This window comes from Balaenoptera musculus, chromosome 7 (genome assembly GCF_009873245.2).
Source record: "Balaenoptera musculus isolate JJ_BM4_2016_0621 chromosome 7, mBalMus1.pri.v3, whole genome shotgun sequence".
NCBI classification, from domain to species: Eukaryota; Metazoa; Chordata; class Mammalia; order Artiodactyla; family Balaenopteridae; genus Balaenoptera; species Balaenoptera musculus.
The window spans coordinates 23375279-23447367 of NC_045791.1; the positions used below are offsets into that span (position 1 = coordinate 23375279).

Below are 72089 nucleotides of genomic sequence, written 5' to 3' on the forward strand. Positions count from 1 at the left end.
AACAGTGATACTTAGTAAAAATTGTTGAGTTGCTAGAGGGTGATTGTAGCAGTTGCTTGTGTTTAAAATAACGTTGTGCAGTGGATGGATGAGCAGCGGAATTAATACCGACCTGTTTCCTTCTAACACCTTGCTCTTTCATTAACAGGCTGTGCGTCAATGAAAAAAAAAATCACTTCTTCTTTGGATCTCAGTTTACATTTTTATAAAAGCAATAAAGGCCTTGGTTTATACCATCAAGTGTCAGTGCTTTTAAGTACTTGCTGTGAGCTGGGCACTATACTGGGTGCGAAGATTAAAATGAGAAACAAGGCACGAAGCCCCCTAAGTGGTTAAAATCTTATGGGAGAAATTAGATTAGGCAAACTTTTAAGTCCCTTCAAGCTTTACATGTCTAGACTCTAACAGTGTCCCAGATAACACAGTGCATGCTGTTCATCATTGGTGATCCAGACAGAAGTTGGACCAGAGGCATTGCCGCTGTTGCCGTACACACAAATATCCACCTTGCATTGGGATCCTTTCTCATGGGCAAATCAAAGCTACTTTCGCAAAGCAGTTGTTATGAGAGAGCAAGCTCTAAAAGTGTTGAAAATGAGCTGTGGGAAGGAATTGTAGTCAATGGAGAGAAAGGGACATTGGCAGAAACAGCAAGATGACTCAGACCAATATCCCTTTGTTTGTTTCACTACGAATTGCTCTGCCACTGTTCTTCTCTTTCAGTGTAAGAGTGTTTAGAGTTGGGAATGAGACTTTCCCCCAGATCTCAAAACTGGGCACCTAGTAGTTATTTTATGCCCCTCCAACCAATTTCTACCGGAAGGTTTCACAGCGCTCCCATGGGGACTGCACAGAATGAGACACCTCCACTGTCAGGAAGACAAAGCACGATCTCAAGTCTGGGGAAGCTTTTTTTTCCCCAAAAAAGTTAAGAGACAAAAAGCTATATTTATATATCTACTTACAATATGTGTGTGTTTTGGGGTTGCTACAATTTAAAAAAGAAAACTTTTTTGAGACGGAGTGGTCCAGAAACAAGAACTGTGAGAATGTGTAGCTGTTCTCTGCCAAGGGCAGCCCTCCTTTGCCGGATACGAGCTCGCTAACTCTTTCCCAGGTACAAAGTGGACTTCATGGATCACGGAACGTCAAACATTGAAACGCACGCTTACGCTTTGGCAATGCCAAGATCACAAAACTTCAAATGCAGACGGTGATTCCAAAAGGCAAGAGGCGTAGGCAGTGAAAGCTTAGGCATTTTTTTTTTTTAAGTAAAAACTGCTGACTTTAATGTATTTAGTATTGGGAACATCCTCTAGGACATATATTTAATTCTATTTTCCCACAATGAATTTATAAGGGTGTAATTAACAGTAATTTCTAAACTATGGGCACAGACACAATAGTCAACCTAAATACAGTTAAGCACATAGGCCTAACTTGTCATTTACCCTGAACGTACTCCTAGCAGAAGAGTGTTTGCACTAACCTACTGGTGGAGAGGGTAAGCACAGCTTCCAACATGGGAGGCTTTGTGTTTTGAGTAAGGGTGGTTGACTTATGTGCCACGGTATGGAAGCAGAATATTAGAGCTTAAATCAATCTAAATATTCTATTTAATATGTGTGTTAGAGAAATAAAACTAATGTCTGGTTAAATATTATATGTATATGAGTAAATGTATATACGTATATGAATATGAAATGAAGCCACACTGCATGATAATTCCCAAGGGATGATAGGACATTTTATTTTTACATTTCCTGTCTCAATCTTTAGTTTTCCACTGTCAACATCAATGCAACAAGATTTTAAACCACAGTAACAAAAAAGAAAAGACCAGGAAAAAAAAAAGGGGATTTGGAAACTTACAATTCTTTCATTAGAGAGTAGAATCAGTTAATTTAATTTCTAAATGTCCATAGTCTTCTTTTGATGGAATTAGAAGGCTGCTATGTATGGTGATTGACCTTGGAGAAGATTATTGAATATGCTAATGACTAGCATGGCTAAGCATTTACTTAGCCTGAGGATTACTCCTGAAATAAAACAAGTATGATGACGAGGTCTTGGAAAACTTTGGCAAATACTTTATATAAACAAGGCCTATGTGGGAAAAGTAGCATTGAGTTAAGACTTTCAAAAGATGTCTTTCTTTTGCTCAATAGGGAGTTTATAGAGTCTATTGTGTAAAAATAAGAGCTAGAATAGTAAAAATTATGTTTCAAGATTAATTTTGATAGTTTTGCCGTGATTATGTAAGATAATGTCACAAACTGAAGTATTTAGTATTGAAGAGGTATGATTTATGCAACTTACGTTCAAAAGGAAAAATATATGGAGGAGGAATGGAGGGAAGGGGGAGAGAGAGAGAGTGAGAAAGAGAGAGAAAGGGGGGAGGAGAGAGAGAGAGAGGTGTAGAGGGAGAAAGAAAAAGGAAGAAAAAAGCTGATATGGGTGAAAGGTATGAAGAGTTCTTTGTACTTCTCCTGCAACCTTTCTGTATGTTTGAAATTAATTCAAAACTTAAAGAGTCTTTACAGAATATATTAAGTAGTGCAGGGTCTTTGTATGTGAGTTTATAACAAAACAATTTTCTGGGAAAAAAGAGTACCGAAAACTGACCCTTATTAACAATATCAATCATGCACATTCTATGTTTTCTTCTGCTATTTAAGGCTAATGCTGATCAACAGTGCCCCATCCCACCAGAGTGTTCTCGAAAAAATGTTGCCCTTTCACTGCAACAGTTGGTATTCCTGATTGACTAACATGAACACAGTCTAACATTCCTCTCGAATCTACCATCTGTAGTTTGCATATTGGATGTGAACTTCACACTGCACAACAGAAAAGGAAGACCTAATGCTTTTAGGGATGTGTGTGTGTATGTGTGTGTGTGTGTGGAGAGAGAGAGAGAGAGAGAATGTGTGTGCATGAGCTGCTTTTGAAAATGGTTTGGATCCGTGTACAAGAGAAATAACTTTGATTCAGGCTTCAAAGACGTGGAATTTACGCCTGGTTCTCAGTCAGTCTAACTGAATTACTTGGGCAAATCATTTAAGGTGTCTTGGTTTCCCTAATTGTAAAATGGTTGTGCTTGTCTAAGTCAGAACTGAGCAAGAGAAGTTTCTGTGATGAAGCAAATATTTTATAATATGCCCTGTTCAAAATTACAGCAACTAGGCATGTAGTTATTGAATATTTGAAGAGTGATTAATGTAACTAAGGAAAATAATTTTTAACTTAATTTAATTTTTAGTCAATTTAGTCACACAAAGCTAGTGGCTAACATACTGGTAAGCACAGGACGATATCATTTTTACAATTATGTGATGCTGTTTTTTAACATGGTATTAGAAATTATATGAAGGGCTTGAATTTATTTCCAAGTTTTGTTAAAATCTTTTGGATGCCAAGATCACTCAAGTAAGTAGGGTGAGGGATATGTACAGAGAGCGAGATCGTAAAAGAATCTCATGGAATTCAAATCTTCCGGAAATCCAAAATGACAAAAAAGAGAAAACAACTTCTGGCCACCTGTGCATATGTGATCTTAGCCAAACAGAAAGGAAAGCTGTTCATTTATTGTCATCTAAGTTATGTTAGTTGCTTTGATAAAGACAGTGTTTATATATTTAAACTAGAATTTGAATCCCTAATTGTTTCTTAAGATGCCTTGAAAAGCATTATTCCTTAATATAATACTAAAAGTCAAAGGGTTAGTGTGCTTGAAGAAGGTATACAATTTAAGCCAAACAGTAACAACGTGGAGAGAGATTTCAAGTCTCAAGAATAAACCAAGATAAAACAACCAATCTGTGTGTCATGAAGTCCTGACATTTGGCCACTGGATATATATCTATTGGATGTTCTAAATGGTTCTTAAGAGAAGCTTTTTAAGTTTTAGGGGGAAAAAAATGAAACTATATTTAATGAAACAGTAAAATTCTTAAATCTGTACTGTCATCTTAAGAATGGTAAAGAGATAAAAACCATAAGCTTGCACTGTAACAGTCAGTGTCACCATGTCACTATCTATGGATGCCTGTGACCAAGAGTGACTCAGAAGAAATTGTGAGCTCAGACAGTGAGTGCATAGACTTTGACCACAATATTCAAAAATGGAAGTTATGTGTAATTCTGAACCAAAATAATATGCTCTTCTCTGCATTTAATGTTCATATATAATTTGGGTTAAAATTCAGTATCTGCTGCTTACTGACTTTTCTCCACATTTTCCTGTTCAAATGCCCAAGAAAAAGATGTGTTAGCTCATGCTGTATTTGGTACTGGGTCACCTAGTTCCTCACTGAAGGTCCAAGGCTGAAACTTGTCTAGTCCTCAAATGTCACAGAATCTTTTTGAATGAATAAATTGATATTATAGATAGGCCCTGACTTGCCTAATTCAGTTTGTTAATAGAAGAAAATGGATATCTTGTATCGCTATATGACGATTTTTAAAATATGCTAGCATGTGAATTCAACTTTAGAAGAAAGTTGGAGACAATGTTGAGTAATTTGCTAAACTATTTCTGATAAATCTAGATGGCTAGGATTAATTTTGGAACAGCTAAAGAGAAGGAGACTAGAAGAAATATTATAATGTGCTATTTTATCTTTTAGGGAAAGAGTTGTCCAAGTGGAGACTAGCGTATATTACTTGTGCCTCAGTGCCTCATATAATTCTTTGTACAATCATCTGATCCATCGACATTTATTTGTTGTCTCCTGAATCCACCTTTGCATATATTCTCACAGCCTCTCTCTCCTCTACCACCATTCCTTCAAAGACCATGAGAGTTTCAGATGATTGCTTTAGAAAATACACCCATATTTTCATAACTCATCCTTGACAACAGCCATTTATTTCTTTTTCTTTTTTTTTTTTTTTCCTGGCCGTGCTGCATTAATTCCCTGACCAGGGATCGAACCTACACCCCCTGCAGTGGAAGCGCGGAGTCTTAACCACTAAACCGTGGTTAAGACTCTGCGCTCAGCCATTTGAGTCATAATTATTGTAATCAATTTCATCTTGACGATAACATTGGCCTCCTCAGGTGTGACATGCTCCCTTGACTCAACCTGCGATAAGCCTGTCAGGGACACTGATTCCACCCCATATGTGGCAGTTTACGAAGTGGGAAAAACTTGAAAACTAAAGAGGGGGTATCTATGAACATATGTACACACACGTACACACCTTGTAAATAACTGTATTCTGTGAAACAACTATCTGATAAGAAAGCAGTTAATAACCAGTTGTAACCAAAGTTGGGTCTCCACTAAGAGTTCAGTGTTATCTTTACTGGAGGAAGCTGCAGCTAGTGAGAAATGTGTTGTTAACATACTAGTACCTTGATGACTGTTATAATAAATGGCTAAGGCATATAAGTGGGCGATATGTGTCCTTGTAAAAGTTAGAGATTGGGAAAATATTTGGAAAATGGAATAATTTATCTAGGAAAAAAATATAGATTTTTGAACCTAGGAAGACAACTGGGATTTTGGATGCAAAAAAACAGTATCATTGAGAAAGTCAGCCAATTAAATTCATACGTTTTTAAAGCTCACTTGGAAAATGCATTTTTAGCCTTAAAGTTAAACATTGATTGATTATTGTGAATAATTGGGTAACAGTAGCTTAAAATAAATCTCCATTAGGCTACGAATGTCTTGAAAATAGACAATGCATATTTTAACAACATTATTTCTACAGAAACATTATCTTTGAGGCAGGAAACCAGTGTTCAGAAGAATTTACCTTATGAATAATCATCAGTTGAAAATCTTCTTCTAGAAATTTCTTATTTCAAAGGAATACTGTGAAGCTAACTGTAAAAATATATTTTGTATTCTTAAGGAGAGGAAAAAACAATTTTAGTATAGTGCTTCATATATAGTAATTATGCTGTTAATTCAGTAAATAAATGAATACATTATTCAGATTTTCAACAAATCAGTTAAACAAATACTTATTAAACTCCTAGTGTTTGACCAGAGATGTGTTAGATTCTGCAGGGGGAATATAATTGAATTACGTGAAACTCTCTGCCCTTAGGAAATTTTAAATACTTGGTGGAGCCATCATGCACAGAGAAAAGCAAGTTTACAAAAAAAATATTTATCATAGGAGTAAACACTAAAGCACTAAATTGAATATTATTGACATCAAAATATAGAGTATATGACATGATGACTGTAAGTCATCACAAATGGAGAGATCAACACTGAACCTAAATATCTATTTGTTTCTTAAAAAGGGTCGCATTCTATTTTAACATTTTCCTCTGTTTCTAATGTTGTGATTGTCATACTTCTGACAAATTCTAAATGACAAAAGTATAGAAATGTAATACCTTGGGATTCCTAACCGGACTATGAAAATGTTACGAAATATTTTTAAAAGTTCCCAGTCTATCAAGTTTTGATAGCATTCTCTAAGAAAAATAAAAACTTTAAAATATTCAAATTGTTTACTTGCAGAGCTGAGTTGATATTTTTCTCCTGTCATGAACAGCCAGATGTTTAAAGTAGAAGAAAGCATTGCAGTAATAAAACTGCAATGTATGTTTTGGAAATCAACTAATATAAAGATGATGAAGGTTATATTTTTCTGCTGCTACATGTATTGACACCACTTTACTTTGTACTCCAACATGAATCTTAATGGTCTGGCAGTGGGTTATGTTTGCATTCTCCAAATTAACATCACCCAATTCACCCACACGCCTTTGAATCTCACTAACATTATTGCAAATAACATCTTTCTACCATGGGTGCTTTTATGCTACAAATGTTGATTTAATATGTGTATATTTTTGCATAATACACATATGCTGTAGAAAGAAAAGTACCTTGAAAAATAGATTAGCCAGTTTATAATCTAAAATATGTTATGCTTTGGTTTCCCCATTCTCTTTAATCACAATATTTGGTGCATCATGAAGTAAAGAAGAAAACATGAATTTGATTTTGGTTTCACTATTACTATTTAGCGCAAGTGAAAATGTTCATTGACAGGAAATGAATAAACATTAGTATTTATTTATTTATTCAAGAAACATTTACTGAGCCCCTTTACAACGCACATCTTTGATTCCTTGGATGAGTATTCTTAGACAGATGGCTTTGGCTACCACAGGTGGGTTGGTTTAGAGAAGTTTAGAAAAATTGTTTAGAAAAATTGGCACTGCAGTGTGAAGGTTATCATTCCAGTGTCTTTATGGATCAGCTAACATTGGTCCCTCCAGCTCTTTAACCTTAGCTATCATCCTCACGAACAGACTTTAGGTGAAAAGAAATCATGGAAACACATTATGAATGCCTCAAAAAAATCCTATGATCTCTCCAGAAAGCTATGTCAGAGTGCAGATCATTCTGAGATTTACAATTATTACAAATACTTTTGAAAGGTTAAAGCTGGTAATTGAGGAGAAAGATGAGGAGATGGAGAAGATGTTGTAGCTGGAGTAGCAATTTTTGCAATACAGCCTTGGGGAAGAGAACTGAAGTGAAGCCTAACACCGAGCCTTAAAAAAAATAAATCTGTACTGTGAAGGGTGGTTGGCAGGGTGGGGTGGAGGTGGGTGCAGAGAGTGAATGGAACTGAGATTGTGCTAGAAGAAATGCTTTAGCAGTCAGAACATTTTTATTTCAGGTCATGGTCTGCAGTCATCTTAGGTGCAACTCAGATATCTGACCCCATATGAGGAAAAGGATGGCATTGCTGAAAAGTTGAAATCAAGGGTGATCAAGGCAGGATGGAAAGATAAAGATGCCTCCTGTTTCTACCCTGACTGTCTAAATTACTTTGTGTTTTACAGTTAAACATCAAAACTATCTTATATAAACTCCATTCTTTCTTTCTCTTTCACAGTTAGAACCCATATGGTCATGAGCAAAAAATCACTGATAAGATTAGCTCTCTCATGTTCAGGAGGGTAAGCACATGATGTAGAAAATACAGCTCAAGAGGAAAGTGAGAGTTTTTCTGCCTTGTAGTGTGAAACAATCAAAAGTTTCTAAACAATAAGAGTAGGCCAAAACATAAAATTGCTCAGAGGAAGGATGCTTATGGCAGTGAAATTAACAAAATTGTTCATTTGTGGTACAGCGATTAGATTATTTAATAAATTAGAGTTGTTCTCCGCTAAAGAACTGAATAAATTGGCCAGTGAGTTCAGTCAGATAACTTATCTGATTCATCTTTCACTTAGAAACACCTACCATAATGAAGTATGTAAAGTATGAAATAATTGTATGCTTGTTGAAGAAGAATCAATTCTTTGAATAAATCCACTAACTGGTGGCTTTGAGCTTGTGAAAATAGAGCCCAAATATAAGGATTTAAAAAAAAATTATTTGGTTTCCTCTTTTGTAAATGTAAGTAATTTTTCATTTCTTAATTGAATGACTATCTCTCAATAGCTTACACCCTTATAGGGAATTCCAAATGCAGATTGCTTCAGGGGATCACAATGTCAGATGCCATCTGTATGCAATTTTCATGACTATTTTCATTGACTGTCTTGCCTGTTGGCAGCATGTGTATGTGTGTGTGCAGGGGAGGGGGGCACACGAGGGGTGGTTGTGAAGAGGCTTTTTGGTGACAACAGACTCTTGGTATAAGCCATGTGTCAGAGAATGTGGCTAATCAAAGTAACTAGGCTTTCCCAATGTCTAAAACATAACAAAAACAGTGAACAATCAAAAGTATTGCTGACATCTGAAATCAAATTTCATCTCCACCGTTGGCCAGAGCTTAGTCGCTTCTGTTACCTTTAAAAAGACATGCAATCCCCTGCCCTTTTGTTTCTGTCATCCTCTTGGTCTCTAGACATTTGAGTTTGCAATGCTTGATATTAGTTTTGGAAAAGATCTTAACAAATATTATTAAAGGGATGATTTATGTGCACTTAGAAATGAAATCAGTGATCACTTTTAAGTGTAAGTCATGCCGGACTAAACTGATTTCATCTTATGATGGAGAAGTTAGTCTGAGGGATGAGAAATAATCATTCAGCAGACAGCATTTACTTATTTTATTCTATTTTCCATCAATATGTTTTGGTGGCATGCATAGATAATCACATTTTTAATAAGAAAAATTTCCCTTACCTTTAGTTTGAGAAATTGATTTGTTGTATTATATTTTTATTATACTTATTATTTTTCTTTGCCAGTCACATAAAAGTGGTTGTATTGCTCAGTTGTGAATGATACTCATTGTGACAAAGCTTACTGAATGGCTTTTCTCCATTTTATAAATTTACAGAGATACAGAGATTGAATTTTAACAGTTCCTCATCCTTTCCCATGTTATTTTGTGAAAGAAAGTGGACTTATGCAGCCCATATTTATTTTTATATTCAGAGATATTGCATATTGTCTTAATAGCGGCATTTTCCTACCACTGATTTGCTATTAATGATATATTACCAAAGATATTAAACTAAGATCAGAACATTAGGCATTTTTTGCTTCATTAATGAAACTAGTAAGGATAATGTAGATGTATCCATGCTTAGTCTAATTAAATTTATTATACATTTGTTTATAAGTGAAGCTTATAACAATCCACAGGCTTAGCTGTTATGGGCAATTTCTATATTAGCTTTTACTACAAATATAATTTATTCACTTTTTTAAACGTCATACTTCAAGTGACATCAGTAAAATAATTATTAAATGGTGATATTCTTGAGATTATACTAGTAGTTATGAAAGCGGGTTATCTTTTTATTATAATTTAATGTCATAATTTTGGTGGTTTATCAGAGACACAAATTACCAGTAATTCATGTTTAGAATTTTAGCAGCTTTTCCTGGAAAATTGAATTTCAAGGAAATACAGAGATATTTTGCTGCTCTGCCTTTACGTTTCAATTGTCATATTACAATACACATGCATGGTTTTGTAATTTATATTAAAATATATTTCCATATCCTGGGGGAAAAAGTGAAGGCAGAAATATTATCTAATGGTATTTAGGAGAGAGAAAGAAAACCATGGATAAAAGTACTTTAATGAATAGAAGTAAACAGACCGGAGTGAGTTTTTAAATTTGAAATTATAAAATATAAAACCTTTATGAATGTGGAGAGAAAATGAGAAAGGGATTAAACATGAATCCAAGAATTTGAACTTGGACAATCAGCAAAGGGTCTATACTATTGACATGATTGGATATACATGATCAATAGCAAATGTAGGAGGTAAATGTAGGATCTTTATGTCCAGGTTCCCAGTTAGTGAAATATGGAAGGTGAATTCACATGCAGTCAGGGACACTCAGAGAGCCACAGATAGGCTGTAAGGTCCTGGAGGGCAGTGTCCGTGCACGTTTTATTTACCATTTATTTAATGTGAGCCCAATATATGCAGCCTCAGTAAATATTTGTTTGATGAATGAAGGTCACGTGCACACACGCACACACGCACACATCATACTATAGGCAGAAGTAGGTTGGTATCCTGACTAACAATTTAGGTAATTCAGGTTATTATTCAGGAGATGACTGGAGAAAACTGTTGCAGGGACTGGTTTGGTCTACGATTGACAATATCCAGTACAGTCATCATTGTCCACATGTGACTATTGACCATGTGAACTCAAGCTAGTCAGAATTGAAATGTGCTATTAGTAACTGTGAAATACACCTGAAAATCTGAAAAATGTACAATTTCTCATTTGTGATGTTTATATTGTTTATAGTGTCCTAAATAAAACACATTTTAAAATTAGTTTCACCTATTTTTACTTTTTTAATGTGCCTACTAGAAAATTTCAAATTTCAAACGTAGCTTGCATCTGTGGCTGGCATATTTCTAGTGGAAAGCAGAGGCTAAGAAAAGAAGTATCTGAAGCTTCCCTTCTGATATCAAAAACTTCCGTAAATATGAGAGTAGTTAGAACAATTTTTGTATTAATAGATTTATAATCCCTACTGAGTATATTTTTTCTATAAAAATGTGTTTTATTTCTCATTTACAGATATAAAATTAAAGTTCTTAGTACTTGATTTTTTTTCTGTTAGGAATATATTTCTGTTATGCCATGAAAATCTAAAGTACAGTACAATAAAATATTTAAGATAGTTTTTCATTAAAATGATTTAACTTAAGAAAAGAGGAAAGTAATCTTATATTAATAATAATTTGAGGTTGTCCGGTAAAGGAAAAATATTTTTAAGGGAAGCAACTCATTGCTAATTAAAATCAATTGAATATTGAAAACACTTAAGATTTTTGACAGCTATCACCTTGAAGGTTTTAATGAATGGATTTGATTTAAATTAATTTGCCCAGAAGAACATCTGAGAACTTTCAAGTGATAAAATAATAAATATAAAATATTGTTTTATCATAGTGAGCATCAACACTAAACGGGGGGGGGGGGGGTTATGTAATCTAATCACTATTCATAGCTTAATTTGCTATGACTCACAATTTCCTCCTATCACATTTACTTTTCTATACCCAAGTAACCAGCCCTGATTCTTAAATTGTATCTACTGCATCATCCAGGAGTCTAATTGGATACATTGAAATAATATACTTTGTATCCTTTTTAGTAGTCATTCCACTGACCCTTTGTATATTCTCTGCATAGACTGATCTTCCTTCCCCTTGTCTTCCAGTTAACTGCAATGAATGCTTCAGAACTCAACAGAAGTATCCCTCATTCTACTCTCTTGTCAGATCCCCCCATTCAGAATTTCATTTGTGGGACTTACTGCAATTGCAATATTTCCTGTTTCTGTGTGGTCTTTTATTAATGTTTGTCTTTTCCACTAGAACGGTCCCAAGTTCAGGGAGGAGGTCTTCATGGTGCTCAGTGTTGTATCTACGGCATCCTGTATGGTGCCTGGCACAGAGACTCAATAAATATTGGTGAATGAGGAGATCATCTATAGTCATAAGCTCTAAAATAAAGTATCTGAATATCTTTTTAGGTTTCTTGCCTAATGGCCACTGTTTAGTAATACATTTTGTTTAGGCAATTAAGAATTTAATTGATACAAATTGTCTGGCCAGTGTTATATTTCATTTTTTCCCAAATACCATTTTATGTCTGCAAGCAGGCATGTTTATATTGAAGGGTAATGAAAGTAATTTCTCCTTTCCTGATGGCTAAATGAATCAATTATCAAAAAACATTACAGCCATGCTAGATGCTATGAAGGCTACAAAGGTAATCTAGATAGACGTCTTTCTCTAAAGGAGCATATAGAAATAGGGAAATGAAGACATGATATAAATGCTGTGTAGACAGTGATATTGGCATAAAAGAGGTACAGAATTTTTCAAGTCCAGACCATGGAGAAACTAACTCCAACTAAGATAACAATCAAGAAATGCTTCATGAAGGAGGAGGCTTTGAAAATAAGCTTTGCAAGTTTGGGGCCTGCAGAACCGTGTAACAAGGAAATGAATTTTCTTTGAAAAACAATTTAAGCAATAGCATGGAAACTATGTACTGAGGAACGTATATGAATGATGACTAGCTCACCATTTCTCTAAAGTAAAGGGTGAATGAATGCAATATGGTAAAGTTGCCCAAAAAGAGACTCAGAAGGCAGGTAGTCATGATTTCAATTCCTAGCTTTGTGATCTACTGGCCACGGGACTCTGTACAAGCAATACCCCCTCTCTAAGCCTTAGCTTCTGCAACTGAGAAAAATGAGGGCAATAATATAAGAACTTTGGGGGGTCATTGGGTAGAGTAAATAAAATAATGTTTATTAAAAATTTAAGACAGTAAATGCTAAAAAAATTATTTTAAATGGTGTTGGTTCTGAAAAGTATTTTGGGACTAAGTTATATAGGATCTCAAATGTTTGTAGTTTCATTCTGTAGTTTTTGGGTCTATGTTGCCTCCATGAGTGATTTTAGTTTAGTGGTTAAGGGCACAGACTTTTAAACTATCCTATGTGTTTGAACCCTGATTTGTTTGCTCCTAGGTAAGTAATTTTAGGCAATTTACTTATACTTTGTGTGCTTCATTTCCTCATCTATAAAATGGGAATAATAACTATGATGAAGATCAAATAAGTTAATAAGTGCAAAGACTATAGAAAAGTACCTGGAAGTATTACATAAGTATATCAGAAGTGTTCTATAAATGTTGGTGGTTACTATTGGTTAGTCATCAAAAGCATTTTAGAAGAATGTACCTGAATCAGAGATGTACTTGTGGAGAAAATAATGTGCTAGCCTTAAGATAAATTAGAAAGAGAGACACATTAGGAAGCTTTTGCAATTCTCCTAATTGGAGGAAGTGAGGGTACAAACAAGATTAGAAATAGTGAGAAATGAGGTTTGAGGAAGATTTTAAAAAATAAATCTTAGAATAGAGAAAAATTGGAAACTTATTGGGATGGGAAACGGGGTTAGTGAATTGTAGATGTCAATATTGAGATTTTCGTCTGAAGGTTGAGAGATGATGCCTCAGACAGAAATAAGAAATTGGGAAAATAAGCAGATCTGAGATGGACATGTTTTGGACGTGTTGTGCTTGTGTTGCTTTGGGCACTTCTCACTGGTGATTATAGAGGTGAAAATGAAGGCCTGGAGGCTAGAGGTTGAAATATAGATTAATAGGTGATAGTTGAAGTTTGAGAATAACAAGGAAGAGAGGTTAGAGACATAACATAGTAAGGTTGAGAGAAGTTATACATGAAAAATATATCTAGCAGGATGGAGGGAAAAGTAAGGTATAGGAGAGAGAGAGATAAGAAGGAACCTAAAGCCACTGTTTTAAAGTTGTTTTCCAGCTGTATTGAGATATAATTCACAAATAAAAATTGTATATATTTAAGGTGTTCCATATGATAATTTGATACATGTATACATTATGAAATGATTACCACATCAAGTGAATTAACACATCACCTCATATAGTTACCATTTTGCATGTGTGTGTAGTGAGAACACTTATGATTTTCTCTCAGCAAATTTCAAGTGTATAATACAGTATTATTAACTGTAGTTACAATACTGTACATTAGATCCCCAAAACGTATTCATCTTATAACTGAAAGTTTGTACCCTTTGATCAACATCTCCCCATTTTCCCCACCCCAAGCCCCTGGCAAACATAGTTCTACTTTCTGGTTCTATGAATTCGACGCTTTTAGATTTCATATGTAAGTGAGATCATACAATATCTGTCTTTCTGTGTCTGGCTTATTTCACTTCGCAAAATCTCCTCCAGTTTCATTCATGTTGTCACAGATGGCAAGATTTCCTTCTTTTTTATGACTGAATGATATTCTATTGTGTGTGCGCATGTGTGTATAACATCTTTATTCATTCATCTGAAGGAGAAGAATTGGCTTAGGCCAAGTCTTTGGCCTTTGACATCTATGGGTACTAAGATAATTATAAGAATTGTGTTATTGCCTAGCTTTTGTTAATTGGCCTAGTGTCTTGAAGAAAAACAATGACAAATTTAGTTCAGGCAAATATTTATTGAGGGCATGCCCTGAAAGTCTCACGGCAGTATTTATAACTGTCCATATCCTCTATAGGTAGATTGCAGACTCTGCTAAAAGTAAAGCCTGGGATTTCATCATAAGGATGACAGAACCTGCAAAGGAGACTGAACTCCTACCCTTGACAGGTCCCCTGTGCTAAAGTCAGGGGCCCTAGTAAGGAAGAAGTAGGCGTCTATGACCTAGGATTGGGGTATATGAATTACTGCCCCTGAGAGCTTTGAACTTTTAGATACTGATGAACTTTCCAAGCTTGAAGATCTCAATCTCCCCTCCCCACTCACTAGATGAGATCAGCCTTCCTTGGCCTGGAGATAAGAAAACACCTCATCTGAGATGGATGCTTCTCAGGATAGTGCTTGTCCTTATCAAGATCACTCCCACCTACCTTAATTGCTTCAGTTCTCAATGTAACCTAAGTGGGAAAATGCTCTCTCTCATATGGAAGAAAATACCATACTCCAGAAAGAAGGTGCACTTTCTGGCTAAAACATACCTGCCAAAATCATGGGACCACTTGTATAAGTGGTGCTATATCAAGGTCAGTGAAACCTAAGGCTGAAACCTAAGGCTGGAGAGGACATATTTTATTAATGGTGTTCTCCCATAAAGCAGGATTTAACATCCTGATAAGTATACCTGAAAATAGTCCTAACGTAGGGCTAGGATAGATTTTTTTTTTTTTTTTTTTTAGTGTTCACTAATTCAGTCTTTTTTTTAAAAAATTATTTTATATTGGAGTATAGTTGATTTAAAATGTTGTGTTAGTTTCAGGTGTACAGCAAAGTGATTTAGTTATACAGATACATATATCTATTCTTTTTCAGATTCTTTTCCCATATAGGTTATTACAGAGTATTGAGTAGAGTTCCCTGTGCTGTATAGTAGGTCCTCATTGATTATCTCTTTTATATATAGTACTGTGTATATGTTAATCCCAAACTCCTAATTTATCCCTCTCCCCCACCACCTTTCCCCTTTGGTAACTATAAGTTTGTTTTATAAGTCTGTAAGTCTGTTTCTGTTTTGTAAATAAGTTCATTTGTATCATTTTTTAGGTTCCGCATATAAGTGAAATCATATGATATTTGTCTTTCTCTGTCTGACTTATTCACTTAGTATGATAATCTCTAGGTCCAGATGGATTCTTGAAGCTTGTGTTGGAGATACCAGAACTACCTTGGCCAGGTATTGAGGAAGGTGTCAGAAGACTAACAGGTGGTCAGGTTAAAATGAATTTATTATGTGAGATCAAAGAACCTGTCATTGACTCTTTTCCCAGGAGGGCCTAAATTTCCTTCATTGAGTTAATACAGAATGAACTAGTTAAGGGGTACCAAAATTATTGAAAATAATGGTAGTGGTTGTTCTGTAATGGCCAGAGTTAACTTTGGAGATGCTGCTATAGACCTGTACTCCCTAGTGTCAGAGAGGCTTTTATGATTCCAAAATAACAGAACAGGTGGTAGTTCCCAACAATAAGAGGCAAGGTGGATGTGGTTGCCATAATGAGCCCTAGGCTTGAGTGACAAACAGGCTACCTTAATTTATAGATATCTATACAAAGACCAATAGACAATGGTGTTCCTAGGTGTGGGTTAGATGGACAGTCAATTGGGATACTGCTTGCTTTGTATAACCAGAAAAAAACATCTAGGTCTATTGTGTTGGAAGCTTATGTCAATCAGTGAATACAAAATCATGGTCCTTTGCCTAATTTCTTGTTCTATGCCAGTTCTCAGACTTAGACCTCATCAATCGAAGGGGAGACTAGGTCCCCTGGAGGAGGGACCCTGTTCTACATTAGTGTATACAAAAATATATACTTAATCTTTTCTCAAACAGACCTGTAGCCATTTACCAGAGCCACTGTACACTGAAGAAGGGGGGATATCTAGATTTTTCAAGTATTCCTGAATACAGGGTCTCAGCTGACACTGAAACCAGATGATTCAAAATTCCATCATAACCCATAGGTCTTAAGAGATGTAGAAAATATGCAGTGTTTAGGATTAATACATTTCATAGTCATTTCAAGGCTCACACAGCCTCACTCCATGGTAATTTCCCCCAGAATTTCAAATGCATTATGGAGATGGATATATTTAGCAGTAGGCTAAACACTCACATTGATTTCTTGATCTGTGGAGTAAGAGCTGTTATGTTAGGAAGAGCAAAGTGGAAAATTCTGAAACCATTCACACTTCTAGTCAAGAGAGTAAATCAGAATCAACACCACAGTTCTGGGTAGAAAAGTAGAGATCAGTGCTATCTTCAAATACTAAAGGATGGTGATGATTCCCATCATGTCCCCATTTAATACATCTGTATATTCTTGGCAAAGGCAGATAGATCATGGTAAGTATCAATTGACTACCAGAAACTTAATCAGATATTGTGTTCACTACCTGCTATGGTCTCTTTATCATGGGAATGGGAATTATTCCTTCACCATTTTTCAATGCAAAGTCAACAAAAGCGATGAGTTGTCAGATAAGATGACTCCTTCAGGAAAGAGTTCGTAGTCAAAGAGAAAGGCTATATCAGATAAGAGCAAATGATTATAAAATAGTGAGAAGGTATAATTAATGTCATGATATTCTAAAATTAGAATTGGGGTAGCAAAGAGAGTGATAGAATTGGAGAGTAGTAGGAGTGTTCTTTCTCACACTCCTAGGACAAAGGATGATATACAGGCCTTTTGAGGTAGAAAAGGTAGAAATGAAGGAAGTAAATAATCTTCACCCTTACAGTAAAGTACAAGTCCTCTCACACTTAGGCAGATAGCCGATTATTATTTATCATCAGGCTTACACTTTTGTTTTCATAATGTTTTGTTAAGTAAAGACACTTTATTATTTGTGTTATCTTCTCAGCCATGTAGGACATTGAATCTACAACCCCTGTTCTATATCATGATTTTTAAGATAAAAAGCTTCACTAATTTTGTCACTTTCTCCTGGTGTACTTGTCTGACCAAGTGCAGAAATAAACGAAGAAAATAGTGAGGCCTCACAGTTTTAGATTGGCAAAATAATCATAAAGAAGAGCCATATAGTGAGGGAATAAATTCAGTGAAGTATCAGAACATAAATGAAATTGTTAAACATGGAAAAATGTCAGAGTAGAGATGCAGATAAGGTAAGAATAGGAATATAATGATCCAAGGGCATTAGAGTACTGAGATAGTAAAGGATGTATTGAAATTCAAAGAGAGGGTTCAGTATAAAAAAACAGAAGTATGGTCAATGATTATCACTTCAAAATTTAAGATTTTGGCAGTGGATCATTGCTAAGAGATGGAAAGATTCAAAGTAAAAATCCAGGATTGCGGGCAGCTGACCTGAAGGAAAAACAAAGGATGAAGAGTTGAGAAAATAAAGAAGCTGCAACAGTGGAGTGTTAGAAAATCTTCTGATGAAGATATATAACTGCAACCAGAGAGTGAAATGTATTATTCCAAAATGAATGGGAGAAGGAGCTCTTGGGAATACATAGCAGATTATTCATAAAAAGATGGTTGATTCATTGTGAAATGATAGAAGAGAAAAAAGAGAGGACTCTAAGAGATTTTGTTTCCTCCTCCCCCCACACCAAACCCAACCCTGTTTTATGAGGATAGTAAGAAATAAAACAATATGTTACTTTGACACCATCTCTATTTTGTAGTTCCGCTCAGTTTATGTAGTTTTTTTGTTGTGTTATTTGAGAAAGTAGTATCTCATGATTCATATGGTTTAGGTTCTGATGTCAGCATTTTACATGTGTTGTATATAATTACCATCATCATTATTATTGTTATTATTATTATTCTAGTATAAAACATATTATAAAACAAAAAATGTGAATCTAATTTTGGCAGGATCCCTAATGCATTTCTGTTGGACCCAAGAGTTCAGCAGAACCTAGTTTGAAAACCAATGTCACTTTCTTAAACCAGCCTAAACAAATTTTATAAACAAGATATACTCTTTTATAAAAGAGAGAATTAAATCGCAGTGAGTTAAGCAACTTGCTGAAAACAAGCAGCCTAAGGGTAGAAAAATTGGGACTTAAATGTAAGACTATGAAATAAAACCTTTTCAGTAGAGTTTACTTCAGGCTACTGTTTGAGTAGTACTTATTTAAGCTATAATTTGAGTCCCCTGGATAGCCCCCAAATCATTGATTTAGCCTCTCCCGTCTCTCCCATCTTTTTTTTCCCCTTAATTAAAGAAGACACTGCCTGTTTTGTTCTTTGATCATTTATATATTCTGTGCCCAGCCCATACTTGTTGTGTTGACATGAAGTTGTGTTGAGTGTTTAGTAATCGGACTTGTCGGGCATGCCACAACTACAAATTCTCTTCTACAAGAAAGATCTTCCTCACAGGACTGCCGTGCTTATTATTCTCCCTCTAGGGACACCCGCGCGTGTCTTTCAAGAGAGAATCTCTGTAAAGGGTTGCTCAGTTGAATTGAGGTGAAGGATGACATGAGATGCTCTTAAGAAACAGGTCTACATATGATGCCTCATTGTGAGTCCTAGGAGTGAGCAGTGGCTCTAAATTCTAACCAGGATCCCCTGGTATAAAGAGACGTAGGAAATGAGAGATGCAAGGAAAACAATCTTTGCCTATTTTACATTTTTTGTGTCAATCTGCTAATGAATTAAATTCCGGTGTTAAAACAAAATGTGTTGCCTACTACTGTATATTTATATGTATTTTGTATGTGCTTTATCTGTCTGCATTTGTCTCTCCAGACACACACACATATGTAACGAGAGAGAGAGAGAGAGAGAGGGAATCGAGGCTGGAGAACTGAGTGAACAAGTCTCTGCAAGTAAAAAAGTAAGCAGTGGGGGATGGAAACCCCTCCTTGAAAAACGTAAGATCATAACTGGAAAAGTAGAGACATGTGGTAACCTCCAGGAAAATGTCTACCCTAGAATCCTTGTAGAATTGACATGTGCACAGGCTTAACAGTGAAGGGCAGAAAATAAATGACTGAGAGTCTGCGTGGTGGCCTGACCCAAAGGTACTTGGAGATAGCAGCCACTGTAACTGATTACGACTGCATCCTTAGGACAGGTGATGGGAGGTGGGCCGGGTTTTCTGCATCCCTCCAGAGCTCTGTGACCTTGGTGTGTGAAGTAAAAGACACCTTTTTCTAATGAGGATGCATCAAGCTGGGCCTTGGAGAGAAATGAAGTTGGCTACTTCAGTGGAATTCTACCATTGGAGGGCAAATTAAAAAAAAAAAAAAAAAAAAGACAAAAAATGAAAATCAAACAGCAAATAGTAGAAGAAAAACCTCCAGGTGGTGAGAATAATGGGTTTTGTGAAGTAAAATTTTCACAGGCTTTCTCAACATCTAAACAGTTCATTAGAATTTTATTTAATCCCCTCAACAATGGGGAGGCATTGAAGGGGCTGTGCTTTAAAAAGATGAGTGTAATTGCTGTGGCAGAGCGTGGAGACCAGAGTCACCAGAGGTGGGGGGAACATTAGGAGGATTTTATAGTCTTTCAGAAGAGAGGTAATAAGGACCTGGACACTTAATACTGGATATATATGTTATGTAGTATTTTCTGTTAATTAAAATTCTTAATGGTGGAGGAAGAGAACTTGTTCTATATTTTATGGCTTTCCAGGAGTGCTAGGAAAAGTGGAGACTACTTCACCCAGCAATAATCCATTAAAAATTAATTTCTGCAGAAATTCATAAACACTTGAAGGGATGAAATGGTTATGTTTATACATCACATAACCACTCCCTGATAAATCCCTTTGGTTATATGCCTATAGGAGCCATACGGTAAAATGGGGTAAAATATAGGTAATATTTACATGATAGTGAGTATGGTCAGATGGTAAAATAAAGGCATTTATTGGTTAGAAAATTAGAACAGCTCTCCTCTGTAAATAAGCTGTGCTATAAAGTACACATACATATTCTCCTAATGCAGTTGAGTATTAACTTCCATGCATGAGTGGACAGATAATTAAACAATTAAGTGTAATTCAGAGACTAGGAATGTGGGAACATCTGAAATTAATTTTTTAATTATTAGCTGCATCAGAAGAGCCTTTAGAACAAAATACAGTGGTGAATTAAATTCCACCCTGTTGGGAGGTTGAATTTGGCTGACTTAATCTGTAAGTAAAAATGTGCAAGATGTAACTGAATAGTAAAGTCACACATTTTTCTTTAGCTTTTTCTGTATACCTTGTCAGAGAAAGGAAAAGGCATTCAGGAGAGGACTGTAAAATAATCATTCAGGTGTTCCTGTGAAAGTTTAAGCATGATGGCAGCAAAACCCAATACGTAACAGTGACTAAACATAAAGAAATGAAATGACTAGATGAAATAACCATTCCACTTTTTTACTTGAAAACTAGTAGGGTTTATATTTCAAACTTATGTTTGGAAAGGTGAATAAAATATTTCAACAAGATGTTCCTTTATTGCTTCCATTTTAAATAGAATTTATTTATAAGAGCATGAAAGGAAGTTTTTATGTAAAAACAATGTCAGGACATTACAGGTCATGTACAAAATGGACCAGCCGAACTTGTGGCCCATACGTTAAAGGACATGCATTTTTGCTTCTGTGGGGTCCTGTTTCATAAGGAAATGAAGAATCAAGTGACTTCTCTGTTTATAGGCTTCTATAGGTTAGCTTTGGCTCTAGAGATTGGTAGAGGTGTTTCTGTCCCACAAACCAGATCTCAAAAGATTGATGCTGGAGTGGACACTGCTAGTAGTGTTCAATTATTCCTTTAACAGTTAAAGAACAGTTTCTTTTAAAGATATTTCCTGGACCCTTACTTCCTTTTGTAAAATGAGCAATTTCCATAAATGCCTGACATAATGGAGGCATTTAGTTCAACAAGCATTTTTAAAACTTTGTCTTCTTATGTTGAGGGTAGTTTTTGTTCCAAATTTTGCCTTTTTCAAAATGAGATAAAAATATGATGAAAGTTCCTTAAATTAAGCAGCTCATAGCTCGATTTATAACTAAATTTAAACAGACATGAGTAAATTAAACTAGTACTATTTTCCCAAATGTACCATGTGTCTGTACTCAATAAACCAAGCATGACAGTTTTATAAGCAAAAATATTTATGTATTATGTATAATATTTATTGAGTATAATATATTTTAAATTAATTTAAAAATTAATTTTGGCATATTAAAGGGCAATAAAATGCATATATTTGAAACTGCTCAGAAAATTGAAACAATTATGATAAATCACATTCTTCAGAAACAAGTAAATAAAAGGAAGTGTGCAAATTTAAGAATAGTGGATCTCACCTGTGCAAATTCAGATACACAACCTGGAGGGAAATAGGGCAACTGAGAGAGAGAGAGCACATTTTGAATAGTGTTTTATCTTGTCCTTTTTCTAGTCACCAGGAACTAGCATGAGAAGAGACCTGAATCACTGTCCTTCCCAGTCTGGTCTAGGTTCCCTGATTCCTCTCAGAAGGCGTTAAGTCTCACTGTACTAGGAGTGATTTTAGTGCTTCAAAATATCTACCTATTTTTCATCCACCTTGGCTCCTAAACACAAGCTGACTCCCAGATCCAATGCTTAATGAAGAAACAGTGATCTACCCCAGATCTGGAAGAAAAACAAATGGCTGTGTTAGAGACGTGTAATTGGGGGTTGCACTTAATCCTCTAATGTAGTGCTTCTGGAAGGGGTCTGCATTAGTTTGCTTGGGCTGTTGTTAACAAAGTATCTAAACTGGGTGGCTTTAAACAATAGAAATTTATTTTCTCACAGGCAGAGGCTGCAAGTCTGAAATCAAGGTATCGGCAGGGCCGTGCTCTCTCTGATGGCTCTAGGGGGGCAATTAGTTCCATGCCTTTCTCTTAGCTTCTGGTGTTGCTGGCAGTCTTTGACAGTCTTTGCCTTGTAGATGCATCACTCCAGTCTCCAATCTCTGCTTCCATTGTCACATGGTGTTCTCTCTGTGTCTGTGTGTCTATCTGTGTCTCTTCTCTACTTATAAAGACACAAATCATGTTGGACTACAGCCCACTCTAATGATCTCATCTTAATTACATCTGCAAAGACCCTAGTTCCAAATAACATCACATTCACAGGTACCAGGGATTAGGGTTTAAACATTTTTTGGAGGGGGGGTTGGAGGGTTACAATTCAACACACAACAGGGTGTTACAGTTAATTTTTCAGTTTTTTTTCCCTTCTGTACTGACTTTAGTCCTGAATTCCCATTTAGGATGTGACTCTATGGAACATAAATGTAAAGATATCAGAAATATTTCACAAAAAAGTGTTTTGTTTTATGTTAAGTTTCTTTTCCAGTAAGAAACATTGATTCTTGTGATCTGAGATTTCTAGATTACACATTTTTCTAAATATTCAGCTGTAACCAGAGAGTCCCAAAGAAGATACTAGAATAATAGCCACTTTACTCTTGACATGTCCTTAGGTTTTACCTCTTCTGTTAACATTTGCTCTCCCTACCTCCAAGCTGACAGTAGAAGGAGCAAAGATTTAAGAATCTCTCAACCACAATTATGTTTAATCTGAATACATAATCATACAGAAGAGAAAATTAAGCCAAATTAATGTCAAGTATCTTTGAAAGAAATAGTTTTCCTGAATTTAACCGGTTTCCCTCCTTTGCTTTGAGGCAGCTTTAAATTCAGTAAATCTTGAAAAGATAGGGCAAAATCTCACTAATTTATATGAAAAATAAGCTATAAGCAGATCTACTTTTATTATTTTGAAGAACTGAAAGAACTCTAAGGCTCTCTATAAAGTAAATATTGGTTAAGAACTGACTCTGGAGTCGAACAGGCTAGGTATATATAAATTTTAGTTCTACTACTTACTTAGACTTCCCATCTGTAAAATGGGCATAATAATGATATAAAAGGTATTAAATAAAATAATTCAAGAAGAAAATTTAGTCCAGTTCCTGGCAAAAAAAAAAAAGTTCAAAATATTAGCAAAATATTCATATGAAAATAACTATTCTTTCAATGAATTTTTTTTTTTCATGTTTCTCACTGCCTCTTTGATCAGGTCTTTATTCAAAATTAGCTGTCCAAAATGATTTGACCTTTACCAAATAAACAAATTTAAGTTTATGAAGCAGCCTTCTTTTCCTCTGTGGTGGGTTTCTTTTCGGTGGGTTTCTTTTCTGTGGGCTTCTTTTTAGCAGGCTTCTTTTCGGCTGCTGGTTTCTTGGTCACTGCAGCCTTTTTTCCCACCAAAGCCTTCTTTGGCTTCTTTGGCTTCTTCAGCTTCTTAACACGAACAGCCTCTTTTCCCTTCTTTCCCACCACAGGCTTCTTGCCTGGAATCCCCTTCTCATCTGATTTGGCTTCTAGTGCTGCTGCTGCCCTATCCATCCGGATTTTGTGGTTCTTGGCCTGGCGAAGAATGGTGTTCCGGAGCATGGTCTTTGCATATGGGTTTAGCTTCAACATGATTCTCAGGTTTTTCAGTGGATTCTTCTTCAGGACTCTGCGATGAATCTTCTTGCGTGGTGCTCGGAGGGCTCTTTGGATCTCTGGGCTTTTCAAGATTCTGCTAAGGTCTGTATTGAGCATCTTGTGTATGGGGAGGTTGTAGTTACTCTTGAGGGAGGCAGCTTTACGCCAGGTGCCATACAGCTCATCTAACTTGCGGAAAGCACTTTCAGTCCAAATGCAGAAACATCCCACATGCCCACCAGGGGCAAGTTTCAAAATGTTCAGTTTGCTTACATTAAGCAGAGTAATTCCAGGGATGTTTCTGAAGGCCTTGATGATACCATTGTCCTCATTATAAATGATGCAGGGTCCCCTGCACTGGATACGGCGACGGTTTCTCATTTTGCCTTTGCCAGCTCTCATTCGCTGCGAGGCGTAGACCTTTTTGATATCATTCCAAGCCTTAAGTTTCTTCAGGAGCAAAACAGCCTCCTTGGTCTTCTTGTAGCCTTCAACTTTATCTTCAACCACTAAAGGAAGTTCAGGAACTTCCTCTATACGATGACCTTTAGACATGACCAGCGCTGGTAAAGCCGAGGCAGCCAACGCAAAGCAGATGGCATATCGTTTCTGCGTTGTATTCACTCTGCGGTGCCAACGTCGCCAGGTCTTGGTTGATGCAAACATGCGGCCCCCACGACACATATTTCCAAAAGCACCCTGGCCAGAACGGTGAGTGCCGCCACCTCGAACCCTGGGAATTCGAGCCACAGCTCTGCCAGTACCCCAAGACTCAGCACTGGTTTGATGACCTGCTAATTCACTGACAGCATAGGGCTGTCTGTTGTTTTTGCGCAAGTTGGTGTGAACAAAGTTCACAATATCTGGTCGAATGGGAGCCTTGAACACAGCAGGCAAAGTGACATTTTTGCCAGATGACTCCCCCTTTTCAGAGTACACTGATATCAGTGGACGAGCACATGCCATGGCGGGGAGAGGAGAACGCCACACTCCTCTCAACCCGGCGGCTCCCACAGGAAAAAAGCCAATGAATTTTTTTTAATACGTAATTTTTTCCAAATTGCTTCAGGCTAGATCCTGAGGTAATTAAGAAAATTCATCAGACATTTTTCCTGACTTCAGAGATCTCCTAATTCAAGTGGGAAAGCTCACAACTAATTTTAAAAATCATCAGAGTAGAAATGGGGGCAAATATGGTTAAAAAATAAAGTATGTGGGCAGGGTCTAGAAATATCTTATTTCCTAAGAGTTTGAAACCAAGCAGGACCCTGCAGGATCTTCCTGGGGACAGACGCCTATGTCCCCCACCTGCCTCTTATTTGTAGAAAAGCTTTAGCCTCCTAGGCCTTCCCTGAGTTCCAAAGAGCAAATTTAATAAGAGAAGTGAGAAAATGTAGAAACAAAGAAAAACAGTCAAGCAAGACAAAATAATAATAGTTTAGCTATAAAACAAAGTCAAGGACTTTTAGTTCCTCCTCAAGGGCTATAGATAATATCCTGAGTCACATCCTTGAGTTGTTTTGCAGATACTAAAACCCCCATGAAGTGGAAGAAGTTAACTGCATGCTGACTACCAGCACGTAGACCTCAGACCAGTTGGAAACAGAAGGCTGAAAATTGAGATTCCCGAAACATCACCCTGTTATTCACCATCAACCAATCAGAGAATTGTGTACGGGATAATCAGGCACCCTGAAACCCACACCCCTAATATTGCCTTTAAAAACAATTTTCTAAAAGCCATTGGGGAATTCGGGTCTTTTGAGCATGAGCTACCTATTCTTCTTGCTTGATGCCCAGCAATATATGCTGTACTTTGCTTCACCACCACCCGGTGTCAGTAGATTGGCTTTGCTGAGTTGAGTAGACCCAAGTTCGATTCGGTAGCAAGTTGGAAAGAACAAGAGATGGGAGATCAGAATGTGAATGTTATTCTTAATTGCCTCTGAATCTACCATGAAGAGAACATCTTGGGTGTTCTCCAGTAAAACTACACCGGTTTATGTGCTATTTCTGATTTATTTACAGAAAACCATGCATACTATATTTTATGAGATATTCAAGTTCCCATAGTGATTTGACAGTACATGATTTTTGCCTAATGCTCTGATATTAAAAAGCAACCTTACTGCATTATGTAAAGCTCCTGTAAGATAGCACAATCTTACTGAAGGATAATTTTACAATTTATACAAAAACAATTCTTGACATGTAATTCCACTTCTATGAATTTATCCTCAGAAAATAATCAATATGCACAAGTATTTAGCTATTAGCATGTTTATTCCAGGCTATATATGCTAAAAATTGGCAAAAACTGTACAAATATTTAATTATAGGAGATTTGTTGAATGTTTTTTATTTAAAAAATCAATAGACACATAGTCATTTAATACTATTATAAATTATATGTAATAAAATTGAAATATATCTATGATTTTTAAGTAATAAGAACAAATTATAAAATAGCACATACTCTTTAACCCCACTTATTAAAAAATTGATATAAATCATATACACATAGGAAAAAGTCTGTCAGAAGATATGCTGAGTGTTTGTAATTTTCTTTATTTTGCCTATAAGTGTTTCCTATTTTTTCTATGCATGTTTAACGAGCATAATTTAAAAATCTTATTACAAGAGAATTGAGTAAGATGGTTTATAGCCACAATCTGAAACTTAGGATTTATTCAGCAGAACAATTAGGTTTTGTTGATTTTTTAAAACCTTTTTATGGAAAATAAAGCACAGATTTTATTGTAAAAATTTAATCCTTTTGTGTTAAAATAAAACAGGGATATAGAAAATCACACAAGAAATATATATCTTAATAAATTATTATAAGGCAAGCAACTTTGCACCCACTACCCAGGTCAAAAATAAAACGTTGTCAGTGGCTCCAGAAGCCCTTCCACGTGCCTGCCCTCATCTCATTCCCTGTCCTCTCACCATGAAGTAACCATTATTCTGACTTAAGCAATTATTTCTTTGTACTTATCATCCAAATATGCATTTCTAGACACAATTGTTTAGTCTTGCACTCACGTTTGATACCACTGGCAAGATTATAGGTGGTGGTATGTTTTTTCATCAGGGTTTTCCCTCTTTTTGTATAGTTAGAAGCAGCTTATGGTCAATGATCTGTTTATTCATTGGAAGTGGCAAAATGGTGATATTTCAGTTCTGTTCTTTCTTTTTTATGTATTAGTTGGACTAGTTTTATAAAGAGCCGCTTACCCTCATCTATAATTTAGTAACCCAGTGGTAAAGTTCATATAGGGAAGGTCAGATAAATGCTTGATTCATTAACTTCATTTACTAATTTGTTATCATGTCTCAAGGGTACCAAGTAGTTATCTGCTTTTTAAATCATTATTATTCTATTGATTTAAACATATTTGATGAGTTTCAATGAATTGTACGTATCTAGTTTGAAGCTTAATAAGAGCCTCTTCAACTTTGTTCTTGAGTGCTTTTGACTTGACTCTAGTAGTCTTGGACAGTTTCTTCTTTAGCAGTTATGAGAAGTTTCAAGCTCATCTTGTACTTCCTTGCTTTGGATATGGAATTAGCCATTTCCTAAAGAAGAAAATAGTATTGTGAAAAACCTTGGAAAAATAGTATTTTAAGACTACAGGATATCTGGACAATAGGGATCTTTATTGATATTGTGCACAGTCATTGTTTGTATGCCTTTTCAATGGCTAGAGCTAGAACGTATACCAATCCATTCATATCTATATACATGCATATGTACGTTTATACATATATATGTGTATATTATAAACTCTCTCATTAGTTCATACTACTTCCTTTTAAGTCAAATTTAGAACTATACATTGTGTTAATGAATCTCTTCTCTTTTTTAATTAATTAATTAATTTATTTATTTATTTATTTTGGCTGTGTTTGGTCCTCGTTGCTGCGCGCGGGCTTTTCTCTAATTGTGGGGAGCAGGGGCTACTCTTCAGTGTTGCGCACGGGCTTCTCATTGTGGCGGCTTCTCTTGTTGCGGAGCACGGGCTCTAGGCCCATGGGCTTCAGTAGTTGTGGTGTGCAGGCTCAGTAGTTGTGGCTCACGGGCTCTAGAGCACAGGCTCAGTAGTTGTGGCGCACAGGCTTAGTTGCTCCGCGGCATGTGGGATCTTCCTGAACCAGGGCTCGAACCTGTGTCCCTTGCATTGGCAGGCAGATTCTTAACCACTGCGCCGCCAGGGAAGTCCTTGAGTCTCTTCTGTATTACTTCTATATCTCCTTTCTACCATGCTAAGAAAACTGCTTTTCAAGGACACAGGGAAGGGTAGAATTAGACTATCCCATAATTTTTCTTTTACTTTTTTCCACATTATACACACATTAGACTCAGAATAACTTTACTCATATCACTGCCATCAATATTGCATTCTTACATATACATTCTCCACTCTTTCCTCATTTTTATAGTTTTGCCATAGCTACTCTGTCTGAGCATATAGCCATTTCATATTATACTCTCTTCCTTTTAAACCTCGTCTAGTCTTACATTTACAAGAGCTGCATCACCATCTATTCTCTTGTCATTTGGGTTGTATGGAATTTGATCTCTAAGAATTCTCAAGAAAGACTCATGGAAACAATATTCTGTGAGTCCTTGCCGTTAATATAAGTTTGTGTCCATTATTTGAAAGTCACTTTTGCTGGCTATAAAATCACTGGCTCATATTTTCTTTTTCTGAGTATTTTAGTATTGTAACTCTTTTATTTTAACAAAGTATTGCTGTTGAAAAGTCTAATGATAATCTAATTTTTTCCATTATAAGTAACTCACTGTTTTGCCAGAGAAAAGGATTCTCCTTTTAAAAACATTTAGAAAATTTAATAGACTATGTCTGTATATTTGTCTCAGATATGTGATGTGCTTTTTGTAAAATATGGAGTTTCAGTTTTTAAAAAAATTTCAGGAATGCTTTCATGATTTTAGTTTTTGTTCTGTTCCTTTGCTTCAGTTTTCTTTAGGGACTCCTATTTCCATATGTTAGATCTGGCATATTGTTAACATTCATCACTTTCTTTCAGATCTCTTGTATCTTTTTTCAATTCTTTTTTATTAAAAATCTTTTCATCTTGTATTTCTCTTAAGGCATCATTTTCTGTGTTTATTTCTCTTGTGTTCCTCTAATTTAGTATTCATTTTAAAAATTATGTTTTCTTTTAGTTCAATTTCTCACCTTTAATTCTATTAAATTGTTTCTGAATTTTTCTAATTTTGATTTATATTTTCTTTAATATGTTGTATCATTTATTACTATCTTTAGCTCATTTAAAAATAGAAGGTTATAAAGGTTTAGCTTTGTTCTGTCCCTTGGGCATGTCTTTCTGGCCTGCAGTTAATGGTCTGTAAGGATTTTATTCTGCCCCTTATTCTTTCTCTCTTTTCTACAGCAACGCTGCTCATATTGATTTCAATACTTTTCTGTTGCTCATTTTTATATGAGATCAATCTTCCCAAAATTTTAGAGGAAAACATGGTTCAGGGTAGATTTGATCACTTCACAGAGCTCTTCTGTTGTTTTTGCGTAGTGTTCAAAATGATGATGGCTTGCTTTCTCAGATTTTTGGTTCTCTCCCCCCTCCACACCCACACTTTTAGCTGCACATTCTTTCCGTCTTCTCTGATTGTCACTTTCCTGCTACATTTTAATGTCACACCACCAGTTTCTTCTCAGTGTAGAGCCTTATTCTGGAAGAAAGCCTTGGCTAGTCAGTTTCAATGAGTCATAGAATGTAGACTTCTCTCTCTCTTTTTAAGGTTTTATTTTGGGACCTTTGTACCCACTGGAGACAGAATTGGGCAAAATCTTTTCTAATTTCAGCTGTTGTTTTCAAATTGACCCAACATGATTCCCAACAGCTACCTGTTAGCTAGTTTAAGGTTCTTCTGCCCTTGGGTGCATCACCGACCCTATTTTTTCTCTCTGCTCTCATCCTCACAAGATGCTGATACCATGCAGGTCTTGTGCTGTTGGTGGAGTCATCTCACCTGCATAAATATTGTGGTTTGTGGGAATACCTTTTGTGGTACTTACTGTCCATAGATTTTATGTATGTATGTATGTATGTATTTGCTCTCTAGTTGCTCTGTCTGTCTTTATCTGGAGATTGGTAGAGATTCACAAATGTGCCACTGCTGCTGCCACTTCCCTCAATTTTTTTAAACTCCAAAGAGGTCAGGTAGATATAGCCTCAAATAATTGGTTCATTTGATTCATTATTATCTGGTTAGTCCTATATATTTCCTGTACTCTGGCAATGAAAATAAAGTAAGGATTTGTCTCTCCTTTTGGATTATAATGGAAATATGAAATCACAGCTTGGAAGACAAAAGAAAGGAAAATCTCTGATTTGCAATGTATAAGAAAATGTCAGGAGCAATTTAGACCATAGCCTAGGGGCTTTCAGTGTACTCACATTAATGCCGTGGTCTGCTGCACTTTGGTTTATTCTGCACATAAACTCCATCTAAAACTTGCATTGGGGTTGACTGCAATCATTTACGCCACAAAATACGGTGATTTAATCACTCTACAAACTGATTAATAATTAACCAAGCAGGTAGATTTAGTTTTTTTTTTTTTTAATTAATTTATTTATTTATTTATTTTTGGCTGTGTTGGGTCTTCGTTTCTGTGCGAGGGCTTTCTCTAGTTGCGGCAAGCGGGGGCCACTCTTCATCACGGTGCGCGGGCCTCTCACTGTTGCGGCCTCTCTTGTTGCGGGGCACAGGCTCCAGACGCGCAGGCTCAGTAGTTGTGGCTCACGGGCCTAGTTGCTCCGCGGCATGTGGGATCTTCCCAGACCAGGGCTCGAACCCGTGTCCCCTGCATTGGCAGGCAGATTCTCAACCACTGCGCCACCAGGGAAGCCCCAGGTTTAGTTTTAATAAGTTTTATGCACTGTAAAATATATCCGGTCTGGGACTGCTCACCAATGTACTCACCAGCCTTATCTTCAGAGTCTGGTGGAGCTGACCAGGCCAGTCCTCATAATGCCACAAACCGAAGTTTTTAGTCATACCAGGCCACTTAGTTTTTTTTTTCCTAAAGCAACTGAGAGTGTTCTCAGAGTTTTAGAATCCATTTGCTCTCCTTACCGTCACAGGATCCCTTGTCTGGGAGATAACTTATTAGGCCCCTGTTGTACGTAGTTTACCGTATCGTCCTAGAAATAGGCAATAGTCAAGGGTACTACTATTTTTCCTACATTTTATTGCTTCACTTAACCTTCTTTTGGGTTTTAGGTTTTTGATCTGCATATCTTAATTAAACAAATGATGATGCTTAATTTTATGTGTCAACTGGGCTAGGCCATGGTATATTTTGGGTATTTTAACAAACATTATTCTAGGTGTTTCTCTGAAGTAGTGTTATTTTGTTTTGTTTTGTTTTTGTTTTTGGATGGGATTAGCATTGATTTAAATGCTAAATTTTTAGTAAATTTTGAGTAAAGTAGATTGTTCTCCATATTATGGGTGGGCCTCATCCAATCAGTTAAAGGCATTAAGAAAAAGGCTGTCCCCTAAAGAAGAGGAGATTCTGCCAGTAGACTGCCTTTGGACTTGAGCTGCAACTCTTCCCTGTGTTTCTTGCCTGTGGCTTACCTGCAGATTTTGGACTTGCCAGTCTCTACAATCATGCGAGCCAATTCCTTAAAATAAATTCTCTCTCCATAGACACATACATACACACACACATCCTATTGGTTCTGTTTCTCTGGAGAACCCTAATACACAAATTATCTATACATGGTCAGAAATATTACAGAATTCTTGCACTGATGTGCACATATTCTTTTTCTATTAGTCTTTCCTCTGTGATGTTTTGTTCACTCTTATGACAGTTTGTTCTTGTAGATGATTATTCAGATCAGACCTAAAGTTATTCCTTGGTAGGAATCTGTACCGAGGTAAGAAGGCCAAATTAGTATAGTTCTGCTCTAGGCCTTGAGAAAGGAATTGTACTTTTCTTTCCCTTGCAAATGGACTGTAAGATGTGAGAGACCTACAACAAGGTTGAAGTGTAAGGGAAAAGTGGGACTGCTTCCAGCCTAACCTGTAAACAAACAGCAAAAAGAGTCATCGTAAGTCCCTTATCGCCTGGTTATGCTTTTCAGGGTAGGATATCAGAAAAAGATTTGGGGCCAAGACCTTTTAGAGAAAAGTGGAGGATGTATTTATTAATCAATATAAATTTATCAATATATTTATGTCCACTGATAAATGAATATATATATACACACGTATACATATGCATATTTATATCAGTAACCAAACATAAGGAGGTAATTAGTCAAGAATAGTTCAGAAGTTTGGTTATTTTCTCCTAGAAGACAAAGTGGCAGTAATAAGTACTCGCAAAATTGTTTGTTGAGTTACAACCATATGGTTCTTAATTGTTATTAATGATAAAAATGAAAATAGCTGTCCAGAGGCAGTCCCTGTGCTGTAATAGCTACATGAATTAATTCATTTAATCATTACAGGAATTGTTGTGAAGGAAGCATTATTGCCAACATTTTATAAATGAAACAACTGAGTTTCAGAGAAGTTAATAACCTGCCCAAGGTTATGTGTGATTACATGTGAAGAATCATCCTGACGTTTCTCAAAAATCCATCATTAGTTTCAACTTCCTTCTATTTTTATTTCTATTTAAGGACAAGGGCAAGTAAGTTCCAGGACAGATTTTTTAAAAAGCTCAAGTTTCTAATCATTCTTCCCTGATTCCCCTTGGTCTGTTTAGCTTGATCTCTGGTACATATTTCTCCAATACACTTCTTATGTGCAGTATAATGTTTCCTGACACTCGGACTCATGGAGCAACTTGCCCAAGATTGCACAGGGATTAATGGTAGAACCATAAATTAACATCTTCCGTTTCTCTATTCCCTAACTTTATTGAGCTATGTTGCCTTCCCAGAGATATATTATGGATAACAACATATCCTTTTAAGTAAGGGAAACTCACATAAATTTCTCGTCTTGAAAATTTAAATAAGAAATGAATAGGTATCATACACCTAACAAAGTTGTTACATCAATATTTTCATGAATACCGTTCTCTAAAGAAATTATGTCCATTCTCCCATGCTAATTCTCCAAGTAATCAGAAGGACAATAATGTTAAAGGGTGAAGTATATTATCATATACTAGTTCTATATTGCCTAGGGACTGTCACTCATTACTTTAAAAGTTCATTTGAATTTTTGTTGAATAGAAATTGTAGCTAAAAGAAAAACCCCTCAGGCAAAATTAAGCAGGAGATATTTTACATACACAGAAAGAAAAGGGTTAATTAAACCATCACATTTAGAAACACTTTTCTAAAACTTTCCTTTTACAGGAGCTTTTTGGGCAAATGTATGCAAATTGTACACGGATTTGGTGGACAGTAAAAGGATATTGTAAAACTTCATTGATTATAAATTCTAGAGAAAAGATAAAATGGACTTTGAATGAACTGAGTCCATTTGTTCCATTATGTATATTTATCTGCATGCATGTGAAATTTGCAGAATTGAAACTCCACTTATTGGACACCTGCTATATGTCACACAGGGCTAAGTGACTTACATTTGCTATCTTATTCAACATTATATTTAATCTATGAAATAGTTACTGACATCCCCCATTTTACGTGTTAGAAAAGGAAGGCTCAGAGTATCTTGCATGAAGAAGTAGCAAATCAGGCATCCTAACCAGTCCTGACTTAATCTCCAGGCTTTTTAAGTGCCCTGTACACATTCCTTCCATATACCCATATTCATTCCATATGAGTACAGAACTATACTCACATATCTGAGGTATTTGTATTTCTCTGTTTAACGTTAACAGAAATACCTATTTGTTTTATTTTGAATAAACTATTATTGGTCCAATTAACGGAGCAAAATTAACCATTCATCTAGTCCCCATTTGCTCACTCACACAATATTTTCCCATAAGAAACATATTTAGTATATTTTATAGATCCCTTCCATTTCTAAATTATCAAGATTTTTAATGGGAATAGATGATAAATTTGATTAAATGCTATTTGGCACATTGAGATGAAGTTGTTTTCCTTCACTCTTAAACCTTTATGCAGTGAAGAAAATCAAAAGACTTCATAGTGTTGAACTATAGGTGGCTGTGGTATTATATTCTTTTAATGCATTTAATATCTATAATAGATTTAGTATGCACTTATTTTATTTATGAGATTTTACACTTGTGCTGCTGTCACAAGAATGAAAGTGATTGTCAAGACAATGCAGATGTGGCTAAAAGCTGTGAGACAGATGAGCATGTGAAGATGGCTCCTGAGATTATGGGACTCAGTTGCCCTTGCTCTTTGGATGGACCAACTTCGGTGGTCTTCAAATCCCCTGAAAATGAACTACTGCCTCACTAGAGTGATGATGCCCCGAAACCCTCTGGGAGGATTGTGTGTGTGTGTGTGTGTGTGGGAGGGGCATGGAGGAGTAGTTAACTGTATCCCTCTGGCCCATTCCCAAATGAAACCATTCTGGCTATGAGCTTTCCTGCTAATCTGGGAAGTCAAATATAAAAATATTTCAACTGAATCAGGGAATACTCATTCCTCTTAGCACCTTTGAATCTATGATTAGGCAACGCTGATATATCAGTTTATGCATACTGGATGGGTTCAATCAGGAGGCAGTACCACAGGTCCCCCTGGTCAGACAGAATATTCTTGAAGCCTACCGATCTTGCAGCATTTGTGTTCAATAGTTCATTGCTGTTGTGTGGATTGGTAAACTTTTTTTTTCCCCAATATGTTTTCTTTTTAATATACCCTCCGCCAGAATACATTTCTTCTTAGAGAATTGGTGATATTTTAAGACTATGTTAAGAAATCTGAAATTCCTAATTGGGGTTACTGGGAATATGTAAATCACCAGAAAATAAGCTATCCTGCCAGCCCCACAATCCCCAATTGGGTAATAAGTCTTTTTATTGACATATTTGTTCATCTTTTTTTTTTTAACATCTTTATTGGAGTATAATTGCTTTGCAATGGTGTGTTAGCTTCTGCTGTATAACAAAGTGAATCAGCTATACGTATACATATATCCCCACTTGTGTATATACACTACCAAATGTAAAACAGATAACTAGTGAGTTGTAAACTTTTAAAGTCAGTTTCATTGTATCTTCATGAATTGAGTTAGTACAACTGTTTTAAAGATAACAACCAGAATAGAGAATAATAAAATGAATACCTATGGTAAGAAACAAATGAGTACTGAATAATTTGAAACTTTTTGTATTCTGTTCCCTTCCTCCACCTGTAGAGGTTTAGCACCATGTTCACGGTGGTTCCTTTCCTTCCCATTTGTGTTTATATAATACAGTGTTCGTAGTTTACAATATGGGTTTACAATTCTCTGTTGATGACACATTGTTATGTGCATCTTTTTTGCAATTGATTTTCTTACTTAATATGTTGTTTTTCAAAACTTATCCCTGTTGATCAATTTTGTAGACATGGTTTATACTCTTTAACTGGTGTGTAAATTGTACAGACTTATCACACCATGTTTTATACATTTCACTACTGGTGGACATTGGTTATTTCTATTTTTATATTTTTACAGCAAATCTTGCAAAGACATATTTATATATGGCTTCCTATCTCTCATATGAAAGTTTTGCAACCCAAAATAGAACTGTTGGTGGAAGAATAAGCTCATATTCAGATTTACTATATCTTGCCAATTGTTGTCCAATAATGAAGGTGGTCCCACTTTGTGTCAGCTGGTGTTGGGAGGCCGGCTTTATACCAAGTGAAAAATAGCAGCTTGGACTTCCCTGGTGGCGCAGTGATTAAGAATTTGCCTGCCAATGCTGGGGACATGGGTTTGAGCCCTGGTATAGGAAGATCCTACATGCTGTGGAGCAACTAACTACTGAGCCTGCGCTCTGGAGCCCGCGAGCCACAACTACTGAGCCCGTGTGCAGCAACTACTGAAGCCCGCACGCCTAGAGCCTGTGTTCCACAACAAGAGAAGCCACCGCAGTGAGAGGCCCGCGCACCGCACGGAAGACTAGCCCCCACTCGCCGCAACTAGAGAAAGCCCGCGCGCAGCAACGAAGACCCAACACAGCCAAAAATAAATAAATAAATAAATAAATAAAAAGAAAAATAGCAGCTTGATCATTCAGAAGTAGCCTCAGGGGACTAGAAAAATGGTTTGAGGGTAATAAACAGGTAGGTAAATGTCACTGAAGAAAAATCTTTTTAATTCTTCTACTCTATGAAGGGTAAACACATGGTCCATGATGACCATGATAAAATGGAACAGTGCACTTTCCTTCATTTTGATGGGCATTTCTACAAGTCTCAGTCATGCAGAAGCTTCAATTCAAAATTTTACCATAATTTCAAGAACAAAAGAACAAATTGAACATGTCTCATTGGAAAGGGTTCCATGTAGTTATTGTAAATTATTTTTCTACTGGCCTCTCTCACTTCACTCAGAGCTTTGACTCCTAGAAAGATCCACCAAAGGAGAGCCAGCAGTTTCAATGGCCCAGATCAAATCTATATCCAGAGATCCTGGTAGGATGGGCAGAACATCTTTGTCTAAGGAACCTCGAAGTCAGGTAAACAATCACCCATCTGGACAGTGTGCCTTTTAGGATACAAATACAATTCTAATACATGCCAAAAAGAAAAAAAAAAAAAAAAAAAGGCGCAAAGAGAGCATTGGCAATAAGCTGACATTCAAACCTAAGCAAATTTATTTAAAAACTATTTACTGTTTATCACAGAATTTATTGGAATTTGGGGCTTTATATTTCTGTGTGTGTGTGTTTAGCTAAAAAAGCCTAGAAAGATAAAGGAGAAATACAGACATGGGCATTGTAGGGTACTGTAAAAGTTAATGTATAGTAATTTCATTAATCAATCAATAGGGTTTGAAGAGAGAAATGAAATTTAGGCAGAGATCAGAACAGATCATACATATGAAGACTGTGGGCTTATCCAGTTTCTCTTCAGCTATTTTACTTATTCTGGGCAGTTGGGAATGTGACTTTTGCTTCTGTTTTTTAAAATTTGTGTTTGATATAAACATCAAAACATTAAATAAACATTCATTGACCAATTTTTCTGGGCTATATGTTTCGCTGGGTGCTTGGGGATTTTATATCAATAGCTACAACCAACTGAGCATTTATTCTGTGTCAGGACATTTACATGCATTTTTTTCAAAAACCCTAAAATAACACTGCAGGAATCATTAATCTTTTTCAAAAATAGATGAGGAAGTTGAAAAACTTGTTCAAGTCTATACCGCAGTAAGTAGCAGATCTGATCTTCAAAATCAAGACCATTCTGATTCCAAGGTTTGTGTTTTTTACCTATAGTTTTTTCATAGATGTAAATATGCTTTCTTCACCTTTCATTCAGGAATTTCAGAGGCCAATGAGGAGAAAGACAGACCGTCACCTCATCGAATTCCTTAGCTGAATTCCTGTTTCCTCCCTTGCATCACTTCAGGTCCATTTTTCACAGAACAGGTAGGTGATACTGTTTTAAACATGAGTTAGATCATGTGACACCTCTGCCTAGACCCCTCAGTGGGAGCTCATTTCCACTCAGATAAAGCCATAGTCCTTACAATGGCCTACCTGGCCCTGCAGATCTTTTCATTTTTCTGATCTCACTTCCTACTTTCTTTCCCACTTACTGGTGCAGTCACCCTGCCCACCTTTGTGTCCCTTAAACACTCAAGACAGGCTTCTGCTTCTGGAATTGCACTGACTGATCTTTTGCTAGAAGGATCTTCTCACCTTTTTTTTCTTCTTCTCTACCCACACCCCCTCCCCACTAACGGTACCATGGTTTTTATCTGCTTCGTTCACCATTATAAGTCCAATCCTAAAGGAGTGTCTGACACATAGAAAACCTCTATTTAATATGTATTGAATGAAGATAAATGAATGATTAAATGAATAATGAATGAATGAGTAAGTGAATGAACGAACGCAAGCAGTAATATCATAAAGGCATATGCACGTAGTTAAGGGCTCTCCAAATCTGTGAAATCTACAGAAGGCTTGACAGAAAAGGCACTTCAGTGACCTAAAGGATGAGTTGTGGCTATCCTGGTGGACGAGAAGGGAAAGAGATCTCCAGGAAGAATGAAACACATAAGCAAATGAATAGAGTGGCTTAAAAAAGCATGGTTTGTTTGGGGAACTACAAGCACAGTTCCATACTAAATAGACATAGCATTTGAAAGAAACAAATTCTAGAAGGGAGCCAGATTATGATGCTATGTGTATCAACCAAGATCTTAGCAGGCAACAGATGAACACTTCACTTATAAGGTATTCTCAGGAATATATCAGTGAAGGGCTCTTTGCAGAACTGTGGGTAGGGTTAAGGGAAACCATCAAGATATTGTAAAGCATTCCACAGCTAGCAACATCAGGGAGTTGTTGTCACCCATAGATCTGAAGAGAAAGGGGAGAAAGTGATTACAATAAGACAGAGAGAGTAATTGCAGCTCTAGGAGAGGACTCCTTTTCAGTTGAGAAATACAACCAACTTGCCGCCTGGGGAAATTAATACCCTAAAGTCATTCTTCTTTCACCTCCAGTCTCTTGCCATTACCTCTCATTATTCAACCCAAACAGAAGCCAGATGGCAGGGAAGCTAATTGATGATGCTAATATAGGTCAGGCTCCCCTGGGGCACATAAGCAGGATGAAGAAGGATAAAGAGTAGATCTAGAGGGAAAGAGAGAATATCCAGTACAGAGGTAAGATGTTTTATTGATGTTGTTGGGGAACCATTCAAGAATTTCACACGGGGTAGTTAAAAGTCAGATTTGATAAGAGAGAAGATGCCTCTGGCAATAGAAAAAGAATAATTGTAGAAAATTAGTGAGATGGGAGAGAGGGAATGGCATTAAGTGGTATTGTGAGGATCCTGGTGAGAAATTATGAGGGTCTGCACAGAGCAATGACTGTGGACCGGGAGAGGAAAGACCCCAAACTAAAGACATTACAGCAATTTACATCACAGCTAAAGATCTCTCAGGAAAGACTACAGGAAGAACAATTATCGATTTCCTGAATCATATATTAGCTTATATGTCTGATATGAAGAATAACTGCTTTTTAGCTTCATTAAGACTTTGCACCTTGCATGGAGAGGATACTTGCTCTGAAATTCAAATAGTCTTCTTTACTCATGGCCAGTAATGATTTTAACCAAGATAGAAGGTACCCCCTCCAACTAAATATTTGATTTGATTATTGAACTGTAAAAAGAATCCACGTTCATTTAATTTCTAGCATTTTTCCTAAGGACAAAGAATATTAAGAATACTAACTATTATTGTACTTCTAGCTAGCTTGCTAGCTAGATATATAGATAGACAAAAGTCATGTGAACTTGGGCTGAGTAATGTTTATATACTCATGTTCCTCGTATAACTGAAAAACCCAGCAAGTCTTCCAAAAACTCATTGGTCAAAGCCGTTTAAATGTAGCAAATAATACATTAATGTAAAAGATGCAAATCATGGGTTAAAAAAAAGTTTGAGTTAGGCCAGACTGCAAAGCCTTGCCAAGGTTTGAGAATTGTTGAGAGGAATGAGTTGACCTTGGCTGAAATCACTTTCAATTCCTGTAAATTTAGGACACAAACAATGTGAAGGGCGTGCATGAAATCACAGACACATGTTGCAGAGAGGAGAAAGGGATCCCCAGTGCCTCCCTTATTCCTTACTGAAGTGTATCCCAAGGTTTAAATCCTCAGCAGCCCATTTGGATAGAGAAACCTGCCTGGTAAGCTGGGTCTAGAACTACAGGCTCACTATTCTAAATACTCCTTATACCAGGACCATCATGTGGGGAGGAACATTTCATCACTCACGAGTCTAACTTACATAAGATAAAATTCTTGCTTATTCACAGTTGCACATTTCTATAATCCTGAATCCTGATTCTGCCACTAACTAACTGTATAACCTTGGGTAAGTTATATAGACTCACTGTGCTTCATTTGCCTGATCTATAAAATGAGATAATAATATTACCTCCTTTATAGGTTTATTGGGTAGATTAAGTTCATTCATGAAAAACACTAGATGGGCACTTGGCATATAGTAAGCATTTTAAAATGTTAACTATGGTTTTCTTTCTTGTTGTACCACCAAGCCTACTCAGAATTTCAGGGGAGCAGGCTTTTTAATGAACTAGATAAAAAGAATGTTCACAGTGCCTGGAGGATATCTATATCATCTTTTTCTACCTCTCTATCTCTCTATCTCTCTCTCTATCTCTCTATCTATCAATCTATCTATCTAATCCATTCATCCATTTATCTATCATCTATCTATTCCATAAGAAATTACTGGAAATAGGAAAGAAGAGAATTGAGGACAAATAAAAATGAACAAGACAAACTCAGAAGAGCAGAGAGACAACAGATTAGACCAAAAAGAGCTGCAGAGAAGTGGTGTAAGAATAATAAGAATCAGACAGAGATAAGGCTGGTAGAAGTTAAGGCAGAGGCGTCCATGATGGAAGAGAGAAAGCATTAGTCCACATGGCACATCGATGCAGGGGGTATTGCTATATTAGAGCTTATTGAAGTTACTGTTTTCTATTTATTCTACTAAAATTTATGGAGAATCTACTATTTAAAAAGCCTGAGGATTGACAGATATAAGAGAACTTCTGTCAGCAAGAAGTCTCATCATGGAAGAAGTGTTTATATCTAGTGTGTTTTTTTTTATAAGAGCAAGAAAGTGACTATCTTACTTTATAAAATGCTTTGTTAATATTAAAAAATGATTATAAAGAGGTGGGGCCCATAAAATAGAGCCATTTGTCATATGTAGACCCAATTCTTCTTCAGGACTAAATATATTGTCTCAGATAAGTGCTATACTGCATCCAGGGATGCTCATGATAACCAACCAGTCTTCAGTGTGATGAACTTGGGGGCTAAGAGCTCCAGCCATGAGCCTGTCCTTTGTTGCAATATGGCATACAAATATCAACACATTCCATGTGCACCAAGTGTAAACTGTTGGGAAGCAAGGCTTTACTGGAGCTTTTGACGGATGTCCTCACCATTTTCCTTCACTATAGAAGCTGATAATAATCTATTAATTGATCAAAATATGAATATTGTTTACGGGATATATTCATATTTAGGTGTTTTTTCAAAAGGTTTTGCTCAAGTAGCATCATTTGTAATATGTGCCTAATAAGTTGTATGCAATACACAACTAAACAAATTCTGGGAACTAATTTTTCTTGCCATTAGAATAAGGTCATTGAGGTGTGATTACAACTGCTGAGATAGCATACAGCTTTCCCCCCATCTTGGAGGGAGAGGATCAGACAAAGTTCACTGAAGAGTCATTAATCCATCTTCTCCAGGGCTGTCAGCCCAGCAATACATTTTCATAATTGATCATTTCCAACTGGTTACTTGACAGGACCTCTATTTCCAGCATTTGTGTTAGGAAAAGTGAAGCACTTCCCACCTTCAGTTAAATGATATTTAACCCCTGGATGACTTCATGTAGTCTTTGATCATCACTGGTAAACTGTACTAGAACTTCTAATGGTTTTGTTTTGTTATTTAGAACTTCTACATTATGGATAGTTTGAGGAGAGTTGAGAGTCTGCTAATTAAATTCCTAGAAAGTTTGAATTTGCTAACGAGAGCTTAATGAGATAAACATGAGTATAAAACTAGTCAGACTCCTTTACAAATACAGAATATCCACAAAGGAATTAAAAAATGCAAGGTGGGGAAGGGCTGAGGGGAGTAATTGAAAAAAATAGTTCAGGAGTTCCTTGACGTCGCAGTTGTGAAAAGTAAAATTTTTTTAGCATGAGTGATGTTCGTTTATATTCTCAATTCTGCCAGGGAGATTGTACCTTCCTGGGGAGAAAGACCTTATTTTTCATTTTACCACCTTGATATATGTTATCTTACCTTTTGCCCACCATGTTATAGCTATTTTAATGCCTTTAAAGTTAACTGATCAGCCAACACGTATATACTTTAAGGGTTCTAACTGACCTTGATTCAATGGAACTGAGTACTGCAAGAGAGAAAACAGACTCAAAGATATCTTACAATCAGAGAGGCTTTACAACTTGTATTCCAGTTTCTAATCATTCTACAGAAGATCATCCTGTAGGAAGACTCTAGAGATGTTATTAGAATATTCAAAGAGAGTTTTCAGTGACTGTGTGCAGCGTATTTCAGGATTCCATTTTAAACTCAAAATTCTTCAAAGTAGACCGTGGATTATGTATCATTATTTGAAAATGAAGTGGTCAACTTTTTAATCTCTCACGAGGTCCTTTGAATTATCTTGTATTTCTAAGAGTCTAGAAGGCGTGTGTGCATAATGTAGAGCATCTCCCATGTAGGTGTCCCTTGCTGTGGTTTGGGTGGGAATTTTAGATAACTCCTTCACGTGAGCATCAGGTCTTCTTGAATGGTTGCTGCTTTTTTGGGTCCTTGTTGCCCGGTGGGCAGCAGGATGTCACCAGGAAGAAGGGTAGAAATGATTATTTCTGAAAAAGGGCAAGTGTTACATGGGAGAAACAACAAAACCTTATTCTACTCGCATCATTTGTAAAGTCCCATTTGACCTTAACTAAGTGGAAGGGAGCACTGGGTAAGGAAATTAGACTCAAAGATACTTTATTATCAGAGCTGTTTTTCAGGATTATTATTGCAGTTCATAGTCATTCCACAGAATGTCATCATCCCAAAATACTCTAGAGATGCTATTAAAATATTCCGGGAAAAATTTTAGTGACTGTGCACAGCATATTTCAAGATTCTCTCCACTGTGTAATGATGTAGAGGGTACCTAGTAAATGTCTCAAAATAGGCATTTTTTTCCATTGGAAAGCTAATGAATAATTTTCATTATAATTTAGAGAGAAATTAGAAAAGGGAAATAATTTAAAGCCTACTTAATTCATCCTCATTTCTGATAATAAGCCCTTCTCTACTGAGCCCTGCCTCTGCCCTTGCTTTTTAAAAGGATATTTAGCACATGCTCCTTCTTATCGGGTAACCTCGTTGGAATTGCTGGTTAAGTCACGAGAAGAAAAAGAAAAAAACATGAGGTCAAGATTCTTAACGACCATTTATTTACTGATCTAGAGTGTTAAAGAGCCACTAAGAGGCATGAGGGCATGTTAATGGTACCAAGGTAGTTTTGACCTGATATCTACTTTCTCCCTCACATTATATGAATATCTCTCAAGAGTGTGACCAAAAAAAAAAGCTCTAAAGAAAAAGGACTTTAGAAAAAGACATAGGCAAGGACCGGGTGCTCCAGGACACTCTGTCAGAACTCTGGCACATTGGCTGGTATGTTCCAAAATCCTTTGCTTCCATCTGAACACACAGATCACACAGATAACTCACCAATGCCAGAAGAACAGTGTGAAAGGTCTAGATAAGCCCTTGGAGAGGGGATGCCCTTGAAGCTCAGGTGTTATTGTCCAGTCATGGGGTTAAGGAAGTTTTCAAAAAGTCAGACCGCTCTCCTTCCTGTAATTCCACATAGTTGTAGTGAGGCCCAAGTTAGTCCGAGATAAGTTACCTCCAAAAAGCATTCAAGCAAACAAGAAGGAATTATAAATGTATGTGCACTGAATGGAGATCCTCATGTCAACCTTGCAGAATTAGTGAATCCCTGGGCTGAGGTCGGGATAGTTCGAGAAGGATTAGAAGATTTTCCATGTGCCTAGTGTGTTCCATAGTGGAGAAATGTAATAGAGATTCTACTACAACATGTTTCTTAAACATGAGTTAGGCTTGTTTAGAGTAAGCTATGCATAAGATGAAATATGTTTCCCTTGGCTATATAAAAGTTTGGAAAGACTTGGGTTTATATGTTTCTTCTAGTACTTTGTAAGTGAGAATACAGTACTTTGTAAGTGAGAACACCTAAAACATGCTAATTAACTATGCCTGCTGTGGAATTCTTTATCTGTGAAGTAAGCCTAGTTAAAATTATTTCCCTGCTTGACACCAGGATTTCTCTTAAAGAATGAATGTCTTTATTTACGAACATGTTCTAACTGGGGTAGAGATAGTGAAATTTTAAGCACATGAGTTTGTAGGAAACAAGGGAGGAAAGCGACAGTCCATCTATTCAGATAAGTTGGTAAAAATTGCCAAGGGACTTTGTGTAACATGGGAGAATAATGCTCCATTTTAAATCATCTGCTATATAGTCTTGCAATGAAGTGCTCGTCTCCAGTATCCCCTGAATCTCTTCTGTGTAAAAGTCTATAGCAAACTCTGTATCTCCTACGAATGGCAGTTTGGGTGAGGGAACATGGAATCAAGAGTTGAAAAATGGGTCCTAAGAGTAACTCAGTAAGTAAAAAGCAGTTAGATACATATAGAAAATTAAGAGGGACTTCCCTAGTGGTCCAGTGATAAAGAATCCACCTTCCAATGCAGGGGACGAGGGTTCGATCCCTGGTCGGGGAACTAAGATCCCACATGCCACGGGACAACTAAGCCTGAGCACCACAACTACTGAGCTCGCGCACCTCAACTAGAGAGCTCACGTGCCACAAACTGTAAAGCCCATGCGCTCTGGAGCCTGTGCGTCACAACTAGAGAGAGAAAACCCCCACACCACAACTAGAGAGAAGCCCGCGCGCCACAACGAAAGATCTGCTTGCCGCAACTAAGACCCGACGCAGCCAAAAGAATAAAAAATAAAGAAATATATATTTAAAAAAAAGAAAATTAAGAATCCATCAGGAGCATGCAAGCAAATTTGGAACTGCAGGGATTAGTGGAAATGTTGGAGAAGGCATTGGACTTTCCATATGAATAGGATTTTTTTTTTTAATATCTTTTTTGGAGAATAATTGCTTTACAATGTTATGTTAGTTTCTGCTGTGTAACAAAGTGAATCAGCTATACATATACATATATCACCATATCTCCTCCCTCTTGCATCTCCCTCACTCCCTCTTGCATCTCCCTCCCTCCCTCCCTATCCCACCCCCCCATCCCACCCCTCTAGGAGGTCACACAGCACCGAGCTGATCTCCTTGTGCTATGCGGCTGCTTCCCACTAGCTATCTATTTTACATTTGACTCTGCGGAGATCTCGGGACAGGATGACTCTGCTGATATCTTGATAAAGCAGCTGATACGGTTGTGAGAATATAAAATTAGATATGTAAGCACATTATTTCAACAACTCCGTCACGTCCACCTTTCTCATAAATCTGTCACTTCTCTCTCTTCACTTCTCCTGGGTTTCAATGCTCTCATGTTTAGCACAGCTACTCAAGATTTCTACTCTATAATTCTACTTGGATCTGCTCTTACTGATAATGTTCTATTTGAAACTCTCTGGGTCATTAAAATGGGGATAATAATGTCTTCCTCAAAAAGTTGTAAGTATCCACTAAAATAAAATATAGGAAAGGGGCAACTTATAGAATTCGAAGGGCTATAAAATATAGGTTTTATATTTCAACAGCAGCTCACAACGGCTCTAATAAGAGAATAAAATACAACAAATAGAGGCTCTTCTCCAAACAACTACCTTCTTTTCTGGGCAGCAGAGCTGGAAGGAAAGTTAGTGACTCTCTAGCACTTCTTTTTTTTCTTTTTTTTTTTTTTGGTGACACCATGGGGCATGTGGGATCCTAGTGCCCTGACCAGGGATCGAACCCATGCCCCCTGCATTGGGAGCACGGAGTCTTAACCACTGGACTGCCAGGGAAATCCCTCTACAGCACTTCCTGATGGAACCCTCTGTTTAACTACATATCAGAACCAAAGCTCAGTTCTCTCAATGGCCAGGCCAGGGCCCTTTGTCTTTTCCAGGGGCCTCTGTGCAAAAGGATGTGCTCTCAGTAACTGCAGACTAGTTAATATAACAGACTTGAGAAGTCCTGGCCCCTCAGGCCCTTCACATCCAGAGTATCCTTTCAACCTAACTTTCAATTTGAAGAACAAACCATACATGGAGATGGATGCCAGGCACTTAGAACAAGTTCTTGGATTGGCTATCTATTTTCATTTGGTGGTCATCACTGGACTTGAACTATTTCAGAACTTACTGAATATGAATAATGGCTTGATCCTTTTCATTTCTTTGCATGAGAATTTGGTAGCACTGATTTAGAATGGGTTGAAGGTGGGGTGGGAGTGAGGCCTGCCTTTCTCCAGAATTTTTCCTGCTGTCATTTAACTCAATTCCTCCTGGTTCTGGTCAATGGCAACAACATGTTGCCCTGCTATCCTTTTAAATACGTGTTGACAATTTTGATGTTTCACTCTGTCTTCCTATATCCTCCAAACGGAGCATGCACAGTTCTCTTAACCTTCCCACATACATCTTATTTTGTAAATTCTCTAACATCTTGTGACTTCCTTGAAAGCTTCCCATCTGTTTTTCTTTGAAGAAAGCCATATAGAAAATCAAAGGGCAACTGGAAATAAAAGTGCAAATATATCTTATTTTGCTTTTCTTCTCTGCTACATTTTTCTTGTTTGTTTCTTAGGAGGAATAATTTACAAAAGGTAATAAACCTGATACTAAATGAATAATTCCCTCTTTCTGAAAACAACACAATTTAGGTTTAGATTTGGTGCTGAATACAGTTGAAATCAATGCCTGCATACAAAAAAAGTTTAAGTCCATTGGTAAAGAGTTCATTAGATTGGATATTGTATGTAATCTTTTTTTTTTTAAATTTATTTATTTTTATATTTATTTTTGGCTGTGTTGGGTCTTCGTTTCTGTGCGAGGGCTTTCTCTAGTTGCAGCAAGCGGGCGCCACTCTTCATCGCGGTGCGCGGGCCTCTTCACTATCACGGCCTCTCTTGTTGCGGAGCACAGGCTCCAGACGTGCAGGCTCAGTAGTTGTGGCTCACGGGCCCAGTTGCTCCGCGGCATGTGGGATCTTCCCAGACCAGGGCTCGAACCCGTGTCCCCTGCATTGGCAGGCAGATTCTCAACCACTGCGCCACCAGGGAAGCCCTGTATGTAATCTTGATGATGCAGATATGAACAGGAATATGGGTGCATTCCTTTTTGTAAGCCTTTATCTCAGAAGAATTCAAGATAACCTTAAACCATCCTTTGTCAGAGTTTCTTGAGAGACAGAATACATTTTGAAGCCACTCAGTATTTACTCCATGTTGAGTCTTGCCTGTAATCTTACTTTGACATTGAACAACAAACAATGGAAAAGTTTTATTTTTAACACACACACACACACACACACACACACGTGTTCATGGTCCATTTTCATGATGTTGGTTTCTGAGGTTGTGGTGTTAGTTGTTTCTGCCATCTCTCTTCCTTTTTTTTTTTAACTAGGAATGCTAAGTGTGTCTCCTATGTCCAGATTATTATGATGGTGGGATTTGTCCAATATGGGTTTTACTAGGAAAATCAGGGCAAAACATAAAATGTTTTTGATAAAGTCAGTATTTTTTTTTAAATTATTTATTTATTTATTTATGGCTGTGTTGGGTCTTCGTTTCTGTGCGAGGGCTTTCTCTAGTTGCGGCAAGTGGGGGCCACTCTTCATTGTGGTGCGCGGGCCTCTCACTATCGCGGCCTCTCTTGTTGCGGAGCACAGGCTCCAGACGCGCAGGCTCAGTAGTTGTGGCTCACGGGCCTAGTCGCTCCGCGGCATGTGGGATCTTCCCAGACCAGGGCTCGAACCCGTGTCCCCTGCATTGGCAGGCAGATTCTCAACCACTGCGCCACCAGGGAAGCCCAAAGTCAGTATTTTTAATGTTTTATCTAAGACAACAATAGTATTCCGAAGGCTGACTTTCTCCACCAGAGATTTTAAGAGCTCTTACAATAGAATTTTTTTTATCATTTCTCTTTTTTCCAAGAGTGCATAAGAATGGCAAACAAAATCTTTAATTTTGATTATTTATTATAATTACGAGGGCACTGTCAAGAAATGAGTCCATATAAAATAATTTCTAATTTAATTTGAATCAGTAAATATATAAGCACCTTACTTATAAGATAGTAATTTATTGATTTACAGGAAAATTGAAAATCAATTTGAAATTGATTTATAGGAAAAGAAGTCCTTCCCCTGCTTCACCCCTCCCCCAAAATGCAGAGAAGTGAAAACTTACTTAATATACATGGTGTGCTATGTAACGACATAAAAATCTAAGAGTGCCCCCCACCCGCCCTCCAAATTTGGTACTAAGTTTTTAAAAGATTTTTGATAATGTGATGGTTAATTTTATGTGTGACCTCGACTGGGCAATGGGGTGCACAGATATTTGGTCAAACATTATTTCTGGTGTGTCTATCAGGGTATTTCTGGATGAGTTTAACATTCAGATTGGTGAATCAATAAAGCAGATTGCCCTCCCCAATGTGGTTGGGCCTCATATAATCCACTGACGACCTGGATAGAATACAAAGGCTGAGTAAGGAAGAATTTTTTCTCCCTGACAGTCTTTAAGCTAGGATATTGGTCTTCTCCTATCTTTAGACTTGGATTTAGACTAGAGCTTACACCATCAACTCACCTGGTTCTCAGGTCAGACTTGGTGTGGAACTATGCCATCGGCTCTCCTAGGTCTGGACTTCCCAACCTCTATGATTGCATGATCCAATTCCTAATGATAAATCTAAATTATACACACATAATATGTATAGTATATACTATTTATGTAATATAAGCCTATATTGTATTATATTATAAATAATATACATATATGAATAAGTTAAAGGTATTAGTCAGGGTTCTCTGGAGAAAGTGAGATATGTCTTGTATTGGTTCTTTTTCTCTGGAGAACCCTGACTAATACATTTAACTTATTTTAATGCTATGAAAATGCTATAAAAAAGAAAACCAAACTTGTGCTAATTTTCAGTGTAACACACCCCTTTTCTTACCTTTATATTGTATTTTAAAATTCAGAATGTATAAAATAAGTTCAGACTACATTGTAGTAGTATAGTAAGTGTGACCTTTTATATGATCCCTCCACAGCAGCTTCTGTACACCAGTACCTGAAATTCCATTAATACAATGGAATTACCTATTTCTCTATCATAGATAAGGTGTGAAAGGTAAATACTTTGGAAGAGAGAATATATGGACTTCAATTTATGTGAATGTGAAAGTGAAAGTGAATGGAGAGTATTAGATCCCTTTGAGTATTTTTTTCTGAGGAAGGGATGGATAGAGAAGAAAAATAACTGAAAAGAGAGGAGTGTCACAGAAGCAGAAAGAATCCAGAGAGGCGTGATTGAGTGCCCTACAGCTTCTTTTTGCCTATTTCACATTTATACAAAGGCCACCCCAATGAAGACCACTATCCAAAAACTGAGGGGCACATCTCCATTCTGCTTGGACCCTCAGGAGTGATTCCAGGGTATCCAGTGATTACCTTCTTTTAAGATTTAATCAATTCTCTAACTAGAACTGTGTGAAAATATAGACTACTAAACAGATAACAGTTTGCCATCTAGGGCAGCCTGACCCACTATATAAATTCTAAGGAGGCTGGAGAGAGGAAGGATTCTTTTTCTATTTGTGCTTATTGTAAGCATGGGTACTAGAATATTCTTACAATAATGAGTAGTGTCATGTCTCAAACGTTTGTTTATCAGATCAACTTGACTGCTTTCTGAAGATCACTGTGACACAGTAAATGTTAGAAAAGATAAGGCAAATTCTCAAAAAGAAATGGATTAGAGCTTGAGCTTTTGTCAGTTACTGAAAAATAAAATAAAATCCATATATGTTTTTAATATGTATAAAATGCCAAATTCAATTTTATGCCAAATTGAGTATCATTATAGGATCATATATATATATACACACACACACATATATGTGTATACACACACAACACACATATATATATATATATATATATATCTGAATTCTATTGGCTAATTTTTGCTAAAGATTTTTCTGTCTATAATCAAAAGTGATATTGGCCCCTAGTTTCCTTTTTCCTTTGTCTGGTTTTGGCATCAAAGTAATTCTAGCTTAATAAAATGATTTGGGAAGTATTCTTTCTTATTCTATTTTCTGAAAGAGATTGTGTAGAATTAATGTTAATTCTTCTTAAATATTTGAAAGAATTCTCCAGTGAAACCATCTGGGCCTGGAGAGCACTTTTTTAATAGTTTTTTAAATTATGACTTTAATTTCTTTAACTGTCATAGGGCTACTCTAATTATCAATGTCAAATTGGGCGAGTTGTGGTAGTTTGTGTTTTTTAAGAACTGGTTCATTTCATGAAAATTGTCAAATTTATGTGTACAGAGTTCACTGAATTCCCTTATGATCCTTTTGACTTCTGCAGGGTCTGTAATGATATACCTGTTTCATTTATGGTATTGGTCATGTGTGTCTCCTTTATTTTTTTCTCCACCAGTCTTGCTAGAGGCTTGTCAATTTTATCAATCTTTTCAAGAACCAGCTAGTATCATTGCTTTTCTCTATTATTTTAGTTTTGTTTTGTTTCGATTTTATTGATTTCTCCTCTTTAATATCATCATTCTTGAGACTGGCTTAAGTTCATTTTGCTCTCCTTTTTGTAGGTTCTTGAGGTAGGAACTTAGGCTGTTGATTTGAGACTTCTCCCCTTTACTAATGTTTTCATTGAGTGCTGTAAATATTTATCCCAAAACTGCTTGTATCTCTTAGATTATTATTTTTATTTTTGTTCCATTTCCAACTTTTTTTGGTAATGTATTTTTTATTATGGTAAAATTCACATAACATAAATGAACAATTTTAAACTGTATAATTAATTTGCATTTAGTACTTTCACAATGTTTTAAAACCATCACCTCTATCTAGTTCCAAAATATTTTTTTAACCAACTTTATTGAAATTTAATTGATATATAATGTTCTGAAAGTTTAAGGTATAAACGTGATTTGATACACATATATATTGTAAAATGATTACCACAATAAGTTTCATTAGCACATCTATCACTTCACACAACTATTTTTTTTGTAGTGAGAACATTGAACATCTATTCTCTTAACTTTTAAGGATATGATACATTTTTGTTAACTGTAGTCATTATTCTGTATATTAGATGCCCAGAGTTTATTTATCTTATAACTGGAAGTTTGTACCTTTTGACCAACATCTCCCCATTTTCCCCTCCCTCTCAGCCCCTGGCAACCACCTTTCTACTCTGTTTCTATAAGTTTCGATCCTTGCAGATTCCACATACGATGGGATCATTCAGTATTTGTCTTTCTCTGTCTGGCATATTTCACTTAGCATAATGCCTTCAAAAACTTGGTTGGTGACCCATAAAAAGATAGAAACGTAATTAAAATATTAGCACCGTTTTATACTTGTTAAACCGTCAGAAGATACATAAATACTATAATAAATATAACATTTTATCTTGAAAAAGAAAATTCCTCAAAGCCTAAAGAATTTGGTGCTTAATCCACCACTGGGAGGGGTTTTATTATGGTAATTCCTATGGTTCTTATATTTTTAAAAATATTACGAAGTTCTGATGAGCTTTTATGAGAAGAAAAATAAAAGCCAGGTTTTTCTTCTGAGAGTCTTACTAACTGTGATATTTTTTGATAGGTTATAGGAATAATCAACAGCATAATAGAAAACTACCCTAAGAAGAAATCTCAGAGCTTAGATAATCTTGTCATTTATTCAAGGGACTTGGTCAGTCATAATGTAAAGAAAAATAACTACTTTTTTGGTACCAGGCTGTCATGCATTAAGAATGAAAATAATTTGTGTTATGAAGCATTTTTTTCCTACAAACTAACTCTGTAGAGACTTGGGAAAAATAGGGAAATATAAGTATCTTACCTTCATTTTAAGCTGATGTTTGTAAAATGGAATTCTTCCAAAGTAAGCATTTATAGTACCATTCTGAGGGAAATGTAATATTGAAATCTGTATGAGTGTGCATTAATTTAATCCATGTGTGCCTATGTTCAGCAACCAACTAGAGAATTAATATCTATCCCTTCTATAGCGATAAAGACTCAAATTCTTCACAACATCGTAAACCCTTCTTAACTAAATTATGGTTATGATAATAAATTCACATCTTGAAGGGCTTAAACACAAGAGAATAAAGAACTTTATAATGAAAGTTAATGGATTACAATCCATTTAAACTGTATATTCAGAAAGACTGTGTTTCATTGGGGAGCTTTCGCTAGTTTAATAAATGAGAATCGTCTGTCCTGATTATAAGAAATCAGCCCGGTTAACCACACAAGCAAGGTCAGCTCACGGATCAAAACACTACTAGGGAAGACAGAAGGTATTTGAAGGGCACTTTATCTCCAGACCTGGACCATGACCTTGACACAAGGGCATTTTTCCTTTTTCAGAAAATAGCCATTTACCCTGAGTTTGTGTTTGAATTACTCATTTGAGAAAAGAAGTCACTTTTCACACTGTAAGATGCAAACTATCTATAATGGTAAAACCTCAAATTATTCTCTCATCCACTTCTTGTTTGTGGTTCTGAAAGACGGAAGCCACCTTAATGAAGGAATTAAAATGTTTCATGAAACACAGGATTTGGTGTTTTGCCATGAGAGTCGGTCAGACTGGTGTTTGTCGTGAGGCCACATAAACCCCAAGAGATCCTCTTTGTTCCATAGGCAGGTCCATTCCCTCACTGCTGTAGAATGTTCTGAGTGTTCATTAACTAAACCTGCACTAACTGAGCAGCACCCTGAGACAGGTGCCCAGCTCTGCCCCTGCTGTGTGTCCAAAGATGCACTTGGGAGAGACTTAGAAATTAACATTGTGAATCAGAAGTATATCAACTAGGCAGATGGACAAGGTTTTGCTCAAGGGGTGGAACTGGAGGGAGGGAACATGGCTCCCTGAAAGAAAATAGCCACGAGTGAAGTGGAAGTCTGGGAGACGGGGCCACATCAAGCCCCGCAGGCAGAGAGCGGTGGGTCATGGCAAGGTGTGAGACTGTGTCTAACCATCTGGCCATTCAAGGACAAATACACACGTACGCACTCACACATATCCATAATGCACAAAAACACACCCCTTTCTTTCCCAGTCCTCTTCCTGAATGTGTACACTTGGGAAAGAGGAAACTGATATACATAAAAGAACTATGACACTGTGATCTGGTTCTGCAATGGGACATCCTTTAGAACAAACTGGTTGTAACAGTGAAGGAGGAGAAAAACGAGCACAGGAAGTCTGCCGTGGCAGAGGTAGTGGTAATAGCAAAGAGGACAAGAAAGATATCTCTGATTATATGTATAGCTGGTACAAGTCACAGAATTCAGGTATATTAAGAACGATGACTTCAATTTTCTGTTCATTCTTTTTCATTCTCATTCAACTAGAATGGAAGAAACGGAAGTAGACATTTCTCAGAGATCTTTTCTCTCCATAAATCTGGGTTTGAGTTGCAGGAGACTTATGGAGGACCAAAGAGTGAGGGGACCCTGTTATCATTTCTTCACTCAAATGAGATGCCCATCATCCTGCCTGGGCATTGACCCTCAGACCTTGTATGTAAATGCCAGGTCGTTTCTTACTGCTCTTCAACCAGCCCTTTTGTGCCTCACTGCTCTAAGTGACCCACGTGTGACATACTTGGAGTCATGGGAATTACCTTGCCGTGATCTATTTCCCTGCGGGGCAGAAATCTCAGTGGGGCCGTCTCTTCCTCATTAGTTTAGACCCGCTCCTCGGGCAGTAAGTGGATCCTGAATTGCTCTCAGAGGACTTCCTCCTTGCCAAGGTTCTTTCAGGAATTCCCAGTGCAGATGCCCTCTCTGAGGACCCACTAGGATCTTAAACTTCTCCTCTCCTTTGTCCTTCAACATGGGACTGACTTTTGTTAGACCACTACAGCAAATAGAAATAGACTGAACTGGGTCTTTTGAGGCCATTATAGTGCCAGGGATAATAGAAGCCTTGCCAATAATAGCTGAAAATTTCCTAATTTATAAACCTGGTGTCTTCTCAGTTTATATTAAGAATCAAAGTTTGTAGAGATAAAATCTCAGAATACAAATTTTTTTCCCTGCCTTCTAATCTGTCAAATGTCTCTTTTAGGGCAAAGAGTCTAGAAAGGCCTCAATGCTTTAATTTAGGAATAATGGATGAGTAGAGAAGCAAAAGGAGAAGTTATAGAAGATGGATATAGATGATAGATAGATAGATAGATAGATAGATAGATAAAGTACTTTGCCACATAAGTGAGAGTTCCAGGTGATCATGCTGAATTATGAATTAGTGAATGCTAAGATGGTATACTACTGGATAAAGCTGAGGGACAGAGATCATTCCCTTTTTATCCCATTGTTTAGGATCTTACAGCAACTGCCTAGGCATCTTTACAACTGAGTAAATGCTAGTCTTTGAGAATTTTCTATAGTAGAGGCATTGAAATGTTATTTAGCACTGGACCAAGTGGTCAGAAATCGTGAAATATGAGAGATATGTGACTTTCTTATTAATAACAGGGTTCAATAAAGTTAGTCCATACGTGACAAAGGACTATGGAACATGAAACAAATGTCGATCAAAGGCACATAGAGATTTCATTCATATCCAGTTTTCCTTTTTAGGTAATCTTTCAAACAGACAAAAGACAACTAATATTTAAGATAGTAATTTACTGAAATTAAAAGCAAATAGCTGTATATTATATCAATAAGGGCTTTTTTTTTTTTTTTAAATATTTATTTATTTATTTATGGCTGTGTTGGGTCTTCGTTTCTGTGTGAGGGCTTTCTCTAATTGTGGCAAGTGGGGACCACTCTTCATCGCAGTGCGCGGGCCTCTCACTTTTGCGGCCTCTCTTGTTGCGGAGCACAGGCTCCAGACGCGCAGGCTCAGTAATTGTGGCTCACGGGCCCAGCTGCTCCGCGGCATGTGGGATCTTCCCAGACCAGGGCTCGAACCCGTGTCCCCTGCATTGGCAGGCAGATTCTCAACCACTGCGCCACCAGGGAAGCCCCAACAATAAGGGCTTTTAATTTAGATGTGTAAAAACTTATGCGTGTGACACACATTAAAGCTAGATACTCAATCGTGGTTGGGTACAGGTAGTTAGGTTGTGTACAGGTAGTTAGGGATACTGACTTTTTAGGTGTATCAGGTAGTGTCAGGGAAACAATTCAATCCCTATAAACTCAATGTTTCCCACTGCATCCATCTAAGCGAGAGCAAAATTGGTACGAAATAAGGTAAAAATACTGTGATATCAGTTATAATAGTAGCAAACAAAACAGGTCAGGTTTTATTCATTATATGAAGCATTTAATACTTATTTCAGCCTTATGAGGGGTGCACTATTATAATCTTCATTTACAGTTACGGAAACTGAGGCACTGAGCCTTTGCATAGCTGCTCAAGTAAGTGGTGAGTCAGGATTTACAACCAGCCCACCTGGCTATAAGGTCCATGAACTTACCTCTCTCCCTCTACATCCTAGAAGTCCCATTTCCCTTAGACTGCGTAGAGCAACAGACAATCAGCCTGAGCACAGGGGCAGTAGGTCCTCAAAATAGTGGGTCTCAAAATTGAAGGACAAAGGTAAGAGTTGTTGTTTTGACCCAAATTATTGAAGGTTTTTAATAAGTTGTATGTTTATTTGAACTGATGAAAATGTTAATTTGTTCAATTGCTTTAAGTCTTCACATGTGAGAATATATTATTTAGGTATGCTTGGTTAGTGAACATTTCTAAATGGCCCTGTCTAAAGGTTTTCTCCCTTCTTAGTGACTAGCTGTGGTCAATCTGTACCTCAGTACCTGAGCTCATGGGTAAGTGTGAAGTGCAAGACAGTAGTTAGTGTCTTTAGGGAAAAACAAAAGTATAAGTTACTTTCCTAAAGAAGCCCACAGATCATATCATCCAGTCGTACAGAATTTTCAGAAAATGTGGTATGTGGTAGGGAGGAAAATTTGGAGTCAGGCAGACTGGAATGTGTACTTGTTTGCACTGTGACGTTGGGAAAATTACTTGACTTCTCTGATTCTTAGTTTCCTAATTGTAAAATACAATTAGAAATGCCTATGCAGGTTGGCTGTGAAAGATTAAATGAGATAACATATAAATCCCCTTTGAACAATGGTGGTGATTACTTAAGATTAGCAATCATCCCTCTTTGAGCAAGATCATTATAATGGCACCTAGGAAAATTGAGCTTTTGTCACCAGCCCTCTGAAGTCAGCCAATAAGACATCTACTGAGCATGAAAAGTTCTTGTTTTAACTCTCATGAGTCACAAAATAGCATGACATTGTGGCCAAACTTCCAGGGTTTGAATCCTATATCTGCCACTTACCAACTGGTGATTCTGGGCAAGTTGCTTTATGTCTCTTAATGTCTTAGTTTACTCATCTGTAAAATGTGCATAATAACAGTATTCTCACTGCTTGTTGTGAAACTAAAGTGATTATTTATGGATTTCTTAGAGCAATGACTTATAATTAACACTATGTAGGTGTTTATTAAACAAATATCTTCACAATGTATTGCTAATTTAAACTCTAATAATGGATTAGACTGGATAATCTTTTAGTCACATACATTTCTAATATTTTTGATTTCTGATTCAAACAGATGTAATTATTCCATATCTTGTGGAGGTAATCAGAGGTGGAAGCTTTTGGATATTTAACAAATACTATTTTAGAAGGTTGATTAGTTTAGCTTCACAATGTTGGCCTGAAGCTACCTTTTTTATGGGTCTACAATCTAGGTGAGTATTTTTTTTTAAATTTAAATTATGGTGTCCTTTGTGTATTTAAACTGAATTAAGCTAAGTAAAATTTTGAATTCATTATGTGTTCCCCAGGACATCTGACCTCATATATCCCCCTTGAAAGAGATTAAGATCATGCGGGAAGAAAGGAAAAAGCCTGAATGAAATGCTGTTAGCTGGATGTCAGGATGGTGATTATTAACAGCAAAATAACAAAGTATTATGGAAATAGGTGATCAGGAGTCTAAGTCAGTAATTCTCTCCAGTCCTTAAGAGTTCTGTTGCATTTATCTGCGATCTGTTGCCAGCCAATCGAATTGCTCCCCAAATATGAACTCCATTCTCCACGCTGGATTCAAAGTGTTCAAGAATTTATTTCTGATCCCAGTGTGTGATCAGACGCTGACTGAATGTGTCTCTCAGACAAGTGATGAGACACCTTGTCAAGGTTATAGTCACTCAGACACTCCGTCTCATATAATACAGAGTTGGAAGGTGGTAGCTGCATTTATTTCTGTTAAGTGAACATTAGAGATAAATGGCAGGGTTCATTTTCCAACTTAACATTTCTGTGAGGGTGAATAATGGATAGCTAAAAGCAAAGGTGGTATCTTAACAAAAGCCAGAACGGGAACAGGGATTTAGCTTGCTCCATCTGTCTAAAATAATATCTCCTATTTTTAACTGTTACTGCCATCTCAGTGGTACCCCATTCATTAAGCTTACTTTTGGCAAAACCTAAATATATGAGAATCAACTAAAGGATTACTAAATATGATTTCTGTGGCGTATAGACCATCCCTATAAACCCCTACTATATTTTGTCAGAAGGTAATATCCAATTTGAAAGTGAAACAAAAATAAATCTTTTTTCTAATATAGTTGTGAATGGAAACTTAAAAGGAGTGCTTTCTTGATGAAACTGGAAGTCAGAGTCCAAAAGAATAGAATTTGATGGAAATATAAACTTGAAAAAATATAGACCATGCTCGGTTTCCGGGCAGGAAGCCAGAAGGAAGCATCACCATAACCAGTTGTGATACCTACACCATCAAGGTGGGGTAAGGCTCTTTCTAGTTTCCTAAAAAATTACAGGTATTGACTTTCAAAACTTTGATGGAGTAAAAAGTAAAATATTTTATCCCTGCCTGCTCTTCATGGTGAATCTGTTGATTTGGACTGAAGATGAGAGGGGACCAGGGTGGTTAAAAGTGACTAGCCCATTGACATTAGCGCTCAAGAAAATACACGTTTTTAAACTACTGGCTCCCCTTGGCCATTCCTGCCTCTTGGTTTAGCTATTAATCTCATTATCAAAGTCACGCTAAATTCCCTTGCTGCTAAGGTTTGTTAGAAATCACAGCAAGAGAAAGATTAGTGGTACCCATCCCTTGATTGCTGAATGCCTGAGGTCCTCCTACATGGCACGATGATGCATTGTTCCCTGTGCTTTCTCTGCCATAATCCTACTGTTCTACAACCCAGTATATAATTTCACAATCTTTCTCATTATTAGCACATTTCAATAAAGTTCAAATGTGAATACCCTCGAAGCCATTAACATTTTGTAGCACATTCTGGGTGGCACATTCCTCATTCAGAAAAATGTCTTCAGAGGAATGTTCTTCTGATATATTATACTCCTTGGTTCATCATTTAAAACTTGAGACATCCACCAGCGTATGCATCTTATTCAAAGTGTCAAAAAAGGGCAAAAAAATTGCACTGATTTAAAGAGCCTTGTTACTTAAACTTCAGGGATCACTGCATCCATTTTCCTTTTCAGTGTTAACCATTTTTTCCCTATTTTTTTCTCTATTCATTTTCTTTTAAAATGAGGGTCATAAGGAGGGAAAGAATGGGTAAATACCTTTAAAGAACAGCATTTAAACCCAAATTTGGGGGAAAATAATCAAAATGATTATTTGTCCCTGCATATACAAGGTGACATAGAAATATTTATATCTTTAGGAGCATTTTCTTTGTGGATTATATCTATGCAAAATAATCATAATATGGTCTTCAGTTAGGAGAGTCTTAAAAAATTGAAACTTCTCACTTATGTAGAGAGACTTAATAAAGCTATTAAAATCTGAAAGGAGGTTCTTCAACTTTGAAAATAAGAGTGTTGATTCCTTTTGTCACTCTTCAGGAATTCCTTATAGGATAAATCACTAAAGAACATAAATATTGTTATGCTGAGTAGAGGCTCAATATCACTGAGTGATAGAACGCAGATCAGTGGTTGTGGATGAAGGAATCAGTGAGGGGGTTATCTGCAAAGAGGCAGAAGGGCAGGACAGTTTTGGGGGTGATGGAAATGCTCTGTCATGATTGTGCTGGTAGTTGCCTGGTTGAGTCCATTTATTAAAACTCATTGAACTGTAAAAAGAAAAAATCATTGTTTACTTTATATGCACGTGTGTGTGGTTAGAATAGAATGGATGTTCATCTTCAAGTTGTGATGGGAAGAGCTCTTCTGAATGACTCTTCTGTTCCTCGTTGTTTTTTCTTTTTAATTAATTAATTTATTTATTTATTTTTGGCTGCATTGGGTCTTTGTTGTTGCGCACAGGCTTTTCTCTAGTTGCAGCGAGCGGGGGCTACTCTTCATTGCGGTACGCGGGCTTCTCATTGCAGTGGCTTCTCTTGTTGCAGAGCACGGGTCCTAGGTGCATGGGCTTCAGTAGTTGTGGCACATGGTCTCAGTAGTTGTGGTGTACGGGCTTAGTTGCTCCGCGGCATGTGGAATCTTCCCAGACCAGGGCTCGAACCTGTGTCCCCTGCATTGGCAGGTGGATTCTTAACCACTGCGCCACCAGGGTAGTCCTGTTCCTCGTTTTGATAGTGTTAATTTCACCACCTGAGATTTATTTTTTCAGTGGTTCTCAAACTTCGTTGGACTTTGATTCACCTGGGAAGTTTGTTAACAATAAAAATACCCAAGGCCCACATGCAGAATAGTCTGTTTGCAAGTGCAGTTGACCCTTGATGAACACAGATTTGAACTGGGTCAGTCCACTTACACATGGATTTTTTTGAATAGTAAATACTACAGTGCTACACTATCTGAAGCTGTGGATGCTGAACCTAGGATATAGAGGAAACACCTATACAGAGGAACTGTGTATACTCAGAGGTCCAACTATAAATTATACACCAATTTGCAACTGCCTAACCCTTGCATTGCACACAGCTGTAGTCTGGGATTGAGCCTTGACTTCTGCAATTTTATGTGCTTCGTATGTGATTCTGATAGTTTGGGAAATACTAAGTTCAGGTGATTCTCTAGTGGATTCATGTTAAATAGAAATGACCCTTGGAGATAAGATATTGTTATACTTTAATGTGCTTGACTGAAGTACTTTTTCTAATTTATTTTTGCCTCATAGGATTACCCTCAGAGAACAAGACCAGCGGTGTGCTGATAAAGTGGCCGAAGGGGGAGGGGGGTAGTGGGTTTGGGGATTGGTTGGAGGAAAAGCCTTGATTTGTAGCATTTGACAGTTTCTATGGTGTAAATCCTCTTACCATGGCTGACTGCAAGCTACTAATGGATTAATAACCGTCTTGCAAAATTTCTGACTATTGAACAGTCACCTCTTTTGAGTCGATGAGATGTGGCTCCTGCATACAACTGAGACTGCAAGTAACTATTTCTGAGAAAGAGGGAAAGTAGGCTGTGAATATAGGGCTCAGGTCCAGTAAAGTGAGGCTGGGGTGTGATGCTCTGCTAAGGACACCCAGGGAAGGATTATGATCAAAGCAAACAAACAAAAGGACAAAAGAAGGGAGATTCTGTTTAGGATTTCACTTGGGCCACAGGTCTTTGGACCTGGTAAAGAGGCTATGTAGGACTCCAGGAGAAAACTCACTCCAGGAGGGTGGCTGAGGTCAGGTGTCAGGTTAATGATAATGTGTAGGCAGCCCAAACGAAAGTCATCTTAGAGAAGAGTTGATGAGCCATTAACTAGAAACTGAACGGGTCCACACAAAATCAAGCAGTAGATTAACCAGAATGGCAAAGAGTAAAGAGATGAAATCTCTTGGGCAGGGAGAGGCAAGCAGAGAGAAGACAGTTTGTGGGTATGGTGGAAGGCCAATTCAGGACAAATATCGGGAGTCCAGGTACTGGTTGCCTGGCTACGTTTATGCAGCATTGGGAGCAAAGGAGAACCTTAATAGAGTAAAGCTGTATGGATAGTGAACAACACTAAAATATAGAAATTTAACAGGGAACCTCAAATTAGTGTATCTACCTAAAGTGAAGCTATCTATGCGCTGTCAAATAGCGCCATGGATGGTAACTTCCTGACAGATGCTATGGGAAGATCTTCATTTCTAGTGTCCTCATTTGGAAGCCACTTTCCAATTTAATATACTTTTTTGTTTCATATTTAAGGTTTCTTTTTCAGATATAATAATAGTAAAATGGCTACCAGCTTCCTGAAATATCACTGACTTATAATTTCTCTTTGTAGGCAGGCAAGAGGCAGGAATCTTCAACTCATATGTTATCCTTCTACTCACGGGGGCAGACTCTTGGAGTACTCATGGGCTTTTGTTCTATCATCGAAGAGTCACTTGTAGAACAGGAAGGATTATTACTTTATTTCCCAGCCCCCTCAAGATAGAGGAGCTATCCTTCTTATTCCAAGCAGAAAAATGAATGGTCAGCGGTTCAGGGACATCTTAAGAGTACTTTGGGGACACATGGACACATTGGAAGGACAACCTGTTTGCTTTTTCTCAAATAATACTTGATATGACTATATACAAAACTAATACAGTATGTTAAGATAACAATAATATTTCAAGAAATCATTTGCCTCTCTGTTATAATGACAAGATAAATTAAATTAATTAAATTCATTATAAATATAAATTTAATAAATTATAATGAAAAGGAAATAGAGCTGATTTGTACCCACAGAAACAAATGCTGAGTGAATAACCTTATTATAAATGTATATGCAATTTCTTATTTGATTTTGTTTAAATGATTCCTCACCCTGACACTACTCTTGCAATACAATCAAGCATAAGGATTTAGAGAAAATAGTACTCTCCTGTATGGGTTTTGTATGTGAGCTGCATCCCCAAATCAAATTGCTTCACGAAAGGTTATAAAGAGAATTGATATCACAGAATAAAAAGGAATATGTTACTTACAACTTCCAGCCTTAAGGGTCTCAGCTCAAAAGTCAATTTTAAAAAAAACTGCCTTGAGATATTAAGGCAGATTATTTAACTGCGTATCTTCCCAGAACATAGTATCTTTTCCACAGCTTTCCTCTATCCTTTAAGTTGGACCCTACCTAACTTAAATTATATAATTTAATACAAGGATTTTAATTTATTAAATAAAATTTAAGGTATTTAAATATATTCAATGGTTGGAGTATAACACAATCTTTAGTGTATAACAATTTAAGAATAATCAGAAACAGGATAATTCAAAACTGCTTTTTTTGCCAGATCATTGATGATTAATAATAAAATAATACTATAAAAAGGTAAAAATTGTGATCCAAGAAAAGGATACAATTACACCTATCATAAAGTTCAAGATAATTTGGTCCTGAACTTCCTAGCAACCAGAGAAAATAGAAGTCGTTATTGATTTTATGATTGCCATCAAAAATGACAAAAGCCCACCAAATTTTTCAGGAAATAAAATATTTTCTTTGGATTCTATGTTAATTTATATAGGGATCTGAGTAATGTTATGTTCAAGGTTCTCAATGATTTATAGTAAATGTGGCATGCACTTATGGTGATTCCACAAGAGAGTAATCAAATGTAGTTCATAAAACAAGGGGCTTTGTATTTGATCAGTGGACCTTAGTGCTTTGCAGAAGTCAAATTTCATAATAAGAATCAAAATTATGTTAGAAAATAATCTCCTAATTTTTCACTCTTTATGACTTATCCTATTTAAAAAATTATCTATTGGTTGGTGATATTAGATATGAGAACCCCTGTATGTAAGAATACCATTTTATGACAGTGTTGTATGATAGGAATGATAAAAGAGCTTTACCTCCTTCCCAGATTGTCCTACATGAAAATCTACCCATTTTTCCAGAAAAGTTGTGAAAAAGTTTTCCAAAGTCATTAGAATTAACATTTAAACATACCAGTGCATTTTTATGCATGTTAAAGAAAATAATGCTTCCATCACATTATTTTACAAAAAAACATTAGATTAAATGTAGGTAGGAGACCTACATCTCATTACAAATATCATTTTTTTTCCCATAAATACATCACAGAGGTAATTTTTGTGTTCAAAATGTTATAATTGTCACTTAATTTCTTCAAGAACAGAATTTTTAAAAAAGAACAAAGAATGAGACAGACTCAGTTGTTCTGCAAATAGCATTTGCAATTGTTTAAGATACAGGATTTCTCTGAAAAAATAGCATAAGGAGAAAACAACTATAGAAAATGGTTCTAATGTTCCTATAGTGTCTAAATACATTTCAAATCTATTGCTAATTTGTTGGTACTTAAATAATTGAAAGATAAAGACAGAATTCCCAGCTCTAACACAGTAAAAAATTATTCCAATTTCTACAAAATTTGGAAGTTTGTTAGAGACAAATCTAGGAACTTCTGAGAGAGAAGAGATGAACTTTCATCAGTTTGGAAACCTTTCCCTAAAAATCTCTTTGGGTCTGTGCCAAATAGAGAAAACAATAATTATAGCCCAAATTTGTAGTGATAAGTAACAGCTGGGTTTTTTATAGGACTGAATAGTTTAAATCCCAGTCATTAATAAATGAAGGCCACTTCCAGAAAATAACAATATGTGAATACAGTAGCAACAGCACAATACGTGAGTTCTTTTAGGAAGAAATAATTCTGTGTGCAGCCACTAAATCAGCAATGATTGTTACCTTGCAAGAATATATCAACACCTCTTTTCAGCTTACTCTAACTCCTAAGCAATAGCATTATATGTTGGAAAGTAAAAGAGCAAGGCTAAAAATTTATTTTAGTACAAACCACAAAAATGCTCAAACTCTGAATTCCATCTCTATTAATTAATAAATTCAACTGAGTAAAACTGAGTTAACATATATACACTAATATGTATAAAATGGATAACTAATAAGAACCTGCTATATAATAAGTAAATAAATAATAAATAAATAAAATTCAAAAATTCAAAAAAAAAAACTGAGTTAAAATTTAGCATTATTCTACTAGTGTGCATTGGAGATCAATGGTGTGTAGTTGTAAGATGGAGGTAAACCTGATCAACTGACAGCCAATCAGGAGACTTGGGATTGGAATTTTGCCTTCAAAATGGCCAGTGAAATTGTTAGGGACTCATATTTGCGAATATCACAGTCTAGGAGACTTTTGACCTTCTTGTGATGAACAATGGACTTTGTTTTCCTGAAGGATCCAGTTTGGGGGATCTGGAGCCTCTGAGAGATGGACATGAGGAGAAGATGAAGAGTGACCAGGTGCTGACTATTGGGTTCCTCCCTTCAGAGGTGCCATTGGCAACTTGCCTTTGCCTCTGACCAGGTATTTCTGGCAAAGAGAAAACAATCTTAGAGTGTACTTGCTAATTTTGTCCCACAGACTCAAAACTGTTAGGCTGAGCTCAGTGGAAATTAAAACAATAATAACAATAAAGCAGTTCACATTGAACTGTTGTCTTGTTTAGTCTGAGCACTTGATTTCCAAAAGTATTTTAAACATTTTAGCTGTTAACTATTTTGGGGAGATAACATAATCTGAAACATTGTGTTTTGCTGAAAGTTGAGCACAGTAAAGTGCTTATGAAGTTTAAGACTATGTATCTTTTTTTTTTTTTGGTTGTTAAATGCTAGATAGAAATAGCCATTTGTCCTTAAAATTAATTTTATGTATTTGAAATTGGGTCCTTGACTTTTTTCATGTTTTGCTTTTTAACTTTACATATGATAGTGTATTCTGTCAACATAACTATCCGTTATCAACTTTGGTTGAATGAGAAGTAAGAGACATGAAATAGAAGATGAAAAACTGTGTTAAAATTAGCAATGGATTTCCTGTGATTTTTTCCCAACATTATACTTTAACTGTTTAAAATGCCACTGAATCTCTTCGTCATTTTTTACTTGTTTGCCCCACTGTTTCTGGTACTTTTCTGGATCTCTTACTTCCAAAGCTAATTCCCTTTACCCACATACATACAAAAACATGCATTGGACAATATAGGGAATTGAGAGGAATGAGAATTATGGAGGGTACTTGTGTGATATCCCAATCATCCATCTGCCCTGAGGCAGTTAGTTGCTTTAAAAAGTATTTATTTTGCTACAAATCTTCAGTTTGGACAGGTCTCTGTGGAGATGTTCATTTCAGTTCCATGAAACATCAGCTGGGCTTCTCACCTGCGACTGGAGTATCCATTTTCAAGATGGCTTATTCACAAGCCTGGTGAATTGGTACTGGCTCTAACTGGGCGGTCAGTCAGGGATATTGGCTGGGGGCTATTTCCTGTCCACACGGGCTTCTCCATGGTACTGCCTTTGCTGTCTCAACACATAGGTTTAAGCAGTGAGTGTTTCAGGAGACAGGAAGTGGGAGCTGCCAGTCTCTTCTAGATCCGGAAATTGGCAGAGGCCATCTTTCACTCTACTGATATTGGCCAAGCAGCCACAGTCCACTGTTACCCAAGGAAAAGGAACATTGACCCTACCTCTCAGTGAGAAAAGTGTAAACAAATGTGGCCTCCTTAAATCTACCACAGATGTGTTGCACACGTTGGTATCTCAGGATATTAATATGCTTCTGCCTGTGTGCAAAGTTACAGTCAGTGACCATCAACAGTGTGGTTTTTCTCACTTTCAAATTAATTTTCCTGTTAGCATTTAATCACTAAATTTTTGAACTAAAGTTTTTCTCTAATTCCCTCATTTTAACAACAAGAAGGAAGAAAAAAAAAACTTGAGGGTTAAATGCGGAGTCAGTGGCAAAATTCAGATGGAACCCAGATTTCAGAGTTCCTTCTCCCATCTTTGGGTTACATAGTGACTTTGGAAAGTTCCCAATATACCACGTACACAGGAAAACTAAGTAGTCTCGACATCATCACAAGGTAAACTTACTAGATTGGCTAACTGTTATCTAGTGAATAAAAGCCTCTGAAGGAATAAAGTACATACTTTTGGAAGGTGAACAATATCTTAGATTGAAGACAAACATAAATACTTTATGGTTAGGGAGTGGGAATAGATGGGAAATAAAAGAAATGAGGTAAAAGTAGAAGAAAGCATACAGACACTGGGGGATTTAAATGTATAGAATAGAGAAGTAGAAAATGAATTTTGAGGGAAATTCTTAGGTTTTACCCCAAGAAAGAAAATAAAAGATTTAACTGGTCTTAATTTAGCTTAATTCAAGCACTAACTAGCATAAAAGTATAATTAGGATATTTTGATCTGTAAATATATAAAAAGACAGCTCTTTTGCATATGAAAGTGTAAAAATGATCTGCATTACGTTTTCTTGGAGAATAATAAGGGATGTCTTAAATATCACATAAGCCCATCTAAATGGCTTTTACACAGCAGCTTACTCTATTCAATTCCAGAAGATTTTAAAAACTGCTTGAAATACATTAGGCCATCTTTGGTCCCCTGACATAATAAAGCTTAGAAAATAGCTTTCACTGTGCTGCAGTATACTGTAATTTAAATTGAGTGATTTTCTAGCCGAGTCAGGTAAACGATGAGCCAAACCCCAGTCTGGCCTTAGATGAACCAATTCTAAGAACAAGCGACTTACATGTAAACTTGTTTTGGCAGATAAAGCACAGGAGAAGCTGTTTATTAACCTTATTCTCTGCAGGCAGAGGTTTTGTATGTTCTGGTACATCTGCATGGTTGTACTGAATTGACCAATTTGACCAATTGACCAGTCACCTCAGAGCTAGGGATGTACAACCAGGCCTAATTATAATTTAGATGTAGATATCAGCTTTTTTTCTTTTTTTTGGAAAAGTAGAGGTAGTTTGCCACTATGTTATGCTAAACCAGGAAGAGCGTCAACCACAATATTCAACTATTCTTCTCTGGAGATCACGAAAATAACCTGTATTAAACACACTAGCTATAATAGTCGTATAATTGTGAAAACATATTAAAAATAATATTTTAAAATAGCTATGGATCTATGCCTGACTGTTAGCTTAAAGTAATAGACACTGACTCTGGATAATTTAAGCAAAAGTTGGGTTTATTCAAAGGAAGTTCTCACAATGCCAGAAATCCAGGCTCAGAGCATTTGTGGCCAATGATGAAGCCTCAAAATGCTGCCATAGAGCCGGTGCAGTGATGACATCAGCGGGGTGCCTCCACCACTGTATGTGTCACTGACACACTAGCATGGAACCCTGCAGCTAGAAGGGCTACCATGGCTTGACCCATAACAGCCAAATGAATTCTCAGGGTTCCTAGCTTTTATCTGGACAGGTACAGCTCAGGGGTGGAGCTAAGTGTCTTAGTCAGCTCAGGCTACTATAACAAAATGTTAAAGATGGGGTGGCATAAACAATGGGCATTTATTTTCTCATAATTCTGAAGGTTCGAAATTCCAAGATCAAGGTCCAGAAAGATTGGGCTTTTAGTGAGGGCCCTCTTCCTGGCTTACAGATGGCCACCTTCTTGCTATGTTCTCACATGGCAGAGAGAGAGGGTTCTGGTCTCTTCCTCTTATAGGGCACTAATACCATCATAGGAACCCCACCCTCATGACCTCATCTACACCTAATTCCCTTCCCAAAGGACCCACCTCCAAATACCATCACATTTGGGGTTTAGGTCTTCAATATAGCACAAAGTCCTGTGACACCATCATTCTCATTTGGAGTTTGGAGAATCCCGAGTGCCCTTGGCAACTCTGAATGGAGGTAGCTATGAGAATAAATATTCTGACTTCATTCTCCTTCCTTCTTCCTCTTTGATCTAATGTTGGAGCTCCCCACTGGCTAGAAGCCCCCAAGGTCATGGGAGTCCTTTTTTGTCAAAGTCCCTATAAGCTAAGCATTCCTGGGCACAGAGTAGTATAAAGGGAGGAAAGTGAATTTGGAGGCACAAACAAGAGGTATCCACTCCTGTCTTGTTTACCACCTTACCATATAAGGTAAATGAATAATTGCCATATAAAATCAATGAATAATTCCTCATGATCATGCTAAATCCTGAACTTCTCTTGTCCACGAAGTGTGCAACTTTTGTTTCGAGTAGTGTCAGAGCCAGATTTTTTTGTCATGCCAATTCTTAGTGCCTTTGGTATGAGGATACATATTTAATACTTCTCTCCTCATTGAACATGTCTTTGTCCTGGTACCTTCTGCACTTCAGCTCTTTCTAGACCTCAGTCCATCCAATTCTGCTTCTGCCTCAAACTCACTCTTAACCTTGATGGTACATAGAGATTAGATGGAGAAGTATATGCTCCTTCATGGTCAAAATGTCTCTAGAAATCTCTTCTAGCCTGAAACTGAAATGGTTATGGCTTAAAGTGATAACATTCTTTGAGAGAATTTCTTCACTGTCTTGTAATAAGAAATTATGGTATTTTTCCAGATTGTATGCATTTGTCTTGTCTTTCCTAGGGGTGTGAGTAATATCGTGCCAATAGAAATCATAGCAATGATTTAACAAATCCTATAATATTTAAAAATCATATGTAGATTTATGGTTCCCAAACTATAAATTTTGCATTCTCAGTGGAAGTTTTTGATATAAATGTTGAAAATGTCTTAACTCTATAATGAGGTAGAAAAACCTAATTTCACTTCAGTTAATATCTATTAAGACATCATAAAGTATTTATTGATTTGTTAACAGAAAAATGAGAGAAAATATGAATTGTTTATTCACCCAAAAGTTTATTAAACAGAGATGTAATTTAAATAGATTTTGAAAAACTCTTAATTGGACTTAATTAACTAGTAAGACAAGGCATCTATGGAAACCTCAGTATATCAATAGTTGAGGTAGAAAATAATACTTGATTAACTGTCCATGATCAAAACAAATGGGAAATGCTCAATTAACATTGGTTTCTTGCAAAGCATATACCAACTGGTAATTCTTTTGAGGTTTTAGAAAAATAACATTCATTTTCTTAAGACCACCATTCCTTTGTCATCAGGGACCTCCAGGTCTGAGTGTGGGCTGTACGTAGACCTGTGGAATAAGTGAGGATCAAACATTAGCAAATAAAGGACTTGTTGTGGGGTAGAAAGGATTTTGAACTTGGGCGTAAGGAAACTGGGTTCAGGTCCCAGACCTGCTAACCAGCTGTTTGATCTTGGCCCAGGGCTTTACTTCTCTATTACTTGATTTCCTTCAATGGAAAATAATGGCATTAGATTGGGTACTTCCTGAGGAATAAAAGCATGCTGTGTCTATTATGAAACAGTGGCAAACTGTACTTTGATACAAATACTTTCTTTAATTTCCACTCATTCATTCAATAATTTTACAATCCCCTCTAACAGCATCTACTCTCATTCTGATAATGTATTATGCACTGAGAATACAAAGTTGAATAATAAAGAGAAAAGCAGATATGTTAGAAAACAAAAACTGTACAATAAAGACATGGTTCAAATATTAAGTAAAATGTGGCATGATTTTAACAACTGATAGACTACCAGGAAAGAGAATGCATTTGCCATTGATTCTAGGATTCTCCACAAGGGGCTTAGGAGCTGCAACACCAGAGACTTTGAGAAGGATGTATAATTCTATAACATAGATGGCCTTGAATTAAGAAACATTTATAAAAGCAGGATAACAAACTTTTTTTTAATCTTAATTTTTACTGACAATCTGTGGTTAACAAAGACTTGATGTCCATGGCAGAGCAAAATTTAGTCCCTAACAAATTCCTTAGCAAATTTTAATTGTTTCGAAGTGGGAAATACAGATTATTTTTTGAAAGGTAGTGGAAGAAAGAGAGGTGCTCATTTTATGCAGAGTAGAATGGAATTGCTGAATAGAGTCAAAGAAACAAGTGAAATAAGTATATCATTTTAAGTTACAAAGGAAATAAGAGAATAACTAAAAATAATGCTATAGGAAAAATCAGGAAAAGGAAGGAGAAGGGATTCATAGAGGGTGTTGGGTGAGATTATTGATTATTTTGAAATATGGGGGAAATGACTAAAACTAAAAACATAAATGGCTTAAAGGAAGATTACTTCTCAGGAATAGAAGGAAGGATGGAGAAGAGTAATGCTGCAGACTGTTGCTTTTCATCTTGTTTTTCAGTCCTTTAGAATTGTGGGGTTATTTTTTTACTCTTAATAGACTATATTGTGTATATATGTACGTATGCATTCTCTGTATAGACTCTATCTACCTATCGATTTATCATCTATCATCTATCTTTGGGTGGCAGGTAGAATTTCTCAGAGAAGGTGATACTGGAGCTGAATTCAAAGAAAGAAGAGTTATATTAGGTAAATAAAGAAGGAACAGAGGCATTTCAAGACTTGAATGCATCACTCATGTCTTCTGATTCAAAATATGAAGTTTATGTAATGGTTGATTTAAAGAAATGCTGACTTGAGACAAGTCATTCTTTCTTAAAAAAGACTGTGTTTTCCTTAAATATAAAGTTGAGCATAAAAATTGAATCAATATCCTGCTATGGGAGAAGACAGAAAGGAAGCCAGAATCTGGCACTATTGGTGAGGGAATAACCTCACCAATATGGGCTGAGTAACATTTGCATGAGGTGAGGAACCGTTCAAAATCCTTGACAATCTAAGTTTGGGAGTGTTGAAAATGAAGCTTTGAGAGTTCTTGATGGAGATAGTTCTTGATGCCAGATGGGGTTGGAGTTCTCTCCGTGAGTGGTTTTGAAAAGAAATACAAGTATTTACAACATTCAGAGTCCAGCTCAGAGATAAATAGACTGACAGGACCCAACATTATTTTCCGGTGTCCTGTCCCATTGGCGTGGAGCAGAGCTGTCATTCCAGTGGGAAAATAAGAGCAGAGGATCAGGTGTCTGCTTGTGCACAAACTAATCCTTAATCCTTGGATCATCAATGTGCCCTTGCAATCAGGGACCACTTGACATTGGAGCAAATTTGTGAGAGAAAATGAGTTGAAACTAGAATTCTATACTTGACCATACTAGCAGTCTAATATGAGGGATAGTTATTTCAAAAAGTTATACACCACAGAAAAATGAAAAATAAATCCATGAAAAAAACTCATGAACTACAAAAACAATGTGGGCACAAATAATTTAGTAAATCTTAAATTTAACTCTAAGCAATTATTTTTATTTTTATTTTTTTGGCCGTGCTGCATGGCTTGCAGGATCTTATTTCCCTGACAAGGGATCAAACCCAGACCCTCGGCAGTGAGAGTGTGGAGTCCTAAGCACTGGACCTCCAGGGAATTCCCAATTTTGCTTTTATGCTGAAAAATATTGATAGCAATTAGGTACCAAAATCTAAGCTCACAGACTTAGAATAGTATGCCATTTTACATAAGGGGCTTGAGCATACTCAAAATAAGGGGCAGCAGTGAAAGCATTCTAGTTTGTATAGATATTTATTAGGTCTTGTTTAACAGATGTGGTAGAAATATGACAGTAATCATCACATTACAATTCTATATATATAGTTTAAACCACTTAGAGGGGAAATATTGGAATTAAGAAAACAAGGAAAAGTCAGAAAAGAAAAAAGAATAAAGAAAGCTTAACAAAAAATTCCAAATATAGTGGTAGGAATAAAGCAAAATGCATTAATAATCACACCAATATAGAATGCTACATTTTGTATTAAGAAGAAGTAAATTCTTACTTGAATTTTTTGAAAAAAGTAAATCCTGTATAAATGAGACAAAGCTTGAGAATGATAAAAAAACGAAATGTTAAAAAGATTTACCAGGCAGATGATAACTAAAATTACAGTGATGTAGCAATACTAACATTAGATTGAATACTCATCAATATTAACCTTTAAATGCTATTTTAAAAAGATAAAAAGAAGCATATAACAATAAAAAAAAGTTACCTAATAGAAACATATTAGTCACAAATATTTAAGTACCTAATAAAAATAGTATAAAATATATTAGTAATTTCAGATTTAAAACACACAGTAAAATATGAAAATATTTGACAAGTCACAGTCATTGGGGAAGAACTTCAACAGACATATCTCAGCTATTTTAAGATCCAGAAACTATACTGAAGATTGGCCAACAGTGATATAAAGTCTGATATGATATGTAATTTCCTTCAGAGAGTGAAAACTTCTGATAGACAAACCAATATAGGAAGGACAG

The 72089-nt window shown here is 36.5% G+C and overlaps 1 protein-coding gene across 1 annotated transcript; it reads right to left on the reverse strand.

The window, feature by feature from the left end:
- Positions 1–23528: 23528 nt before the first annotated feature.
- On the reverse strand, positions 23529–40432 carry LOC118898476 (60S ribosomal protein L4-like). Its single transcript, XM_036858897.1, has 3 exons — positions 40428–40432; positions 35526–35528; positions 23529–24958 (listed from the first exon to the last, which is right to left on the reverse strand). Exon 3 carries the CDS (start codon positions 24928–24930, stop codon positions 23614–23616), a length of 1317 nt encoding a protein of 438 aa, XP_036714792.1. The 5' UTR covers positions 24931–24958; positions 35526–35528; positions 40428–40432; the 3' UTR covers positions 23529–23613.
- Positions 40433–72089: the final 31657 nt, after the last annotated feature.

Excerpts from the sequence above, each read along its gene's own strand:
- LOC118898476 (XM_036858897.1), bottom strand. The coding sequence starts at position 24,930 with ATGGCATGTGCTCGTCCACTGATATCAGTGTACTCTGAAAAGGGGGAG.